Source organism: Acipenser ruthenus, chromosome 3 (genome assembly GCF_902713425.1).
Source record: "Acipenser ruthenus chromosome 3, fAciRut3.2 maternal haplotype, whole genome shotgun sequence".
Taxonomy (NCBI): domain Eukaryota; kingdom Metazoa; phylum Chordata; class Actinopteri; order Acipenseriformes; family Acipenseridae; genus Acipenser; species Acipenser ruthenus.
This window is the reverse complement of record NC_081191.1, coordinates 4,717,803-4,783,137: the sequence shown is the minus strand read 5'-3', so window position 1 is coordinate 4,783,137 and position 65,335 is coordinate 4,717,803. Positions and strand designations below refer to the sequence as shown.

Sequence of the window (65,335 nt, the reverse complement as noted above, 5' to 3'; positions counted from 1 at the left end):
ACTGTATATACATAAGTGTGTGTGTGTCTCTGTGCAGAGCTCTCATTGTGTGTCCCTCAATCTGTGACATGCAGACACATACTGGGCTGCTAGTTGGGCTGTGCTTCTCTCCTCTCCCAGGAGGATTGGGACTTTTTCAGGGTTGGTCATGTTTGGGAAGTTTGGGAGGGAATTTGCAAATTTTTTAAAATAAGTTTGTCTATTTTCCGAGTATTTCTTACATTGAAGAAGGAAGTGCATCTCTGTCTCAACCTCTCCTGTCTCACAGTGACCACAGAGCCTTTCTTCTTTAGGAAGCCAGGTCTGCCGGTGACGGCCTTTTTCAATGGCCAGGCTGTGGTCACTGAGCCTGTACTTGGTCAGGATCTGCCTCTGCTTTGTATCTCTGACAGTAGAGAGATACTCTGCCAGAGTGTAATCTCTTTTTAGGGCCCGATAACAATCCAGTTTATTTTGAGATTTTGTTTCTGTGTCCCAATGTTTCAGATAGCAGTTTTTGGTTAGTTTTATAATTTGGTTGACTCTGATTGGGGGCTGGTAAGCAGTGCTGCCCTGAAGCTGGTTTGTTTTAGTATTATTAGTTGGGTTCAATGCAGTGAGCTTCAGGGCCAGCTGGCTTAGAGGACTCTTTTCAGGGCTGAGCTCTTGGGTTTGCATGGCCTCATACTGGAGGGAGTCTGATTCACTTTTCTTTAGGTGCATCCAAAACTTTAGTGCTCTTTTCTTTATATTTATGAGTGTTGGGTAACGGCCTAATTCTGCCCTGCATGCATGATTTGGTGTTTTTCTTTGCACCTGTAGGATGTTTTTGTAGAGTTCAGCATGCAGGGTTTCGATTGGGTGTTTGTCCCATTTAGTGTAGTCTTGTTGACTGAGTGGACCCCATACCTCACTTCCATACAGCGCAATGGGCTGGATGACACTGTCAATTAATTTTAGCCATATTTTGATAGGAATATTGATTTTATAGAATCTTCTTCTGATGGCATAGAAAGCTCTTCTGGCTTTTTCTCTCTCTCTCTCTCTCTCTCTCTCTCTCTCTCTCTCTCTCCCTCTCTCTCTCTCTCTCTCTCTCTCTCTCTCTCTCTCTCTCTCTATATATATAGATTATACTTATGTAATAGGCAGGTTTTTTTTTTTATTAACATCCCCAGGGAATATTGTGAATGCCAGATGGTTTAGGCATAAATAAAACCTCTAGATAATAAAATTGCTTTACAAGGTACCTCTGTGCTTGTTAAAAGAAGCTGAAGTTCAGCTGAAATCATAAATCACTTTGGTGACAGCGGTGGAGCTAAATCAGTTTGTGTGCTGAACAGTGGAAAAGATGCACACTGTGCAGAATGCAAGGTCATCCTCTGCCATATTCCTTTTCATATGGGTCCAAAGAAAAGGCACGAGATGTGAGGAAATTCTGTACAGAAATATATTCTGACACATTGATGCAGGAATTCTCTGTTGATGTGTTTCTGCTGCAGACTAAAGATAGCAGATAACCCAGAAAGTCCGTACTATTAAATACAATGAATAATGTAATAGTTTAACTTGAACTAAAACTCAACTTTATCTAATAACTGCTGCAGTCTCACGCTGTAATATTATTGCAGACCCATATTGTATATTTCATGAGAAATAAAATGATAGTTTTCTGTTATTGTGAATCACAGTATAAGACTTTAATAATATTTCAAAGCGATATCTTTTTTTTTCATCAAGATGTTTTTTGAATGAATATTTAATATCAGTAATATTTTATCATAACCCAAGGCTAGTTAATAACAAGTTCAAACGGGGATCATACAGTTCTGTCTGCCATTGTGTCTTTTTGCAGATTTAGGGTAGAGCTCTGTTTCACCAGCTCAGAAATGTAGAGTACTCTGGTATGAGATTGATGCCAGGAACATCAGTCTGTCTAATCAAAAAATCAGTCTGCTCTCCTCTTAGGAAGTGTTGAGTAACCAATATTTTAGTTTAATAAAACTAATTCAGAAAAACAAAATCAAATCCTGTGGTTAGATTGAATTTTCCATATGGTTGTCATTAAAAATAATATTAATTTCTTAGGGCCTTTTTTTTTAAGCAACATACACCTTTCAGAGAGGAGTAAAACCATGATAACAAAATAAACTAGAAAGTAACCGCTTAGTTGCATGAAAAAAATTACATTATTGTAGTTTCTATAAAATATCATTTCATCAAAATAATGCTGTAAAGTGCAGTTTATGGTGTCCCATTAAAAAAGCTAATAAATCAAATGTTTCAGTGAACATTGCATTGTAATAATGTATTCGATGGATTCTGCATACTATTGCAGTTTTTGCAAACTATTAAGTGTCTCATCAATCACTGTACTATTAATGACACCAAACAAGATGACAAGGGAGTTTATAGAAGAAATGGCACTTAGAAGTACTGGAAAAAAATGGTATTTTACAAATAATGACTAGGTCATTGGCTAATTCTAAAGACTTCCATGACTACAATGGAGGCCTGGGCTCAAATCCATCTAAACTAATAAGGTCTGTGCAAGCCACTCTCGTCTCAATTGAGCCAACATCACAAAACCATTACCTAATTGAGGCTCAGAACTACATAGCAGGATTGAGGAATGCTTGCAGCCTATAAGGGGAGGTTGTCAGGGTGCTTGTTGGACTGCAACCAGTGCCATTTCCCCTTGCTTTTCATGAGCACAACATTCATAAATACCAAAAAAGAAGACCAAAATAGTTCAAAGTATTGGGTAAGTACAAATAATAAAGTTCAAAACATGAGGTAGTTAGCTAATGGCCAATGAATGTACATAGAAAATGTACTGATAATTTCCACTGGCTGTGTAGGTCTCGTATGGACAGTTCTGAAAGAAACACATATTAAAGCAATATGTATTTTCATTTAAATAATGGTATCTGGTTCCATACTAGGTAAAAGCCTTTGGGATTGAGTGTTGAAGGGGACAATTTCACTCTCCAGGGGACCTCCATGACTTGGAGGGGGAAGTCTACCTGAAAGCAAGACCTGCAAAGAAAGCCTTCTCATACATAAGAACATAAGAATAGAACGAGAATGAGAAAAGAACGAGAAAGAGAAAAGAATGAGAGAGAAAAGAACGAGAACGAGAAAGAGAAAAGAACGAGAACGAGAAAAGAACAAGAACGAGAAAAGAATGAGAAAAGAACGAGAACGAGAAAGAGAAAAGAACGAGAACGAGAAAAGAATGAGAACAAGAAAAGAACGAGAACGAGAAAAGAACGAGAAAGAAAAGAACGAGAAAAGAACGAGAACGAGAAAAGAATGAGAACGAGAAAAGAACGAGAATGAGAAAAGAACAAGAAAGAGAAAAGAAAGAGAAAAGAACAAGAAAAGATCAAGAACGAGAAAAGAACGAGAATGAGAAAAGAACGAGAATGAGAAAAGAACGAGAACGAGAAAAGAACGCGAACGAGAAAAGAATGAGAAAAGAACGAGAACGAGAAAAGAATGAGAAAGAGAAAAGAACGAGAAAGAGAAAAGAACGAGAAAGAGAAAAGAAAGAGAAAAGAACAAGAAAAGATCAAGAACGAGAAAAGAACGAGAATGAGAAAAGAACGAGAATGAGATAAGAACGAGAACGAGAAAAGAACAAGAACGAGAAAAGAAAGAGAAAAGAACAAGAAAAGATCAAGAACGAGAAAAGAACGAGAATGAGAAAAGAACAAGAATGAGAAAAGAACGAGAACGAGAAAAGAACGAGAACGAGAAAAGAATGAGAAAGAGAAAAGAACGAGAATGAGAAAAGAACAAGAACGAGAAAAGAAAGAGAAAAGAACAAGAAAAGATCAAGAACGAGAAAAGAACGAGAATGAGAAAAGAACGAGAATGGGAAAAGAATGAGAATGAGAAAAGAACAAGAAAAGAACAAGAAAAGAATGAGAACAAGAAAAGAATGCGAACGAGAAAAGAACGAGAACGAGAAAAGAATGAGAAAAGAACGAGAACGAGAAAAGAATGAGAAAGAGAAAAGAACGAGAAAGAGAAAAGAACGAGAACGAGAAAAGAACGAGAACGAGAAAAGAACGAGAACGAGAAAAGAATGAGAAAAGAACGAGAACGAGAAAAGAATGAGAAAAGAACGAGAAAAGAATGAGAACAAGAAAAGAACGAGAACGAGAAAAGAACGAGAAAGAGAAAAGAACGAGAACGAGAAAAGAATGAGAACGAGAAAAGAATAAGAAAAGATCGAGAACGAGAAAAGAATGAGAAAAGAACGAGAAAAGAACAAGAACGAGAAAAGAACTAGAACGAGAATGAGAACGAGAAAAGAATGAGAAAAGATCGAGAACGAGAAAAGAATGAGAAAAGAACGAGAAAAGAACAAGAACGAGAAAAGAACGAGAAAAGGTCATTCGGCCCATCAAGGATCCTTGTTAGCACACCATTCTCCCCTTACTGGGGGGGGGGGGGACTAATTTAAAAAGCACAGAATCTAGTTTTTTTTAATGTTCCCGGTGTTTTAGATCCTACTACTTCTCCTGGTAGGCGACCGGAAGACCACATGTGAGATTTATAGAATTATTAAATTTGAATTTCAATCATTTCATTACAACCCTTCATAATACACAAACATTAATACTGCAGATACATTTTATGCACATCTTGGTTGCTCGCCAAAGCATGGATTTTAAAATGGGTTTAATGTATTTAAATGTACTTTGTTCCAGTAATTACTTTTACCAGAGTATTTAGGATTTTTGAATGGGTATTAATAATGCATGTCATGGGCCGCCCAGTATGGAGGTACAGTAATCCAACCATGAGATAAAGCAAAAGTAAATTAGCACCAGCTAATTAACATCCTTTTCTAATTATCCATGTATTTTACTGACAGTAATTGCAGTAATTAAACAAAAGCTTGAAATTAAAATAATAATGCACGCATCTTATTTCTTTATGGTGAAACATTTCAATGTGTCCCTGGATTTTATTATAATTAATTTAAAACAAACATGAGTTAAAGTTTGGGGACCAAAACTCGTAAGAATATTCAATCACTGATTCCCCCCCAACCCCCCCCCCCCCCCCCCCCCCACCAATTATTCATTTTTATCAATGCAGAAATTACAGGTGGAAAGGACCATGAGAACACAGAACAGAAAAATATAATAGACATTATCAGGGGCTGATACATCAGTTCAGATTGTAAACTATTTAACCTCATTAAACAAGGAGATATTGGGTTATCAATTATGTGACTTTAGAGATTTTACATCAAGTTTTATCTCATGAGTAAAGGCAATGACCGGAGGCTTCCAGCCTCCCCATTTACATTTGTGAATAAAAAATGTTGCTATTTACGATAAATAAAATGTCACTATTGCAGGTTGCATTAAAATACCATATAATGTCATCATACATAAAATATGGTAGTTCTGACATTTTTATAGACAACCAAGTAAAACGTAAACTGACTGAGATGGGTATATCAATCTGAGATGGGTATATCAATCTGAAATGGGTATATCAATCTGGCTGACCCCTCTGTTTTTGTTTTTTGATAATAGAATATGTCCAAAGATAGATAAATCTCTCTGTAACCAAAAGCTGAGTGTTAGTTTAAGTGTGTTGCTGATATTAAACAATTCTCTATTTTTTATTTATTTATTTATTTAGCAATGGTAATTCTAGGTACTTAATTTCATTTTTTTATTGGAATAGAGTCTGTTGTCTATCACACATTTATGAATAGGTATAAGTTCACATTTGTTTAAGTTAAGACACAAACCTGAAGCACTTGTCTGTCGTTTTTAAGACAAATTGCTCTGTCATCTGCAAACTAGCTGGTAATGAACATTTTACCCGAAACATTTATTTATTTATTATTGCATTTATATAGCGCTTTTTATACAAAAATATCGCAAATCACTGTACAGTACATAGCAGGAAAAAAGAACAAACCACAATACATTTGTATAGCATGTCACACATACAACTGCCACAATCAGACCATTTAAATAACAGATTTAAATAACAGTATACAAATAATACAAAAGCAGCCATTTTAAAGTTACATTAAAACCCACTGATAAGATAAGAAAGCCATTTTATAAAAGTGCGTTTTTAGTCTTGACTTGAAAACTGTAACGGTCCCAGCTTCCCTGACAAACGAAGGCAGAGCATTCAATAATTTTGGAGCTCTACAAGAAAAAACCCTGCCTCCCGTGTTGCTTTTGTTGACCCTAGGAATAACCAGCAGCCCCGCATCCTGTGATCTCAGAGTGCGGTTTGGAAGATACGGGGTCAGTAACTCCTGCAAATAACTAGGTGCTAATCACTTAGGGCCTTGTAAATTGACAGCAAAATGTTAAAATCAATTCTATACTGCACAGGGAGCCAGCTAAAGAGGCCAAAACAGGGGTAATATGTTCATTTTTCCTGGTTTTAGTCAGAATTCTAGCGGCGGTGTTCTGAACAAGCTGCAAGCGGGATACCACACATTTTGGGACACCAGAAAAAAGTGCATTACAATAATCAATTCTAGATGAAACAAAGGCATGCATTAGTCTCTTGGCATCAGATACAGAAATAATTGGTCTAAGTTTGGCTATATTTCTCAAATGATAAAAATATACTTTAGCCCAAGTATATCAGGGGAGTTTTTAATTAGAATTGCCAATAACTCAGCAGCCACTATGAATAAGAGAGGGGAGATTGGGCAACCTTTTTCTTATTCCTCTGGAAATTTCAAATCAGGGGGAGGTTCCTGAACTCAAGGAAACAGAGCTATTAATATCTGAGTACATAATTTTAATTGTATTTATACATTTCTCAACAAACCCAAATGGTTTTAGGGCTCCGAATAGAAATGTGTGTTCCAATGTATCAAAAGACTTAAAAAAAATCAAGAAAAAGAATCAACCTGTTTTCCTCTAATAAATCACTATAATTCAGCAGCTCTCAACACTCCTTCCCCCACTCTGACCCCACCATCCCCGCCCGTATCTCTACCTGTCTGTCTGCTATCTCCTCCTGGATGCACTTGCATCACCTCAAACTCAACCTCAACCTCCTTTTCTTCCCCTCCTCATCTTCCCCCTCCTCTGATCTCCTTTTCTCTGGAATCTACCACACTCTCTCCCTCCTCCTCAGCCAAGAACCTCGGAGTAACCCTGGACCCCTGCCTCTCCTACTCCCAGCATATCTCCACTCTAGCTTTATTATTATTATTATTATTTGTTTATTTAGCAGACTCCTTTATCCAAGGTGACTTACAGAGACTAGGGTGTGTGAACTATGCATCAGCTGCAGAGTCACTTACAACTACATCTCACGGAGCACAAGGAGGTTAAGTGACTTGCTCAGGGTCACACAATGAGTCAGTGGCTGAGGTGAGATTTGAACCAGGGACCTCCTAGTTATAAGCCCTTTTCTTTAACCACTGGACCACACAGCCTCCTGTATGTATTGTCTTCACTGTGTTGTCCATCAACATTCGATCTACAATTTCTCCATACTGTAGAATAGTGTCCTGTGAAATCTGAAGCAACAATGTAGAAGCAACAGATTTAATTCTACATTTTCTAGCATACCTGCCATTTCTTCCTGAGCAACATACAAAGAATCCGACCCTTCCTCACCAACTACTCCACGCAACTCCTCATCCAGGCCCTGGTACTTTCCCGCCTAGACTACTGCAGCTCCCTCCTGGCCGGCCTCCCTGCGTCCGCCACCACTGCGCTCCAGCTCATCGAGAACTCCGCTGCTCGCCTGTTGTTCTCTCTGTCTCGCTTCTCCCACGCTACTCCACTGCTCTGCTCACTCTACTGGCTCCTGATCACCGCTCACATCCAGTTCAAGACTCTTGTACTCGCCTGCCGATGTCTTCACCAGACTGCACCTAGCTACCTCCAGACTCTCATCTTTCCCTACACCCCCACCGGACCTCTCCACTCCGCCTGTGCTAGAAGACTGGTTGTACCTCCTCTACACTCCCCTGCCTCCAGAGCCCACTCCTTCTCCACCCTCTCCCCACAGTGGTGGAACGACCTTCCTATGGATGTCAGGATTGCCCAGTCCCTGACCACCTTCCAGCACCTCCTCAAGACACACCTCTTCAGACAACACTTGTAAACTTAAAAACCTTCTGGACAATATAGCACTCTGCCTTTAATGCACTTTAACTTGAACTTATCTGCTCCCCATTTTGCTGTGTTTAATCCTGCACTTAACCCAATCTGTAGTACTTTGTATTTCACTTGCACTCGTATCTAACCCTGATGTAACTATCTAACCCTGATGGAACTCTGCTGCCCGTCTGGTGTTCTCTGTGCCTCGCTTCGCCCACGCTACTCCACTACTCCGCTCACTCCACTGGCTCCCGATCACCGCTCGCATCCAGTTCAAGACTCTTGTACTAGCCTACAGATGCCTTGACCAGACTGCACCCAGCTACCTCCAGACCCTCATCTCTCCCTACACCCCCACTCGACCTCTCCGCTCCGCCTGCACTAGAAGACTGCCTCTACCTCCGCTACGCTCCCCTGCCTCCAGAGCCCGCTCCTTCTCCACCCTTGCTCCGCAGTGGTGGAATGACCTTCCTACAGATGTCAGGACTGCCCAGTCCCTGACCACATTCCAGCGCCTCCTTAAGACTCACCTATTCAAACAACACCTGTAGAACTCCTCTGTTTGTATCCTGGGACACTATCACCCTTCATTTAAATGTGCTTTATTTTGCTCTTATCTGCCCCCTATTTTACTGCATTTAATCCTGTACTTCAGAATACTGTAATCTGCCAAGTGTTTAACCTGTAGTATTTTGTATTTAATCATATCCTGATGTGACTATCACTATTTAATCATATCCTGATGTAACTATCACTATTATCTGCTGTATTATTGAATTGTGTTTTGTCACACTTGTACTTTGCTTGAACAAAAGTTATTGTATTTCTTGCTCTTATTGTATTACTTGTATTGTAACACTTGAAATGTATTTGCTTATGATTGTAAGTCGCCCTGGATAAGGGCGTCTGCTAAGAAATAAAACATAATACTGTTATCTGCTCTTGAACTGCCCTGATATCAAATCATACTGTGTTTTGTATTTACTCTTATTAGGACTGAAGTCTTTGTATTTTGTATCTTGCTCTTAGCTGTACTGTAATTCTTGATATGTATTTTTTGTATTCAACTGTAATAATAAGAAGAAGAAGAAGAAGAAGAATATTTTAACATTTCCTATTGTTTAGTAGAAGATAATGACTTCTGCTTTGTGTGTATTTCTTTAATAAGAGCCCCAGAGAGAGAGAGACAGAAAGATTCATCGTTAAGTAAGTTACAATTACATTTCCAGTAAGACATGAAAGATGCATGTTTCTGGCTATGAGGTTCTAAAAGAAGATATACTGTATGCAGGAGTGATCAGATAGGAGGAGGCTGAAATATAACAATTAGACACACATTGTAATATGTAGTATCAGGTGTCTCTAATACGACAATGTATTTTAGCATCATTTTCAAACTCTTACTTGTTAGAAACAGGTTTGGCAGCACACTCATCAGAAACATCTTGTTATACGGTCATCTTATAATTGAACAAAATGATCCATTCCATATTTCATTTCAAATAAAAAGTTACTGTCTTTATTATTAAAACATTGCTGCAGGGGCTCCCGAGTGGCGCATCCAGTAAAGGCGCTCCGCGCGGAGTGCAGGATGTGCCCTATAGCCTGGAGATCGCAAGTTCGAATCCAGGCTATGTCACAGTCGACCGTGACCGGGAGTTCCTAGGGGGCGGCGCACAATTGGCTGAGCGCTGCCCGGGTAGGGAGGGCTTAGGTCGGCAGGGCAATCCACGGCTCACCGCGCATCAGCAACCCCTGTGGCCGATAGGGCGCCTGTGATTCTGCAGTGGAGCTGCCAGATCTGTGTTGTCCTCCGGCACTATAAGTCTGGTGGCATCGCTGTGGATCCGCAGTGCGAAAAATGACGGCTTGGGAGGAGCACGTTTCGGAGGACGCGTGTTCCAGCCTCCGATTCCCGAGTCGCAAGCGGTGAGCCGAGGATACAGATAATAATTGGGCATACTAAATTGGGGAGAAAGCGCGGGTAAAAAAAAAATTGGTGACGACTGAATTTATTAAAAAAAATAAAAAAAAACAGTGCTGCAAAAAATACAACAACATGTTTCGGTACCAACTGTGTCTTCATCAGGTACAAGAGTAGCATTGAATCACAGCTGCGTTGGATTAGCATTTATACACACCCGAAATACCCATCAAGTAATGACATAGTTAATTAAATACTTAATTGCACAATCACATTTTATCATACATTCAATTAATTAGCAGAGCTGTAAGCCCACTATGTAATCTATGGGTTACTTTGTATATACTATTAAAAATACACATACATAATAAAAAATCTTTTTTATTATTATATGAAGTATTCATGTCCCAAAATTATTAAAATACAAAATTTAACAAGACAATTACACAACAAATTACATGTTTTGATAAATACACTTGGAGTTTTTAAATGTAACAGGACTATGTATCTGCTGCTAACATTTCGAATACCTGTCTTGCTGACATTAAGAACTGGATGTTTAATAACTTTTTAATGTTAAATTCAGACAAAACAGAAGTGATGATACTGAGACCTCAGAGAAAACATGAAGATACACATTTGATTGATGTTTTATCTGATGGACTCTGTACAGATTTTAGGGCATAAGTAAAAAAACCTATGTGTTATATTTGATACAGAACTTTCTTTCGAAGCACACATTAAAAATGTCACAACAATTTTCATATGGCAACTCCAGATAAGTGTCATGGCTAAATAATATTTGGTCTCTCCATTGAGATTTCCAAAATTTCACGTCAACATCAGTTGATTGGGTTTCTTGTAAAAATCAATAAATCAATAAATCAATAAATCAATAAATCAATAATAATAATAATAATAATAATAATAATAATAATAATAATAATAATAATTGATTTGTGTTCCTCACAAAAGATCAATCGCTGATTTGCCTTTGGAAGACAACTCACTTACACTTCGCTTTCTGTTCTCATGTGACACGCCCAGATGGGTGGCATGGATTGCTTTTTTGATGAAATCAGTGAAGGGGACAGTATGTCAGAAGTGAATCTTGAGTGAACTATATTTAGTGAAGTAGCCCTATACTGTTTCCCAGATGCATACTTCGTTCACATTTTTATCAGGTAGAATCTATGACAAAAGCACACTCTTTTTTAATCAATCCCTTTTTATCCTCTGTGGGGGATAACATCCCCAGCAATGGGCTGTAATGGAGGGGGTGGTTACAGCTCTGGAAGGGGGTGGTTACAGCTCTGGAGGGGATGGTTACAGCTCTGGAGGGGGGGTTACAGCTCTGGAGGGGATGGTTACAGCTCTGGAAGGGGGTGGTTACAGCTCTGGAGGGGATGGTTACAGCTCTGGAGGGGGTGGTTACAGCTCTGAGGGGATGGTTACAGCTCTGGAAGGGGGTGGTTACAGCTCTGGAGGGGATGGTTACAGCTCTGGAAGGGGGTGGTTACAGCTCTGGAGGGGATGGTTACAGCTCTGGAGGGGATGGTTACAGCTCTGGAGGGGATGGTTACAGCCCTGGAAGGGGGTGGTTACAGCTCTGGAGGGGATGGTTACAGCTCTGGAGGGGATGGTTACAGCTCTGGAAGGGGGGGGTTACAGCTCTGGAGGGGATGGTTACAGCTCTGGAAGGGGGGGTTACAGCTCTGGAAGGGGGTGGTTACAGCTCTGGAGGGGATGGTTACAGCTCTGGAGGGGGTGGTTACAGCTCTGGAGGGGATGGTTACAGCTCTGGAAGGGGGTGGTTACAGCTCTGGAGGGGATGGTTACAGCTCTGGAAGGGGGTGGTTACAGCTCTGGAGGGGATGGTTACAGCTCTGGAGGGGATGGTTACAGCTCTGGAGGGGATGGTTACAGCTCTGGAAGGGGGTGGTTACAGCTCTGGAGGGGATGGTTACAGCTCTGGAGGGGATGGTTACAGCTCTGGAAGGGGGGGTTACAGCTCTGGAGGGGATGGTTACAGCTCTGGAAGGGGGGGTTACAGCTCTGGAGGGGATGGTTACAGCTCTGGAAGGGGGTGGTTACAGCTCTGGAGGGGATGGTTACAGCTCTGGAGGGGATGGTTACAGCTCTGGAGGGGATAGTTACAGCTCTGGAGGGGGGGTTACAGCTCTGGAGGGGATGGTTACAGCTCTGGAGGGGATGGTTACAGCTCTGGAAGGGGTGGTTACAGCTCTGGAGGGGATGGTTACAGCTCTGGAGGGGATGGTTACAGCTCTGGAGGGGGGGTTACAGCTCTGGAGGGGATGGTTACAGCTCTGGAGGGGATGGTTACAGCTCTGGAGGGGGGGTTACAGCTCTGGAGGGGATGGTTACAGCTCTGGAAGGGGGGGTTACAGCTCTGGAGGGGATGGTTACAGCTCTGGAAGGGGGTGGTTACACCTCTGGAAGGGGGTGGTTACAGCTCTGGAGGGGGGGTTACAGCTCTGGAGGGGATGGTTACAGCTCTGGAAGGGGGGGTTACAGCTCTGGAGGGGATGGTTACAGCTCTGGAAGGGGGGGTTACAGCTCTGGAGGGGATGGTTACAGCTCTGGAAGGGGATGGTTACAGCTCTGGAAGGGGGTGGTTACAGCTCTGGAGGGGGGTTTACAGCTCTGGAGGGGATGGTTACAGCTCTGGAGGGGATGGTTACAGCTCTGGAGGGGGGGTTACAGCTCTGGAGGGGATGCTTACAGCTCTGGAGGGGATGGTTACAGCTCTGAAAGGGGGGGTTACAGCTCTGGAGGGGATGGTTACAGCTCTGGAAGGGGGTGGTTACAGCTCTGGAGGGGATGGTTACAGCTCTGGAGGGGGTGGTTACAGCTCTGGAGGGGGGGTTACAGCTCTGGAGGGGATGCTTACAGCTCTGGAGGGGATGGTTACAGCTCTGGAGGGGATGGTTACAGCTCTGGAGGGGATGGTTACAGCTCTGGAGGGGATGGTTACAGCTCTGGAAGGGGGTGGTTACAGCTCTGGAGGGGATGGTTACAGCTCTGGAGGGGATGGTTACAGCTCTGGAGGGGGGGTTACAGCTCTGGAGGGGATGGTTACAGCTCTGGAAGGGGGGGTTACAGCTCTGGAGGGGATGGTTACAGCTCTGGAAGGGGGTGGTTACAGCTCTGGAAGGGGGTGGTTACAGCTCTGGAGGGGGGGTTACAGCTCTGGAGGGGATGGTTACAGCTCTGGAAGGGGGGGTTACAGCTCTGGAGGGGATGGTTACAGCTCTGGAAGGGGGGGTTACAGCTCTGGAGGGGATGGTTACAGCTCTGGAAGGGGGTGGTTACAGCTCTGGAAGGGGGTGGTTACAGCTCTGGAGGGGGGGTTACAGCTCTGGAGGGGATGGTTACAGCTCTGGAAGGGGGTGGTTACAGCTCTGGAGGGGATGGTTACAGCTCTGGAGGGGATGGTTACAGCTCTGGAGGGGGGGTTACAGCTCTGGAGGGGATGGTTACAGCTCTGGAAGGGGGGGTTACAGCTCTGGAGGGGATGGTTACAGCTCTGGAAGGGGGTGGTTACACCTCTGGAAGGGGGTGGTTACAGCTCTGGAGGGGGGGTTACAGCTCTGGAGGGGATGGTTACAGCTCTGGAAGGGGGGGTTACAGCTCTGGAGGGGATGGTTACAGCTCTGGAAGGGGGGGTTACAGCTCTGGAGGGGATGGTTACAGCTCTGGAAGGGGATGGTTACAGCTCTGGAAGGGGGTGGTTACAGCTCTGGAGGGGGGTTTACAGCTCTGGAGGGGATGGTTACAGCTCTGGAGGGGATGGGTACAGCTCTGGAGGGGGGGTTACAGCTCTGGAGGGGATGCTTACAGCTCTGGAGGGGATGGTTACAGCTCTGGAGGGGATGGTTACAGCTCTGGAAGGGGGTGGTTACAGCTCTGGAGGGGATGGTTACAGCTCTGGAGGGGATGGTTACAGCTCTGGAGGGGGGGTTACAGCTCTGGAGGGGATGGTTACAGCTCTGGAAGGGGGGGTTACAGCTCTGGAGGGGATGGTTACAGCTCTGGAAGGGGGTGGTTACAGCTCTGGAAGGGGGTGGTTACAGCTCTGGAGGGGGGGTTACAGCTCTGGAGGGGATGGTTACAGCTCTGGAAGGGGGGGTTACAGCTCTGGAGGGGATGGTTACAGCTCTGGAAGGGGGGGTTACAGCTCTGGAGGGGATGGTTACAGCTCTGGAAGGGGGTGGTTACAGCTCTGGAAGGGGGTGGTTACAGCTCTGGAGGGGGGGTTACAGCTCTGGAGGGGATGGTTACAGCTCTGGAAGGGGGTGGTTACAGCTCTGGAGGGGATGGTTACAGCTCTGGAGGGGATGGTTACAGCTCTGGAGGGGGGGGGTACAGCTCTGGAGGGGATGCTTACAGCTCTGGAGGGGATGGTTACAGCTCTGGAAGGGGGGGTTACAGCTCTGGAGGGGATGGTTACAGCTCTGGAAGGGGGGGTTACAGCTCTGGAGGGGATGGTTACAGCTCTGAAGGGGGGTTACACCTTTGGCAGGGGGAGTTACAGCTCTGGCGGAGGGTTAGAGCTCGGGGGGGGGGGGGGGTTACAGCTCTGGTGGATGGTTTACAGCTGTGGCATGGGGTGTATGCTTCTGACATACATGTTTAAATTCTGTTATACAGCCTGAGGCAATAGCTTGTAGTTTATAACCCCTTCCTACACCATGTAAAAGCAGGATCTATGTGATGTAATTTCCTTTTTTAGTTTTTAGTGGATTTCATTTAACTAAGTATTGTATGAACCTTGTCAAAGCAAGTTTTCCCTTTAAATGTTTCCCCTGTCTATTGCTTCAACAGAGTAGTGCTTCCCATGACAGACGTGTGTTATGGAAAGTGATAGACTGCCAACCACTGAGCCAACAGATGTAACAGACCCTATGTATGAAACACCACTGAGGCTGAGCTGTGCAGCATTTGTTAGCTTGCACAAATTATGACTTCTGAAAAGCAGAACTCAAATTCTGTGAAAGGGTGGCAGAAATGCGACAGCAAACTTTTGATGACATTTGGTGCTCACTTAAGGCAATTCAATTTTCAATGCAAGCATGCCTTATGATTGCATCTGGAGATAAGAGACAACACGATCAAACACGCTCAAACAAATTGGCATGTTTATTTGTCTTTAGCCCTGATACAAACTGTGCTGCGTGCCTTAGGCTTTACCTGCCAAACTTGGAATTCACACACAAGTCTATATCATAATATTAAGGTAACGCAAAGGAAATACTGGACAGCTATGGCCAAAGGATTGCATCACCTAGAATTTTTGGATTGAGACCATTTAAAAAAAAAATATATATATATATATATATATATATATATATATATATATATATATATATATATATGGACATAATTTAGATATTATATTTAACATCATGTAATCAAAGAAACTACAAAATAATATCGCAAAAGCCTACCGGAAGCCATAATGGTAGTACACTATTTCACGTTAGATTTAAAAATGTCACATTTTTCAATTTTTTGCAGTTTTTTGTTAAGTATATGGGAAACTACAAAGCAGGTTGTAATTCAATATGTTAATGTAACATTATTCAGCAGGTTTAATTGGACTTTATGATGCAAAATGTGTTAATTATATACGGTGGGTGATGCAAAACTTTTGGCCAGAGCTGTAGAACACTTTAATGTGTTTCCAGGAAACTGATATTCACTTTTTATTTAATTTATTTATGTATGTACTGGTATTTATTTATTTTTCAAAGGATACAGCCTTGAACCCAGAGCAAGGTAATTAATCTATCTGACATTATTCTTTAGATAAGTAACAAGTAACGACTGCTGGTAAATCTTTCAAAGGTTACAATCTGTAAAATAAACACACACACACACACACACACACACAGACACACACACACTGACACACACACACACACACACACACAGACACAGACACACACACACACACACACACGCACACAGACACACACACACACACACACACACACACAGACACACACACACACACACACACACACAGACACACACACACACACACACACACAGACACACACACACACACACTGACACACACACACACACACACACTGACACACACACACACACAGACACACACACACACACAGACACACACACACACAGACACACACACACACACACACACACACACACACAGAGAAACAAGGCCACACACAAATCATGCATTATAGAAAAGGAAAACTAATGATGCTGTCATATATTGAGGTAACCAATGAAAGAATTAAAATAAATCATAAGTAAGGATAAGATTTTGGCACAGTGATTTTTAGTACATTTTAGTACACCAAAACCAATACTATAAAGACTTTTACTTTTGACTGCTGACATGTTTAAATGTTACTTCAGAGTACAAAACTACATTTTTTTTTAAAGAGTACTGTACTGTACGATGCAGGCTTTCACACCGACCACATAGAGTAACAGACGGGGTCTGAAATAAACTGTGTTCCTGTTTATCTATGCACATCCCGCGTAAATGTACATATATAAACAAAATCAGCATGCCAAATAATTGTTTTTATTGCCGTGTTCATAATTAAACAGTTTTTCTTCAATAATAAGAACGAGGCGTTTAAATTGGTTGTTTCTGAGTAGTCTACAGAGCACTGCCCCTTTAAAAATAAAAACAAACAAAAAAACAGAGTTGAAAAGTCAAATCACACTGTCCAAGAAACAGGGCATCACAAAAGATCAGAAAAAAGACTACAAAACAGTAGACCTCTTGTTTTATCTACAGTTTGCAGGAAGTAAAAAAAAAGATGTTCAACGGCAGTCTGAAGTATTTTGTTTAACAATGTTTAGTTTTAGAGAAAGCGAGTATTTATTTTCAACAGACTACCAAACAATTTACAGATACTCGAATGTTTGTATTTTCAGTGCATGACATACTGCATTTTAAAAGGAAGTAAAGGCAGTGCCTAACCAAATGTGTTTTCGTATCCGTTTCCAAGATTTCACGCAATTTTGTTCAAATTCACGATTTTCACGATTCCGTGACAAAATCATATTCTTAATCATGTATGGAAAGAATATAGTTTGGAAAGAATGGAAAGAATATAGTTTACACATTAAGAACAATTACATAGAAACTGCATATTGGTAGAGTGTAGAAAATTGGATCTAACTATCCATCTAAGATCCTTGTTTCAATTTTCTAGGCCCACAATGCAGTAAAAAAAATCCTGCCACAGTTACAACAGTCGGTCACTGGCAATACAGTAAGCAAAGAACAAATAAAAAAATAACAGGATTATTAACTCTTAACTAATCATTTGAAATGAAAACACCATAAATCAGCATACTGTATTACTTTATCAGAGCTATGTTCCAGAATATGCTTCAATACTGTATGCGAGTGAGTTCTAATGCTAGCATGCCCTCCACTGGTTGATTGGGAATCTGCCCATTAAATGCCTATGTAATCAACCAAAAAGATACACCCGGTATCATTTCTAAGGTGTATTTTTGTGTACCTGATATATTGATAGAAATAACCACCCCAAAATGTTTTCTATATTAATCAGTAAGCATTGTTTTCTATATTAATCAGTAAGCATTGTTTTCTATATTAATCAGTAAGCATTGTTTTCTATATTAATCAGTAAGCATTGTTTTCTATATTAATCAGTAAGCATTGTTTTCTATATTAATCAGTAAGCATTGTTTTCTATATTAATCAGTAAGCATTGTTTTCTATATTAATCAGTAAGCATTGTTTTCTATATTAATCAGTAAGCATTGTTTTCTATATTAATCAGTAAGCATTGTTTTCTATATTAATCAGTAAGCATTGTTTTCTATATTAATCAGTAAGCATTGTTTTCTATATTAATCAGTAAGCATTGTTTTCTATATTAATCAGTAAGCATTGTTTTCTATATTAATCAGTAAGCATTGTTTTCTATATTAATCAGTAAGCATTGTTTTCTATATTAATCAGTAAGCATTGTTTTCTATATTAATCAGTAAGCATTGTTTTCTATATTAATCAGTAAGCATTGTTTTCTATATTAATCAGTAAGCATTGTTTTCTATATTAATCAGTAAGCATTGTTTTCTATATTAATCAGTAAGCATTGTTTTCTATATTAATCAGTAAGCATTGTTTTCTATATTAATCAGTAAGCATTGTTTTCTATATTAATCAGTAAGCATTGTTTTCTATATTAATCAGTAAGCATTGTTTTCTATATTAATCAGTAAGCATTGTTTTCTATATTAATCAGTAAGCATTGTTTTCTATATTAATCAGTAAGCATTATTTTCTATATTAATCAGTAAGCATTATGTTAATTACAGGATTCCTAAAGCTACTAAGCTATTGAATTGAACAAAGCTGTCCAGCCAATTCATCATTCAACCCCATAAATTCTCTCTCGTTGTTGTTCCAGCATACATCTATGAATTATGATGTTCATTTTTTAATAAATATATATATATATATATATATATATATATATATATATATATATATATATATATATATATTGTAACATTGCAGGGAGGGTGGTTAGAATCCTCCCTGCGTAAGACATGTGCGCAGGCACATTTTTGTTAGTTTGTTTTATTGTTTTATTGTTTTGCTTTATTGTTTAATTTAGTTTTGTTAATTGTTTTATTGTTTAATTATCCCCTGCACCTGGACGGTAATTGTAAATTAGGACCAGGTGCAGGGTATAAAAGAGAGACAGTCAGTCTGCTTAGGGCTGCTGAGGAGAAGGAGTGCTCTGCGTCTAAGCAGTTATCAAAAAGATGAAAAGTAAGTTTAAAGAAGAGAGTGTGTTTTGGTGTTTAGCAGGTAAACGGCTTAGCCGTCCTGCCATTTAGTTGAGGTCCTGTGTGTTTAGTTAGTGTTCAGTAGAGCTAGGCGTTTGTTTTGTTTATTTTGTGATTGGTTTCCTGTGTCTGGGTCAATTTTTAAAGGGGCAAAGAACCGTGAGTGGTGTGAGTCGTGTTACAATATATATATACTCTGTATAGAACAAGTTGTATTCTCCATATTTCTTCTTTTTGTTAAATAAATAAATAAAATGGATACATTCATAAAGGATTACATGAAGACGGAATGGGAGCTGTATTGCACCACATAATCTCAAAATAATCTGCAGGAAATACCATTACATACTTATGAGACTTTTACATTTACTATAGATTGTACTGGCTGGTTGCCAAAGCTTTTTGTCTCTGTGCAAAATGTGAGGCGAGAAAAACATAATGCTATAATTCTAGTTGTTTTGAAATGAGAGCTGTCAGACTGAAACAATGCTCGGAGTTTGGAGAGAAGATAATATAATGTATATCAGACAACTCTGATATGGAATACAATCTTAGCCCTATGGCTCTGTCACAGATGGCTGGGTGGTGATGTCACAAACCAGGAAGTAAACAGAGGATTCAAGTCCAAGTTAAACTGCCTGCAGACACTTTGGGGTTCCTCTTTACCAATAGTAACATTGCTTTTTTTGTAGAGAGAAAGAAACAGGAATGTCATGCAAAAAATGCAGCATACAAAGAACACTTGCTTGGTATTTGGTATAAAATGACAAGATTTTGTAGCAATGTTTTGTAGTAACAGCCAAGACAGATAGTGACTGACGATTTCTTGTGGCTGCTCAAGGATATCGTATTATATATTTCCTTGATCTCAGCGTTTCTTTTGTAGTAACAAACAAGAGTTGGTTCTGTCCCAAAAAATAAGTAACCCAGAAAATACTATATGCTAAATATTACTCCAAAACAATTAATTCACCTTATCGTAGTGCCTAAAAGTGTAAAGTAGTGAAAGTTTGATTTTTTTCAAGTGTTCCCTGAGGGCACTCAGAACTGCACATTGCCTGTCTTTACCACATAGGAAATCGACTGGAGTAGTGTAAAGCATAAGGTCTCCAGCACCTAAAATAATGAGAAAAATGGTCAAACGCATAATTTTGTACCAAATCAATGAAAACCTAAATATACCTTCACACATTCTACCTCCCTAAAATGAAAACCAACAGGCTCATGTGGATGACATCCAGTCTTCAAGATGTCTTCAACATATATCATTAGGGTTCATCTAGACTACACAGCTGCCATCCCATATGAGTATACAACTGTTGTTTCCTTACAAAAGCATGTGATTCCTACAGGGTTGTTGGCAATACTTCAAAACTATAGTTTTTCTTATGTATTTATCTTTGCCTTTATAACTAGATGATGTGCGTCGCTTGCATTAATTTGAAACTCAGTACATCTGGGTTGATGTAACGTAATTCCCCATTAGGATTCATGCTGCATTCAGCAGCTGTGTTCCTTGTATGTTGGATTAAAAAAAGCACAGCTTGCAATTACTGTGTCCACTGATGGAAGTGAATACAATGAACAGCAGCTTTCACACAGTGCAATGTATATCCCATGCATGGAGCTCCCCCCTGAGGCTTTCATTATCACACTTAACATTTCCAGCCAATCATTGGCTGTATGTGTTTTGAAATACAGTTAACATACAGTCACTAAATTGAACAGGTCTTGTCCCAATGAGTTCAGATTAACAGATGTCAGGACTGCCCAGTCCCTGACCACCTTCCGGCGCCTCTTCAAGACTCACCTCTTCAGACAGCACCTGTAGAACTCCTCTTTTCCCTCTGGACACTTTATCACTTTTCCTTAAATGCGCTTTACTTGCTCTTAACTGCTCCCTATTTTACTGCATTTAATCCTGTACTTTAGAGTACTGTAATCTGTCACAAGTGTTATTTAATCTGTGGTATTTAATTATATCCTGATGTAACTATCACTGACACTGTTATCTGCTCCATTATTGAATCGTATTTTGTCATATACTTGTACTTGCTAGAACCGAAGTCATTGTATTTTATCTTGCTCTTAATTGTATTAATACTTGTACTGTGATTCTTGAAAATTTATTTTTGTTTACGACTGTAAGTCGCCCTGGATAAGGGTGTCTGCTAAGAAATAAATAATAATAATAATAATAATAATAATAATAATAATAATAATAATAAAAAGAGAGCTTGAAGCTCCATTAGATAGTGTACTGGCGTGAGAGGCTGCCTGTGTGAAGCCTGTGAAGAGACATGTGTGGTGAGAGGAAAAAAGAGAAAGGTACTGTGTTAACCTTAGTTGTGTACAAGTGGTTTTTGTTGAACCGGTAAATGGCTTAGCTGTCTGGTTTATAGTCTATGGATTTGAAGAAGAGTTTAGTTTAGAAAGGGCTGGTGATTGGGTCACAAGGACGGAAAGGAAGGGAAGGGAACAGAACGAGATATAACAAACCATTACAAACTTATAAGGAATCGACGGTGAGAGATGGAGAAAGGACACAGAGTGTTGCTAGCAAGACAGCAAGCTACAAGCACCTGCCTAAACGTCGGGAGTGTGCTGATCCAGTGGAAAGCAGCAGTGGAGTAACAACGCACAAGTGACACTATCCAGCACAACACATGCCCTCTCATGCCTTATTGCTTAAAAATAACACTCACTTATGTGAGTCGGTTAACACTGTTGAATTTGGAAGCACCTGCCAACAGAGAGCAGCTGTCAGCCGTTAAGTCCAATCTGCTGTCTTTCGTGACCGAAACCTAACGGCGAGTTGCAATTATATGCCAGTTACAAACTACACGTCAGCATGCCATTTGTAAAATAAATTATTATATGCCGTTATCAATATTGCACGTTGTTAATCCTTCAGAGCTAAATGTAATCATGCAATATACCACAGTAATACAAATAAGTAAATGTTAAAGAACACAGATCTGTGCATGATGTACATTTACAGCTTTTACAGGAGACAAGTGTAATCCAATTGCATATATTTTTGCATAAAATTTCATTTATTTATTTTCTTTTTGGTTGGTTTGTTTTTTGTAATGTTCACTGTTCCTTTTATGGTGGCAATAATAAAATTACACTATACTGGTATTTTATTACATTTTGGTGATCTGCATAAAACATTATAATCTTTAGAGAAAGTGTAATCACTCAAATTTACATCCTATATTTTAAAATCTATTCTATACAATTGCAAGCAATCACATGCTAGTTAGTGGACATTGGGGAAAAAAAACTTTCATTTGGCTAACAAAGGAAGAGGATGAATACCTACTGCATGTCTGTGAGACACTTGCCATCATAGATAGGGTTAAACTCTAATGTTTTATTTTCAAAGAAGTACCTGTAACTAAACAAAAACATTTGACTCACAGAATAAGCTTGGTGCAATGTGTATTTACTGTATATAAAAATATTCGCATATAGTCTTTAACATCAGTATTTAACACCAAATACTACACATTTGTCAGCGATGGAATCCTCCTGCATATCATCAAATGTTTACAGTCCGTAACCAGAAAATGGGTGCTTGGTAACTAAATTAGGGCTTATTTCCCAGAAACAGAAGTACTTGTACGGAAGGCCATTTCGGTCAAACACGTGTTATTTAGTACACATTCTCATTTGATTTTAGTACGTGTTGTAGTTCTAATTACTACGCGTACTAATTGGGCCAATCAGATTGTTGGAAATAAAATGAGACCCAATGAATTTAAAGAAAATAGTATGTGTAATAAATTACCCAAATAAAAGTTGCCATACCTCTGCCCGGACCCTCCGAGATGAGCATCAACCAGAGGCTTTAGGGCCTTGGAAATCGCTTTAATTCAGTGGTAATCCCACTGTAACTAATATGTCATTTTAAACAAGTGTCGAAAGATCTGACACTGAATCCAATATTAGCTATAGTAACTCAATATTTCTGTGTAAAACTGAAATAAATATAATTAGAAAATAAAAATGATTGTATACATTGTTAATACAAACTGAACCATGTCACGGTCAACATTGTCTGTCTCAAGATGTCTGCAGCACTCAGCAAATCTAGATTTGCACCATCGCTGCCATGATTTGTCATTTTCCTTATTCTTGTTTTTCATGTCTGAAATAGGAAAAATGTTATACCAAAGGTGATTGACTACTCTTATAATTACACTGCATGACTGTAAAATGACCTGCCCCTACGTAGAAAATGCGTAGTTTAAATATTTGACACTTTGTATGGAAGACCAGCTGGGTCAAAAACACATTGTGTAGTACACGTTTCAAATATTCGCTACACGTATTCATTTGGACCAATCGGAGCACAGAAATGACTACGTGTACCAATTTCAACTGGTACGTGTTCTAAAAAAATGACATGAGCTACGTATTTGCTACGTTGGTGTCTAGACATTTTACATTAGTGGCTTGTCATGACAACGTATTCGCTTGAAATCGCACAGTAGCCAATTACCTTTGGTGTATCATTTAGACAAAACAACATCAATATAAAATAAGGAATATTGCAAATATGGCGGAGAGAGATTTTCTTCTGCGCTGCAAGCATACATTTGCTGAGTGCAGCCGTCTCATTGAGGTTTGGCTTTTGTTATTTTACATAGCATGGCAAATGTGAGGAGACTTTTCATTGGATCATTTAGTACACATACTATTTTCTTTAAATTCACTGGCTCTTATTTCATTTCTAAAGAACTGACTGGCCCAAATTTGTACAAGCAGTAAAAATAGTACGTGTTGCTAACAAAATAGAACGTGTAGTGTATCGCAGTACTACACGTAGTAATTTATTTGAAACGGGTACTAACAGCACACGTTTATGATCCAGATGGCCTTCCATACGGATGTCCTTCCATATTGGTCCAAACCAATACGTGTACTCAATATTTAAACGCGTACTAAATAACAAGTTTCTGACCGGGATGGCCTTACGTATACTTGGAGGTCACGGTCATTGTCACGATGAATGTGTGGCTGCTTCCAGTATCTCTTGACGTGCGTTTCCCAAAACCCCATGTGAAAGTGCAGCTTGTTATGGAAGGCGATCCAGGTAAAAAAAAAAAATGTAAATTAACTACGCTTTTTTTACGTAGGACCTGGTCATTTTACAGTAGTAACTAGTCATGCTGATGTAGTCGCTGTAATGACTTCGTATTCACAGCGTAATTACAAGAGTAGCCAATCACCTTTGGTATAACATCAAGAATAAGGAAATTGGAAAATACAGCTGCGATTTGCGGAGTGTTGCCGATTTAGGGTTACTTACCAGGCGTCTCAGGAAACCTGGGATTGTCACAGTTATAGGCCAGATTTTCTATCGTGGTCGGAAACGTTCAAATTTGTACAATATTTCCGGTTTTGCTTTTGTACATCTTTTTTAGAGCACAGTACAAAACTATAGCAAGTGTGATTGTGTTAAAGCCATTCAAAAATAAAATGACATATTTTATGGATTATGTGTTTCAGTCTGTTTAATTTCCTGAACCATGTCTCTATTTTTATCAACAGTTTTACTATTTTAGTCAAATGACAATAAAAAGAAAACACTTGTTATGAGCTGCAAAAATTACATCCGATGTTTAACTTTTAAATTACGATTAGGTTATATACAGTTATTTTAATTGCTTCGCAGAGTCACTGAACTGAGGTAAAAAAATACGTCCAGATTTTTCAATCTGGAAATCTGGTAACCCAATGCCAACGTCTTGACACAGACCATATCCACTGTGACGCAGTTCAGTTCATATTACTCAGATGTTTTGGGTTTTTTCCCCCCAAATTTCAAATGTAAGGCAACTTTAATTGGATAATTTATTACACATACTATTCTCTTTAAATTCATTGGCTCTTATTTCATTTTCAGTGATCTGATTGGCCAAATTAGTAAGTGTAATAATGAGGTTTTTTTTATTATTATTATTATTATTTATTTATTTATACAATAAATTAACCCATTGAGGCCAAGGCCTCATTTACAAGGGTGTCCTGTCATACACAGACACAATCATACATAAAACAACACAATCAATATTTGTGTGGTCCAGCCTTAGACAGTAACAACAAATAAACAAAGGGGCAGTAATACAGCAGGGTTTTTGTTATTTTCAATGTGTACTAAAAGAAAAGCAATGGCAAGGAGTTTTAAGCAAACCCTAATATGCTCTTTATAACCAAAAAAATGCAAGGTTATCAAATTCCATTCTTAAACCATGTGAAAAAGTGTTCCAGGTTTCTGGGAGTCGATAAGAAAAAGCCAGTTCTCCTAATCGTGTCCATATCCTTGGGAGTACCAAACTACTAGAATCATGAGATCGCAAACTATAGCCAGTATTGACCTTTTTGACCAAAGTACTAAGATAATCAGGAACCATACCTTTAATAATTTAAAAACGAAGCAATACCAGTGATAAAGCCTTCGATTTGTCAATGAGAACCTTCCTAGTTTTTTATACATCTGGCAATGATGTGTCAAAAAAGGACACTCTAAAACAAAACGACAGTATGAATTATATATTACATCCAATTTTTGCAAAGACTGCTTGGAAGCAAACTGATAGATTCAGTTTCAGTTTCAGTAGCATTCAGAATGCCTCAGCTCAACTCTTGATTGGTCGATCCCATCGGGACCCAACTTCTCAAATTCTACTAGATTTACATTGGCTCCCAATTGAGCTTCATATACAAAACATGTATATATGTATATGTGTTGTATAAATATTTATAGGAGGAAACTTTCTTAAGTGATTCACTATACAAAGTAGTAATAGTCCAGGTCTGATTACTAATTTTCTTACTGTTAGAACAAAATAACATGTCTTAGTCTTAGTCGCATTTAGCAGTAATCTATCTCGGAGTAGTTGTTTTTGCACAATATCAAATGCACGCTGCAGATCTCTCTGAATAGAATAGTGTCATCCGCATATGGATGTATGCTTGAATTTGTAGCACCCAAGTTGCATCCCAAATCATTTATATACAAAGTAAATAGTAATGATCCAAGTACTGAACCCTGAGGAACCCCTCTGCACAGAGATAAAAAGGTTGAAATATTTCCATCAGCTCTTATTGCTTGTGTTCGATTTGTTAAGTAGTCCTTGAACCAATCCACAGCCCTGTCACTAATTCCCAGGCCACCTAATTTTCTACAGATAACAGTATGATCAACTGAATCAAAAGCCTTGGATAAATCTAGTAATAAGCACCAGCATATTTCCAATCATCCAAAGCGATTGATATGTAATTGATAGCTTTAAGAACAGCAGTGTGGGTACTATGTTTTGACTGAAATCCAGATTGATGTCCTACCAAGATATTATTCTGTGTTAAAAAAAATTCTTTAGTTGCTCACTTACACCTCTCAAATATTTTAGCAATAACTGGTAGGACAGATAGAGGTCTATAATTATTAAGATCTGAGTGTTCACCTCCCTTAAAAACAGGGACAACATATGTCGATTTCCACATTGATGGAATTGAATTGGTGATTAGAGAAAGATTAAATAATTCAGTTAGTGGTTGAGCAATAATCCTAGCTGCTATCTTTAAGACATATAGCTCCAGATTATCCGGTCCAGCAGACTTTCTTTGATCAAGGTTCATTAGTAATTTAAGTACCTCCTTTGTTTTTATAGTTCAAAAATAAAATGTAGCTGTAGTCTTATCCTCCCTTAGTTTGTCTAAGTTAGAATCAATGTGTGACTGAGTATTCAAGCATTCAAAATTCTAAAAGGTATTGACAATGTCGACCCAAGGGACTTTTTCGACCTGAAAAAAGAAACACAGACCAGGGGTCACAAATGGAGATTAGATAAAGGGGCATTCAGAACAGAAAATAGGAGGCACTTTTTTACACAGAGAATTGTGAGGGTCTGGAAGGAACTCCCAGTAATGTTGTTGAAGCTGACACCCTGGAATCCTTCAAGAAGCTGCTTTTTGAGATTTTGGGATCAATAAGCTACTAACAACCAAACGAGCAAGATGGGTCGAATGGCCTCCTCGCGTTTGTAAACTTTCTTATGTTCTTATGTTTTTATTTCACTAGTGAACCTGGGATCATTATATGTTTTTACTCGCTTTTTTTAATGGAGCATGATTATTGATAACTGTACTAAATTCATAAAAAAATACTCCCAAGCAATATCAACTGTTCAATCAATATGGGACACCACAGAGAATTTTTGGTTTAAGTTTAGGGATATGCACAGCTCTGATATAATAAATTGTATTATGATCGCTAAAAGCATTACAGAAGGTTCTTGCCTCTTTGTACCTATTAGGAAAGTTTGTAAAGCATATATCAATTAAAGATGATTTAGACAAGTCCTTCTGATTAGGCCGGGTTAGGACTTTTATCAATTGATTTAAACCCAAGGCAGAGCTTACATTTAAGGTGTTTGGATGTAATAGTTAGCCAGTCACAATTAAGATCACCCATAAGTATCAGTTCACTATTACCTAAAGTATCAGAGTCTTAAAAACATGTCATTAATAATTATTTCAGAGGCCGAAGGAGGTCTATAACAACCTACTACCAGTAGAGGGCGTGTATTTGGCAAATTTAAATGCAAACCAATAATTTCATATCCCTTGGCAACAGCAGAGCCGCCGAGAGCCGTCATGGGCCCCGGGGAAGGATTGGTATGTCCCGCTGCCCCCCGCCCCCCGCCCCATGGTACTACATTCATCCGACTTTGTAATATACTGTAATCTAAACCAAGCAATGATACTTGCAATCTTATCAGTGTCTGAGGAAGATCATTTCAACCGTTACAGTATTTTGATAATGGGTTCGAAGGAAACTGTCTACGACACGTAGAAGTTTCAATATCTCAATTAAAATCTGCAGCAGGATAGTTTACTTTTTCTCAAAGTAGTTATGTTTAAGTTATTTACAGTATTCAAACTTTTTTTTTAGGTAAGTGAATAAATATTTTTGTACAAATTCCTTTTGTAATTGTCATTAATCGGAAGCTTACTTAACATCAAATAACATACATTTTTTAGCATAAACTACATTTTAATGGTGTTGCTATACACTATTTTATTCATCCCATGCCAAAAATAAACCTCTCATATCTGCTCTTAACTAATAGCCTGTATTGGTAAATATATTTGTATTCTGAGCAATATAACCGATCATTCTCTAACTGTGTTTACCACCAGCTGAAGAAAGTACTTTATTTAAATTTACACTTTACAATTTTTCTAACAAACTGCTGCATCACATTGTTTTGAGCAAATTATAGATCTTAATAGAATAATTCATACTGTGGTATATATTGTGCAACTTTAGGGTTCTTTTAAAGTTTTTAAAAGTCTTTAAAAAAATACATAAAATTGCTATGCCTTTTTTCAGCAAGTGTTTGACAGCGCCTGGATACGCAATCATTACACAACAGAAGCACATCGGCTCGGTGTGCGGTATGGGAGGTTTTCTTTTTAATGTGGTGGTGGGAACGCAAAGGGTCTTGTGCAGGGCTAGTTGTTTTAAAATATTTTATAATATATAAAAAAAAAAGTTCCCCTTCATGAGGGCCCCGGGGAAATTTCCCCGCCCTCACGCCCTGTCGGTGGGCCTGGACAACAGAATCAGCTTATTTCAGTTCTACTTGGAATTACAACACATACTAAATTCAAATTAGTTTGTGTACTAAATATTTGAAACGTGCACTAAATAACGGGTTTTTGACCCGAATGGCTTTTATTTGTGCACATATGTACTTGGCCTTGTGGATCAGGCTACAAAATAGAAGGTACCACAGGCCAGCAGTGTGACAATCATTAATTAATGCAATCAACTACAGCTGGTTGCCTGCAAAGTAAACATACATTTTCTTGGCACAATTTAATTTATTGTCTGCAATGGAATTGTCATAATGACCAATTCTAATTCTAGCTAATCCTCCACTAGATGGCCAGATACAGATATAAATAACATCGTAGTAGGTATTTTAAAGAAAGAAATAAAACTATAGGCCAAGCATTTCAGTAACATGCTTACTACTGTGTTTGTTTTCTATCATTTAACATGCTACTCTTGACAATGCTTCAATATTGATATAATAATAATAATAATAATAATAATAATAATAATAATAATAATAATAATGTTAAACCCCTTCTTCTGGCCAATTCAGAAAATACAAGTGGCCGTTAACCACACAGGGTGCGGGGCAGAAGTATCTGCATTTGACGTGGCGTGAGGGGCGGAAGTTCTTGCCTGTGTGTGTTTTGGTTCTAAGGGGGAAGTTGCGAGAAAAAGAAAGGAGGAGACTTGATCGGATCTGGTTTAATATTACTTATTTGTAAAGTAATACACAACTTACAATCCTCAATAATCGTACTGGGACCCCGTATAGAAAATCCGTTTACGTACAATTGTGCCTGAACGTCAGGTAAAGTGATAACGTTGTAATCATCCGTATGCTGTGAATGTTCGTGGGAAACAGGCCTGGATGGGAGAGCCTTTGATAGTTTTGGCATAACTGTAAAGAATAATGGAAGATGTATTTTTCATTTAACTGCTGTTCCATCGGACACAGTGTACTTGTGTGGTTCTTTTTTTTTGGGGGGGGGGGACACTATTTAGGAAAATTGACTTAAATTTTGTTGGAAGACATTTTTTTTAGTTTTCCAAAATGGCGTCTTCCTTCTGCATTTTCAAAACAAAAACGAAGATAAACATGTCTTCTATTTCTTTTAGGAAACAAAATGCAATTAAATCTGATTTGATAAAACCAAGCCTATTTAATATATATTTGATTGCTGATGTCAACATTTACCGGCTCCTTAGCACTGTAGGGACATACCGGCGGTGGTAAATTCGCTGCTCACACACACACTGAATCCAGGCTATTCGTTTTAACGAATGAGATTATTATTATTATTTTTCACAAATGTTGAAATATAATGTTACACTTTAACGCTTTGGGTTGATAATAAAACGTTGACTGATTTGTGTTTTAAAATAACCTAAAAACACTGGTAAAGAGAACGTTTTAGTACAATACATATTGTACCGTACCTGGTATGTACTGTTGAAAAAAAAAAATGTATTTTTGATTTTAATAAACACTTTCGATAGCATAGTGAACCGTTTACAAACAGTTTTTAGTTCAGTTGTTTAAAAACGTGAGTAACCCTGACTAGTCTTTGTTATATAGTTTCGTATTGGCAATTATGAAAGCGTCAATTTGCCTTAATCATCAGACCATTTAAAACACAAGATATTATACGAACGTCTCATGCTTTCTGTTCGTGGTATGATGTGTACATTAGTTCTTTGGTGGTTTATTTGGGGGTTGTTTGAATTTCATGAATGGGCGTGATACATAGTTGCCTTAAAATAACCGTTTAAGCTTATTTTATGATTAAAGTTTCCAAGTTCCAGAAGTATTTTAGAATGTTAAGGTTTTAATGTTAATGTTTTAAGGTGTAGTATCTTATACAAATGAAGTGCTTCATTTTTAAATATCTGTTCACCGAGTAACAGTGGCAAGTTGCTGGTTTTCCAGGGGTAGAGGTTGCTTGTGTTCTTACAGCTAAAACTATTTTAGATGATGGTGTGATTTTTGTTACTTTTGCCTGCATAGTTTCATTCACAAAATAAAGGCTGACCGCACTCTATCAAACAAAGTACAGAAATGTATTTATTATTATTTATTTGGAGGACGCCTTTATCCAAGACGACAAATTACTTTTCGACCGCAAGGTATTCATCTTAGTTTAAAAATAAATAATAAATAAATTATTCAGAAAATGTCATTTGGAAGAAATTCACAAGTGTTGGCATTCTTGAAATAAAATATTATCCATGTCTCATGAACCCACCAATTTTGTTTCACTTTATGTGTTTGATAAATAAATAGTTTATAATATGCTAGTCTAATTAACACATTCATTAACTCCACAGTTTTGTATCTGAGAAGAAAAAGAGGACTATTTAAAAGCTCAGAGCAGAACTGGTGTTTTGGTCATGGCAAGTCGGGGAGGAGCAACTAGACCCAATGGACAAAACGCTGGCAATAAAATCTGTCAGTTTAAACTAGTTCTTCTTGGAGAGTCTGCAGTTGGAAAATCCAGTTTAGTGCTTCGTTTTGTGAAAGGACAATTCCATGAGTTCCAAGAAAGTACAATAGGAGGTAAGTTGAAACTCCCATTTCATTTCTCAGTTACTATTCTGATTTGCTTTAGACATTGTGCAATATTTCATTTTTGTATTATGATGTATTAAAACTGTAAAGAAGTTTAAGGTTGTAGCGTTTGCGATTTTTCTTAAGTGCTGCAAATCTTTCTTTTTTTTATGAGCATTTTTTTGTTTTCTCATACTTGCAGCTGCTTTCCTAACTCAGACTGTTTGTCTCGATGACACAACAGTGAAGTTTGAGATATGGGACACAGCTGGACAAGAACGTTACCACAGTTTAGCACCAATGTACTACAGAGGAGCTCAGGCTGCTATAGTTGTATATGACATTACAAATGAAGTAAGTAATATTTGTGATAAAGTACAGTTTATATCCTTAAATTTAATAAACCTATTTAGAAGAATGTGATTCAGTGTTTTATGTTTCATTGCTTTTTAGAAGCAGAGCTTATTAGGTGGCAGCAGTGTGGAGTAGTGGTTAGGGCTCTGGACTCTTAACCGGAGGGTCGTGGGTTCAGTCCCAGGTGGGGGACACTGCTGCTGTACCCTTGAGCAAGGTACTTTACCTAGATTGCTCCAGTAAAAACTCAACTGTTTGAATGGGTAATTGTATGTAAAAATAATGTGATATCTTGTAACAATTGTGAGTCATCCTGGATAAGGGCGTCGGCTAAGAAATAAATTATATATATATATATATAATATATAATAAATAAAAATAACTTTGCAATAATCAGAAAATACTGAACATGCTTTGTGTGTCAGAAATGGCACGATTGTACCATGAAAGAAACATCAATGCTTTTCTTCAAAAGAGGACATGTATGTACAATATTAACACAGATACTTCTAACTCCGTGCTGGGTCTTTGCTTTTTTGGCAGGAGTCATTTGCAAGAGCAAAGAACTGGGTAAAAGAACTTCAAAGGCAAGCTAGTCCCACTATTGTAATAGCTTTGGCTGGCAACAAGGCTGACCTTGCTAATAAGAGAGCTGTTGATTTCCAGGTATGTTGAATCACTTCAAACCCTGCATGAAAAAAATATTTTATTGGATACTTAATTACATTTCACAGCAAAGGCTTTGCACACTGGTGATCTTTTCTGTTGTCATTTTTAAAGCATCTAACATCAGATTGGAATAATTGATTCCGAAATCAACGTAACCCTCAGTTACAAATTTGGTGTACAAGATGCAGTAACAAATATACTTGGTTTGGTAAATGTTTGTTGTGTTTTAAATTGGCATAAAGAAAGGGATCTGGTGATTTCATGCTTTTAGGCCTGTACTGTGCTTCAGCAGCGCTCACTTATTCTGTGATTGTGCTCCTCGTGCCTTGCTCTGTGCCAGTATCAATGTAGCCTCTATATTGGTTGGATAAACCACAGAATGTACAGATTTACCCAAAATGACTTTATGCAACCCCTCTATATAGAGAACACAAAATTGGTCTAATTTCATTCCATTACAAGAGTGCGAAGGCCCAGTAACTAATGAGTAACAAGAGATGAAGGCCTTAGTCAAATGTGGAAGAAAGTACGATTGACCACTGAGACCCATTATGCATTCTATTTAAACATCAGGCAGCTTTTTATTTTAAAATGTTGCTGGGTTATCAAGGGTAGTTGTGTAGAACTGAAAAGGGATTCTGAATTAGCCAGTTGCAACAAGAGACCAAAAAATCACAAATGTTAGGAATGTTTATGTAGTGAAACAGGTCTATTACTGCTAGACGCCAGAGTAAATTGTAAAAATGTATATTCCATAATATTCTCAACAGTGGTGTGTTTATGTCTGTATAGATTGGTAGATAGATAGATGTGGTGCTGGATGTATATTTATTCTACAAGCTGAGTAGATAAATGAAAGCCTTTGTTTTACAGGAAGCACAGTCGTATGCAGATGACAACAGTTTGCTGTTTATGGAAACCTCAGCAAAGACATCAGTGAATGTGAATGAAATATTTATGGCAATAGGTATGAAAATCTAAGTGGATTATTTGTATTTTGTACTACAAATACCTGTGGTTTTCTGGTTTGATCAAGTATAAGCGATCTTTCATCTTAGTGATCTAAGATGACAGAAGGTTAACAAGATTAGCAGCCTTTGTTAAACCTTAAATAAAATGGCCCATTTTGTGAATTTCCATTAATATTTTGTAACTATGATAGCATTTGGAACTGTATTTATTTATTTTTTTTAATATTGCTTTCCATTTGCTATATTCAGGATTTAGCATTTGCCCATAATACCTTGGTCACAGCAACTGCTGTGCAGGGACAGAAAAACTACAGTTAAATAAGGAGTCAGTCACAAAGAGTTAAATGAATGGTATAAATTATTGCTTTGGAAAATAAAATAAATAGGGATGGGTGATGTTAAAGTTATATAGTTATGCCGTCATATTGGGCATTAATTCACCTCAAACCTGTAGAGAGTTGTATTTTCAGATTACACTGAGGTAAGGTTTAAAACTATTTAAGAACTGCAATTGTAGCTAACAAGATAGTTCAAATACATTTGCTCCTCCATACCCACCCACTCAATGTATAGGTCTCAAATGTGCAGTTTAAAATAAATAAAACAACAGATCTGTTCATTTTAAAACATGATATCTGGTGCTGTTAAAGAAATCTCTGTTTGCAAGCCATGCTTTTCGATGCCCTGGCACTTCCTGGGTCATTGTACCTGGGGGTGTAATTGTTCCTAGCTCTGGTTTCCTGTCAGTAACGAACCAGCTGCTTCCCCTGTTGACTGATATGTTTTCAGTCAGTAACAGGCTTTGACCCAGAAGACACTGCTGAGTTGAATTGACCAAGGAGATAAAGCAGTAATTGATTTGCTGAAAGTTAAGGCAAGGCAAGCCAGCTTGGGTGTTTTTTAAAATTTTTATACCTGTATGTAGTGTAGTGTCAGATGACCGATGTAGGTAATAGAGTACAACGTGGCTAACTTATGGAATTATTTTGTTAGCTGCAATTATTTTAATAGATCATGTAATTGTTACATTACAAACAGTAATTTCCACTTTATTTATATATACGTCCTCTAATAGGGCGAATGATGTAAATAATCCATACTTGATATATGTATGATAAGGTGTCAGATGTAGTTTTGAAAGTAATACACAAATATGTATTTGAATTTGAAAACTTGAAATCTGTTCTAAACCAACAGTTACTTACCCTTACGGGAGGGAGTAACTTCAGAAAAATGTGCTTGTATCACTTTGGTTCTTGGGTATCTCTGTCCTTGGATAATCTAGAAAGAACATGACATGCTGTTCTCACAACTACTTGCCCATTATGGGATGATTACGAGCATCTGTAATGGTTTCATTATAATTTTGGCATAGTGTTTTTTGAATATATTGAACCCACATTGACAGTAAGGCTTTGCCATGCAAATCAACTTGGATGTGTTTAATAAATGTACACAACACAAAAATGGGAGTCCCTGTCTGGCAGCTTTATGTAAGGTTGAACCAGCATAGAAGCAATATGTTAGTATGATGATTCTTTTTATCCACCATAGTATTCAAAGGATGTTTGTTTTTAATATCTAACAATACAGGTAATTCAAATGTTTGGCAACACTAAGATACATTTCTCAGTTGGCTAATAACATTACATATTTTGTTTTTCAGCAAAGAGATTGCCCAAAAATGAACCACAGAGTACAGCAGCAAACAGTGGCAGAAACCGAGGAGTAGACCTTACTGAGACTACTCAACAAAGCAAGAGCCAGTGCTGTAGTAACTAACGTTGGAGTCTTATTACAAATTGCATCTCAAATAAGTCACTTCCTAATTCTGAATAACAAAGGAATATAGGTGTTATAACTTGTCCCGAATTACACCCAGAATAGTTAAAAGACTGTGTATAGCTGCATTTCTAATACAAAGTTTATTTTATGTCTTTTGAATTTTTATTTAAAAAAAAAAAATTACTTCAAAGATATAGATGCATGTATCACTACAAGGTCAAAATACACAGTTTTAACATTATTCATCAGCAGAAAAAAAAAACACCTTTTAATGCTGAAAAGGACATACCTGTCTGATTTAAGAGGGATGCTGGTTAGATTCCCCCTTCTGGTTGATAGCTGTGATTCATTAGTGGCATAGGAAATGGTGTCCACATGTTCTTTTATTGTACCCATGGCTTCCCAACAAACTAAATAGTAGCACTAGAACAAAGTCTCCCATTCCTAGGTCCTTGGGGCATGCCTGCTTCTGGCTATTCTAGTGGCATTGTGCAATTGTGCAGTATTTCTGCAGTGGCTAGTGTCTGCAAGGACCCTCATCAAATCCATGCATTCCTTTCATAGTAGTTACATTATGCAGACCAATCTGTTGTAAAGTTTAGTTGCAAGTAAAAAAAACAAAACAAACAAATATATATATATATATAATTGCATCAGTAATATGGGGTTATTTGATAATAAGGAAATCCACATTTTGTTTACTCACATTAAAACTGGAAAAAGGAAAATGTGCCCTAATTGTAATCATGATCTAACAGTCCTGAGACCACATTTGATGAATTAATAGTTGGAAATGGTTATTTCTGATTTCAAATGTTTTTTTTTGCTAACATGGTTTGACTCATTTTCACACCTCGTAATTGTTTTGGGAACAAACTGTTAATATTCTTTTTAAACATGTACATCATGCCTTGCACTAAAATGCTCTTTTTCATTATTATAGCTGGCTTGGTTAATAACTTTCTGTAAATAGGGTGTTGCAGTGTAATCTACTTTTAAATATACCATGTATTGGACTAATGCCTGCTAGGGAGTTGTTTTAGATAACCATACAATATGTACAGTAACTGAATCGGTTCTATAAAGGGTTTGGAGTTTTTCACAAATGGCAAATTATAATCAATGGTGGTTTTTATAAATGTATGTGGTGTTAACATTGACATTTGAACTTGCATTTCTTTACTGGTTTGCCTTGTACTTTCTCAAAATGAATTATGTCTCAATTTATATTTTTAGCATTTCTTTTGCATTGCACTAATTATTTTAGTGGCACATCAATGATTTCTCTATACAATATTACACCTTGTAAAATAATAAATTAAAAAAAAAAAATTAAATCATAAACTATATTGGGGTAGCAATTCAACTGCTTAATAGACAGATAGCTGAACTGTTCAATAAACTGCCTGACTTGTCACTTTTAACACATTGTAAACATGTAACGAAGAAAGGTCTGATCAGTTATATTGTTCAGGTGCTACTATATGAATAAGTTAATAAACAGGGAGATATTGTATACTGTTTGTGAACATTTAATGCAGCTGAAAGCTAAATGCAAATGATTTACGGTGCTGTTTATTACCAAATAAAGATAAAAAAAAAACATTTGATCAGTTTATTAATGTTAAGAAATTTGTTAAAACTGCCAACTGTTACATTATGTAAAAAATGTAAGTCTTCTTGCATACAAATGTTCCCACTACAAATATCTCCATTGTAAACATGTTTAATAAAACACAAAACATGTTTTTAAAATGCACTCCAGAATTTCATTTACTGGAAATGTAGTCCTACTTCACTTTCTGTTCATTTTTTCAAATAAGAATCGCACCCAGGAAGAAGTACTACTGTTACTGAGATATTTTCCCGGGATCCTGCACACATTGCCATTACAACTATTGTTTTACTTATGTTAGCTGCGAGAATCTCGTACTGGTTTTGCATTTGTAAATGCTCTTCAACTCTCGCAGTTACATTGGTCAAAGTGTTTTCTTCAGGTTGGCTGTCTTGTATTACTTCTAAAACAAAATTATTGTCTTCTGTCCCGGTTTCAGCAGAGTTAATGCTCAAGTCATTTGGGAGCTCAGTCTTTGAAAAGTGAACTGATGCTTGGTTTGACATTGAGCCTCTATCCTGACTTAATTCTGAATGGGAAGAAAGAATTTCAATTGCAGTTGTTACTACTTTATCTTTGTTTAACACATCCCAAAGCCCACTGGAAGCTAAAATTAAGAACTGAAAGGAATCATCTATTGGTAGAGACAGTGAGCTTGGCACTGGTATAACACACTTTTTCAGCAGTGGATCTCCATGATGTCCAAGTCCACGGGTAGCTCTTGTCAGTCCTTCTACCAGTCCATGTGGCTCATGGACACTAATTTTCCCACCATTCTGATAAATTCGACATCTCTCCTTGTGGTTTGATGTACTGTGATCTTGCGTCAGATGATGGCCTTTCCCATTCTTGCATAAAACAGCATGTGTGTTACCTAATATACATTAAAAAAAAAACAAGAACATGATGGGAGACTACATTTGGGGGCTGATTCGTGAAAGTGATTTACAGTATAATCGTAAATCTCGAAAAACTACTCACTTCTAAATCTTTTGTAGTCATTTTTGTATTACTTTAGTATAAATACATGTTAATTTGGATTCATATGTTGTTTTTTTCTGACTTTATGTGAACGAAAAGACACAAATCCGCCCGTTTTCTCATTGGAAATAGGTAAATTTCAAAATATCACTCCTGGTCACAAAAGCAAAGTTTGTGGGGAATAATAGCCATTTTCTATACTTTTGAGGCATAAGCAATTAGGAAATAACACTTACTACCCAGGAACAAAAATTGTGTTACATAGTGTAATTGATGTATTCTGTTTTTACACCAGGTAAGTAATTACAGTTTTAGTTTAATGGTAATTGGTTAGGTTTTGAATGCATGGTATTTAAAAGGGGCATTGATTCTAAGTTACTGAACCTGTACAATCAGATTGGTGACAAAATTTACTTTTTGTAGAAGAAATGCATTGCAAATTAAATTGTAGCTAGAACTGGTCTTCAGTATGTTACTAGCTAATGCTTAGTGTAGTCAGGATAATATATGTATAATTTTTGTGACCAAAGACAATAATACTGTTAAAGAGAATGTAAACCACAGTAAACCAAAGGCTTTATAGCTAAGTTATAAGCAAAACCTGGAAAATGTGTTGTCTGAAATTAAGAGTCCTTTTTCCATGTGCAAAACTGCCACGTAATTACCAGACATGAGACTAACCAGTTAGCTGGGTTGGGGATTATGCTATCAGGTGAATTCGCTCCTTCATTTGTGGAAGTGCTGCATTGTTGGTCTGCAGGTATTGCAGGCTCAGCGTGTTCTTTGTGCTGGACAGTGTTAAAGCAGTATGGAACAGCATATACCAAGTGTGGTTATACATGGAAAAGGCATTCTTTATGCTGCAGAATAAAGCATAGGGGACCCTTAGTAAGTGGGAGCCAATATGGAGAACATAACAGCTCAATAGTGTGCTACACTACATGTATTAGAAGAATGCACTGTTAATAGTACTAAAGATAATAAGGAGGAAGGTACATTCCTTTAAATGTAACAGATTGCTTGCATCTGGCCCAGACAGTATATGCGTCTTTTGATGCACATCTGTTCATATGTAATGCAGAAGACCTTACCAGCGTTGGCTATGTGTATCATCCCAGTAACACGTCCTTGTTGATTTGTTGGTATACCAATGGTATTACCGTTTTCAGCCATCCCTGCCTCACTTTTTCGTGCTTTTGCTGTGCTTTCAATTAGGCAAATTAAAGCTGTGCAGCCACTCCACCTAATCCTGGAGGTTTCATCTCTACCCAGTCCAAGCAACCTGTCCATCTTCCAAAACGCTTTAGCGAAAGCCCTGTGCACGCGTTCCGGGTCACACACATTGTCTTCCACGGAGAATAAAACGGGTGGAGCGTAACCTGTATTGTTGTCCTCGCACATTTCCTGGAATAGTGTGTCAAACCCAGCTAACATCTTCAGATCTTCACTCGTTACAGAGTATGTGGATGACGGGTATTTTGACAGCTGCTCCAGAACAAGAATCGGAAGTTCTTTTGATGTAACCTGAGCAGCAAAGTTGCCATGAAATCCGTCAAACAGGCCAATGAAGCACGTGCCCGTTTTTCCCCCATACTGATCGATTAGTACCGATACGTCTTCCATTTGGGGTTTCCAAGCAGCATTTTTTTCTTCACAGGTTGATACAGCTCTGATTAACGGATGGCTTACTTTCGTTGTGTTCACGGTATGTTCAGCAATGTAATATTGGCAATCTGCATGTTTAGGTGGAAATGCACGTCCCAGCACTGATTTGATTATCTCATAAGACCTGTTTATTTTCTGAACTTTATTTTCAGTGTAAGTGTGAGACCTCAACAGTTGAAGTATGGCTTTTCTTCTCAGAAGTAACAATGCTTCTAGATCGTGTGGGATTTTGTATGGTTCGCAGCCTAGCACACTAAGAGCGTGCTCACGCAGTCTTTGGTGTAGAAATCCAGTTTCATTCTCACATTCCATTGATTCAGTTTTAGTTTCCTGGTAAACTGGGGTTGAACTTTCTGGAACGCTTGGCTTGCTGCTCATGTTTCTATGCAAACGTAAAACACATTGCAAACGTTTCTATTAGTTAGATGTTTGCTTTTTAAGAGTGCAAATCAGTCAATATTTAAAATTACATCACAATTTAATAAAAAGTAGTACATTGATTTCATTATTTCAAAGCATTAGTTTAGCTATCTGCCCAGGTTGCAAATGTCTGCTGCCAAAAGTATTAGGTATTCACGTCGTTTAACATAATAATAGGAAAAATCTTGTCCTAAAATAATGGTACAGTAAGACTAATAATCACAGTTTACATCAAATCAAACGTACCTTTGTTCTGTATTGGTAAAGGAAGGAAATCTTTATAGTTTGATGTTTTGTCTTGAGATGTTGACAGTCATTACCACGGAAACAGTGTCCTTGGTTACGCAATCCGATCAATGGAATGAGCAACGGTACAGAGCTTTCTGCATATTGAACGCAGCCCTGTTCACCACGTCAAGAGCTTACGTCAAGAAGAAAAATGGAAAATAAAGTTGAAAAATGTTCTATGCAAATAAGCCTACAGTAGTGTGTGTGTGTGTGTATATATATATATATATATATATATATATATATATATATATATATATATATATATATGTGTGTGTGTATTATTAAGAAAGTTTAGATCAAGCCACAAACATTGCTGTTTATTGTGATTTTAAAAATGAGATGAACCAAATTAGTGTAATTTCTTCTTCCATAAGGTCACAACTTTAAATTGCTCAGAAGAGTCTTTATATTTTTATATTTAGAATAAAGTCTGTTTCAAAGCTCTTTTCAAAGTGTCCGCTCTAGTGCACTGGAGTTTGAGATCTCTTCTAAGTCACTGCAGGAAGAGTGATTTTTTTTTTTCAAACAGAACAAGTGCTCTGACTTTTCTGTTCTGCACCACATCATGGATTGTTATTGCTGTGTTACCTGTTTGACAATGTGGGCAATAATCCTTATCCCTCAGTGCAATAGAGCAGACTCAGCTCCACACCTCTTGTACCTTTCCTGTGCTGAAAGGTAGGATGTGGACCATGGGGTGTAGAAATTTCACTTTCAGGTGTTGGTGTTTGACATCTACCATGATAAACATCAATCACCAGTGATTGTCATAAATGACTGCTAGCCAGTGTCCAAATTGCAGGCTGTTGAGAGTGGTTTCTGTGGTTGGTGATCTGGACCATGCACAGGGTTTTCATCATCTTCCTCTATCAGTGGTTTAGGGTACACTGAATGAATAATAACTGAGTTTTACAGTTGGGTTTTCTATAAGGAATTATGTGTGCAGGTTTTAGATGGTCCAGATACTTTATATTAAAAAAGAAGAGTTTGCAAAAGTAAATACATGACTAAGATTAAGCATAGATTACAGGAAGGTGTATGAGTGTTTATCAACTCTGTAAGTATAGATGTCAGCTCCGTGAGGCCATTTTTACATTGTGAATCTGATGGAGTTGATGTCACTCAATTGTATACAGTTTCAGTAAAGACGCTTTATATTGACTTTCATTTTCTTTAACCATTTTAACCATGCACTATTGCACACTCCCAGCTCTCACCAGGGCAGGCCAGTGCTGCTCACAGGTGGGTTTCCAACAGTTTGTAGAATAGAAAGGTACCCAGACTAGGAAAACAGGACTGTTCAAAAATGCTCCGCGGTGCCCCTTCACAAATAGAACTGTAATCCCAAAAATATGAGATGGTCAATAAGATCACTTGAGTCTACCACCGAAACATTGAATTTTGTTTTAATATTGCCTGGGATGTTGATATTTATTTTTCTCTAAACACTGTGATGAATTTTCATGATTTAGTCTGCGAGAATTTGACCTTGAAATAATAGTGAGCTCTATAACCTTTTTAAAAACTATTTTCCTGTTTGTCTACCCCTAGCGAGAGAACCGTGGAGCTACAATGACAATTAAAAAAAACAGGGATGAGCGCCATGTCAGCTCCTACAGCTGTGGAATAGAAAGAGGCGCTTCTTGCGACTCAAGAGTCCGTTTTGGGCTCGGTACCCAGCATGTTTGAGGGCAGCGGGTTGCAGCAGGGCTCCCCAGCGATGGGGGCAGCGGGGTTGGCCCCTGCTGCTCCCGGGGGAGGAGGTGAAACGGAGAGCTCTGGTGCCGCTGTGGGATCAGATCGTATTGCCGTAAAGAAGGAGCACCTCCGCTCTGCTCCACGGCCAAAGAAACTGGAGAAACTCGGAATATATTCATCTTGTAAGGTACACTCATCAAGATATGATAATATTATAGTACTGCATAGAGAAATACAGAAATGCTATTTTTATCAATGGAATGGCCCGGGCTTTTAAAACTTGGCGAATGCGCCAGAAATAATGAATTATTCATAATAATAACACTTGTAAATAAAACGGAAAGATACTGAAATAATCATATTAATAATGTGGGTTTTGCTTTTTACTATAAAAAGTAACAAGTAGACATTATTTGTCGTTTGAAGGAGAAATATGCATCGTTAATATTATTATCTGTTAATAGTTTTATACTAGTGAGAAACATCCTCCTTTTGCATTTCGTGTATTTAACTCAGTGTCGTTGTTTCTATCATTATCTTTTTCGGGTTGTCGTGGAATGTGTAATTGAATGTGTTATTTTAGCATTGTTTTCCCACTTCAAGGCGCTTTTTGACAAGGTGACAGCAGCTGTGGGCGGAGTTTGTTTTTGTATCTTTCACTCATGGCACGCTGCAGCTGGAGTACCGAGTGTTCATGCGTATTGTCAGCCTGTTTCGAGTAGTATTTTTTTTCACTTCACACGTTTATGTTTTACTTTGGAGGCGTTTTTCAGTATAAGATCTTTTTAAGATGTTTTCTTTCTTTCAGATGTGTGTCTCTTTTTATTAGTGCAATGGTACTTATGTTTTCATAGCCAGGGCATCAAAAATGTAGCAATGCATGCTTGTTTAAGGGATATAGAAATATACCTTATTGAATGCTGTGGACCTTGTGTCCGTAAATTACAAAGTGCAAAGAGGTCAGTACATTTAGGTAAAATTGTTATATCAGACGGAAGAAAAAGAAACAATCCTATTTCATTTGTGATTCGACTAACCCATTATTTTATTCAAAAAACCGAGGGCATTTGGTGAACATGATATGTCTGTTACGCATATGAAAAAAGTCTAGGACTTGACAGCGGTCTGGGTCTTAAGATACTGATGACTTATCCACGTGACACAGGGTACATTTTCATGGAATCATCTTCCATTCCACTAGGCAAAAACAGTTTCATACGATTACTTTTTGGGACTAACTTTGATTTTTAATTAGAGATACAAAATGACTTAATTCTGAAGAGGCCACACCTTTCGTTTTTTTTTAATATTTTGCTGATCTGCACAATCATAACAGTCTTTTCCACTAGAGAAGATCGTCAGCCAGTGGAAGCAGTTGTATCTCATTACTGTGTTGGAATTGTAAATGCATGCAAAGTCTGGTGAAAAAAGAAATGATGCTAAACATGTTTCTGTTATTGCAGGCTGAAGAATCCTGTAAGTGTAACGGGTGAAAAAGCCCAACCCCCCCCTCCTACTCCTTTACAGCAGACCTCAATTAGCCTGAGCGAACCCTGTCGCAGCTGCAGCCATTCGTTGGGTAAATATCTATATAGAAGCCGTTATTAACTTAACTGGTACTGTGCGATCTGTGATCACAAGGCTAGTCATGTTGACAACACACTGAAAATTATATTTTGTCAGGCCTAAGACCCAAGGGTTGTTTGGACTTGTTTAGTTTCCTTACAAGTGCAGTCACTTCTCATAACCTTAATCTTTTTTCTCATATTTTTCAGCTGATCATGTTTCTCATTTAGAAAACGTGTCGGAAGAAGAAATTAACCGACTGTTGGGGATAGCGCTGGATGTGGAGTATCTGTTCACCTGTGTGCACAAGGAAGAGGATGCAGACACTAAACAAGTTTACTTCTACCTGTTCAAAGTATGTAGGACTGTCCTGGTTCTAGATTATGTTACTACAGGGCTGCAGGAATGGTGTCATGCTGTAAGAGTGGCAGGTCACTGTATGTTCCCTTCTTCTTTTTGTAGCTTTTGAGAAAATGTATATTGCAGATGGGTAAACCTGTGGTGGAAGGAGCCTTAGAAAACCCTCCTTTTGAAAAGCCAAGCATTGAGCAGGTATGCAGAGAATGTTATTACAATTTTAGGAATATTCATTTGTATCGTTCTTTTACACCTACAGTATTACATACCCAAATACTTGTAAGGAAGAATGTCAAAGCTGACTGCACAGTACTGTTACAATACCAATGCAATATGGTGTTTGCGTCTTGAAATTCAAATGTAACCAATTGATTATTTTGTTTAGGGTGTTAATAACTTTGTGCAGCATAAATTCAGCCATCTTCCGTCTAAGGAAAGGCAGACAATTGTTGAACTGGCAAAGATGTTTCTAAATCAGATCAACTACTGGCAGCTAGAGACTCCATCTCAGAGAAGACTTCAGTCACCCAACGACGACGCTGCAGGATACAAAGTGAATTACACCAGGTAGTAAACTGAACCCTACTGTTAACATTGCTGTAGACGGGGGAATTAAGTGGTTTAAACTGCACTTTGCTTCAGTGTTACTATTAAGACAATTACTAAAAGTATCATTTAGTAAACTTGCTGACAACTGTTTGTAATAATGGACAGGGTTGCACAACTTCTTTTTGATCCATCTGCTAAGGTTCCCACTTTTTTGTTTTTTTGTAACCATTGTCCAACATTTGGGATTTGAGCAGTACTTTACGTTTATAGTGAGCAGTACATAAGATAGCTTGCCAGAAAGAAACTCAAATTAAATTACTTGTGATTTCACAGTTGCACATGTGCTTCTGGTCTTATACAGAAAAGCGAATATCAATACATTACAACAATGTTAAGCGCTGAGCAACTGCCAATTTTCCTTTCATTAATAATACTACCATACTGCAAAATGATGCCGATCAGCAGAACTAACAATAAACACGACTGTCAAATACAATTTTGACCAAAACAATTGCTAGATTTATTTATTTTTTATTTTTTTATTAGCTTATTTTTTGTGTGTGTATTATTTATGTGTCAGTCTTTATATCATTATACATTGTAGTATTTCTATGTTTTTTCTAATGTGTTGCAGGTGGCTGTGCTACTGTAATGTCCCCCAGTTTTGTGACAGCCTACCTTTCCATGAGACCACCCAGGTTTTTGGGAGAACACTACTTCGATCGGTATTTACAGTCTTGAGAAGGCAGTTACTGGAACAGGCCAGGCAAGAGAAAGACAAGCTCTCACCAGAAAAACGAACACTGATCCTCACACACTCCCCAAAGTAAGTAGTAAGTGGTCTCAGACAGCTCCCCCAGCTCAATGGGAAAACACAAACAGAATGCAAAGCAATCCTATTAACATTGTATTTAGAAATTTAACAGGAATAATTACTCTCTGAGACGTGTCTATTTGAAGACACAATTCAGTGTTTCTGTTGTTGCGGTAAGAAAAGGATGTAATTTTAGAGAAATAGACAGTCACCTGCTCTTAGTGGTGACTTTAGGGTTATATTTGAAAGTGATTCCAGAACAGGTGTTTACACATTGAAATATAAATCTTCATGATTACTCAAAAGGGCTCATGTAACTTGCACGCTATCAATCTGTCATACTTTTTATACACATTTAAATATCTAATATTTTACTCTGACTATTACTCCTGAATGGCAGTAAGTAGTCTAATCTGAGTCGCATTATTAATTGCAGCTTTCATTCGTTCGGTCATTCAGTCATCTATTCAAGCAATCATTTACTGTTCTATATAACCACTTCAGTATTGTGCACAACAGGTCAAATATACAATAACAGACCACACTTGGTCAAGGTGACAAAACTCAAAACAAGTTTTATTGTCTGAGTTTTTCAAAAAAGAAACACGTTAGAAAAGAGAATTAGAACAAACATCGTGCTGCTTGCTTGTACTGTATACATGGGAAAGCTAAACCAGTTGGGTACATGCCTCATCTCTTTCTGCCTTTAGATTCCTGTCTATGTTAGAAGAGGAAGTTTACAGTCACAATTCTCCAATTTGGGATGAAGAGTTTATGGCATCATCTTCTAGGGGTGGTCAGTTAGGGATACAGGCAGGTAACTGACATTGTTCACGTTTAAACAGTACACTTCGATAGACACTCACCAAATATAATAATAATAATAATAATAATAATAATAATAATAATAATAATAATAATAATAATAAACAACTTCAGAGAAAAACAACACAGATTCACTTATCATTTGTAACAACACAGTATGAAGGTTACAACTTGACAACAGTTTCAGACAAAATACGATCAATTTTAGATGATGTATTAGTTTTATTGTGAGCTTTGTTTGTTTCCATTTTTACAGATTGATTTTTGTTATGTGTTTAATTCAGCATAGTGTTTTGTGTATGTTGTTTTTCTTCCAGTGTAGTTGAATATCTTTTTCTCAATTTAATGTAGTGATCAGTCCTCCTCCTGTGGCCAGGCCTTTTTCTTACATTGCTAGCCAAGCAACTCTCGACCCAGCAAATGGTGGAAGCCTCAGCCCGTCTTGCAAAGTCTCCTCTGTCCTTGAAATAAGTCTAGGTAACTTCACAGTACATCAGACTCACACATCTGGTACATTTTAAATATGAAAAGCACTAACAAACATATTTAATGTTCTTTTTGTTCTTTTTATTTTTTTTTGTAGGTGAAAAACGTAAATCTGCTGAACCCTTCATTCACAAAGAGACAAAAAGACCCTGTGTTGTGGGAGATATTCCAATGGAATTAATTAACGAAGTGATGTCAACAATCACAGATCCAGCTGCAATGCTGGAACCAGAGGTGGGTATGAAGTAAATAGGAGATACCGTTCAAAAGCTGTTTTATTAAGGGCCCCCAGAAAATTAACAATTTGGATTTAATTGCATTTACCTGAATCAAATTTGAAACAAAGTTATACAAAAATAATGACTGGCTCTGTGGAACACAGGTCTCACCCTGAACTTTCTGATTTTTAAGGTGTTTCAAGCTGAAGTTAGGCTAAGCTATGGGAGCTTAGGGGTATTCACTATTGCTAAGGTGGGTGGAGCCACATTGGTTTGAATTATGTCCCTGGTGACATATGACAGACTTATATTATATAGTATTATTCACACCTATTGTTATTTTTTTGTTAGTAATTTAATAAAACGTGAATAGCTAAAAAGGCATATTTTGGTGGGCTATAATTGCAATAAGAGTTAATAGGATCTTGATCAGAATAATGTGATACCTTGACACATGAAACTTCAGAAACGTGTCTACTGTTTAAGCCACTTATTTGAAGTGGTTTTATGAAATAATTACAGAAGTCTTACCCTTGTAGTTTTTATTAAAAAAATATGTCTGGTACCATAGTAGGTTAAAAAAAAAACTGTTTGAATGGCTTCCTTTAATGGCTTCAATAATAGAAATATGTACGTGTGCCGCAGTAATGAATGTAGGCTTGTGTTCTTCACTAGCTGAACAAACCCAAGTGGCACGTTTGTAGATGTAACCAACCCCATTGAAGTTGTAATCATTCCACTCATCTGAGGCTGGATGCTACCCTTCTGCTGTGTAATTGCTGTGTTTGTGTCTCCTTGATAAAGACCAGTTTTCTGTCTGCACACTCAGCCAGAGATGAAGCTGCCAGACTGGAAGAGCGACGGGGGGTGATTGAATTTCATGTTGTGGGAAACTCCCTAACCCAGAAGCCAAATAAAACCATCATGATCTGGCTGGTCGGTCTGCAGAATGTGTTTTCACATCAGCTTCCAAGAATGCCCAAGGAGTATATTACATGACTCGTGTTTGACCTGTAGGTTTCATTTACTGCTCTCTGTGCATTTCATAGAAGGCCATTGGTGGGGGAGGTGGGGTGTGACATCATAATGAGAGGGATCGATTATGACCAAAGGAACTTTTGTTTTCCTTGATTCAATGAAATATAACAAGCAGACATGTAATAGTATTACAGCCACAGCAGTCTGAGCTTTACAACAGAAGTGTACTACAAAAAAACAGTTCATGCTTGTAGAGTTTAATTGTATCCCCCCCCCCCCCTCCCCCACTGGGTGTGTTTTATAGTCCATGTTATAAGTGTGTAGGTATGTTATATAACTTTAAACAATACTGCAATAAAAACGGGAGGACAAGTTTGCCACAGGTAAGCTGTACCCAAAACATAATGTGGTATTCAGTTGAAAGTGACAGCGATTCTAAAGATGGTGTCCTAGCTGTCAGCATTGATTACATCTCCTTTCACAGGAAGCACCAAACCCTTGCACTGGTCAAAGATGGCCGTGTGATTGGAGGGATCTGTTTCAGAATGTTTTCTTCACAAGGCTTCACTGAAATTGTTTTCTGTGCCGTCACCTCAAATGAACAAGTTAAAGTAAGATCTGTTAATCAGTCCAGGATGTTGAGTTATATGCTGTACTTGCGAGTTTTCAATTCAGTAGCATTACGCAATTGCAAGTGATTTACAGAAGTCCTCATTTTAGTATTAGAATAATGGCTCCATGCTGTCTGTGGTGACTCTAAAGGCAGCTCAGATGTATTCCGTTACCAGCTTGTAAAGATGGTACTAGAAATTCAGAAATTAGAAACTGCTTAATCAATTACTATAACATTTCTTATTGACATAAAATTACACCACAAAGTAGGGAAGTGTTATTCAGAAAATCTCAGTTTCCCATTAAAATCTAACCCATTTTTCATTAAGGGCTATGGAACTCATCTGATGAATCACTTGAAGGAATACCACATGAAACATAGTATTCTGAACTTTCTAACATATGCAGATGAATACGCCATTGGATACTTCAAAAAACAAGTATGTCTTTGTTTTACAATGATAAGCATCAATGAAATACAGAATAAATCTGAATACATTCTTTTTTTTACCATATATTGTAAGTGAGTCTGCTACTCTGCTAGCAAAATGTAATAATGTAAGTACTATTAATTATTGAACTTGGTGACATTTACTTGTATTACTGTTGGTATATATCAACTGCCCACAGCCACCCGGGCTGATGGTGAAGAAAGACTTGAGTGCGCCCTGTTGTAACAAATGAAAGGCTAATGGAAAGTAACACAGCAGTGTTCATCCTCTGGGTATCTACTGCAGCTCTCAATAATAGTTTGTCAGTCCAATAACTTTATTTAATCATTAGACCAACTGAATCGTTTCTATTTATTTTTATTTATTTATTTTAATGAAGTGCTGAGGCAAATGTCTAATTGTGTGAGATCTGATGTCAACTAATGTTACTTTTTAAATTGTCGTTCATATTTCTAAATAAGAAAAATACAAACTTTATGCTGTTGATTAATGATTAAATAATATTGCTATGATAAATTAGTTTTGGCACTGCGTTCTTCCTGAGTTTCAGGTAACTGTATTTAACTGGGGGGCTTTTAAACGTTTAAATTTAACTGTGGTTATTAGTCTCTTGCTGATATTGAATGATCTCTCATTCAAACAACGCATCTCTGCTCCGAAATTTGTATTGTATTACTGCAATAAGAATAAAATAAAACATTGTTGCATTTTATTCTGGATTCATCCCTCCCCCCCTCTCCCCCACACTTACTCTCCCCTCTATATCTAACCCATGATGAAAATAAACTGCATTGATATTTTGTTTAGTTCCGTTTCTATAGTGTTATCAGAAAGTATTTAAGTTATTTAAATAAACATTGCAACGGGTGGCTTGGTGGTGGTGCGCTTTTGTGCTCAAAGGCAACAAAAATAATTCACTCTATTTGTATTATATTGTATCCGCTAAATATCTTTCTTCGCCCGGGTGGCTGTGAGCAGTTGATCAACCAGGGCAGATGCCGAAATGACATAAAATTTGAAGCTAATTCGGCATCTGCCTGCTGCAGCTCGCAACGGTCCATAACATATATATATTATTTATTTATTTATTTATTTATTTATTTATTTATTTCAGGGATTCTCCAAGGACATCAAAGTACCAAAAGCAAAATATGTTGGTTATATCAAGGATTATGAAGGTGCCACATTAATGGGTTGTGAACTGAATCCAAGAATCCCATACACAGAATTTTCCATCATCATAAAGAAACAAAAAGAGGTACCATCAATAAAATGCAATGATGGAATGCAAACTGCCCACTTTACGTTTGTCAATGACATGGCATATACACATGTAAGCCATTGATTTGATTGAAGTTGATGATGCGTGCACGGTTCACAGGAGCTTTTGTATCAAGACTGCACAGGTTACTCCTATTATTCATGGAACAGCATACCAGTGATGACTGTCTTACTGGTAGTACTAATAGTAAACTTGGTAATTAAATACAACACATTTCTCATTCTATGGCTGATGACTCTATGGAGTGGACCATGCTGGAGAGCAAAGTGCTGTAATAAGTTTATTAATTTTACTACAAACAAATAGGAGTAGTCTATCAGCAGCAAATTGAGAATGTTTGGTCAATAAATGAAAACTTTGTCCTCTCGTTCTACTTTAATTGCTGGGATTTGACCAAATGTGGCTTTGGTAAAGGATTGAGGGTGAAATCCAAATTAACCCCCACTTCACACCTGCAATCACATATTGATCCTGTGATATGCAACAACCTCTCCCCATAACTGGCAAGAGCACATAACGCTGCCTCCTGCTGGCCTGCTACAATACTGCTGCAACACATACAGTTGATGCACCAGAACAATCAAACCATGTTGTAAAAAAAAAAAATTACTTGCTCTGCATGACCTATGAAATAGAGGGGAAGTCTGTACACTACACGATCAAATCGTATGACAATACAAAAAATTATTGGACATTCCAAATTGGGGAAAAAAATCGGCGGTAAAATAATTAGGCACACTAAATTAAAAATAAATAAACTCAAACACAAATTTAAAGCTGCATTTTCAAATGGCAGTATGTGAGGAATTCATAGTTATTGTAGTAAGTGCCACCATTTCTTAGCTATGCCGATCCACTAAAAATCAGTTGTTCTTCACAGATTATTAAAAAGATGATTGAAAGGAAGCAAGCACAGATTCGAAAAGTATATCCTGGACTTTCCTGTTTTAAGGAAGGTGTGCGTCAGATCCCTATTGAGAGCATTCCTGGAATAACTATGTATGCTATTAGGAATCAACCTATACATGTGTAAAATATTCTGTTTGTTGCATAGTGATAACACACATTTTGCATTCTGCTATGCACAATGCAGTGCACATTGCATGACGATTGTTCAGATGGTTCGACGGGTCTGACTGAAATTCACTGCTCATATATTTTGCATTTCAGTTGATTTATTTGATGTACCTTATGGTTAACCGGTATATAACATTACAGTACCTCAACACGCAGATATTGATGTTATGCAGTTTCTTTGTCTGATGATAAATGGTTCTGTTGTAAACCTAATGGGTTTTTTCCTTTCTGCCCACAGGTGAAACTGGTTGGAAACCTGTTGGAAAAGGGTATGTTTGCTTGATATGCTTTTTCTTTTTTGTAAGATGAGAAGTGGATTAAACATAGTGGTTTCCTTTAAGCGTGCAACTTTCATACTGGGATCTTCTAAGCCGTGGAGCAGCTTTCTAGCATCCTAGAGTATACTCGGATTCTGAAGATTAAACATTGGAGAAGTGGGGGGCTGGTTTAAAAGAACAACAAACAATCATTATATTTAGTTTATGTTATTAAAATTTGAAATTTCAGGAAGGAGCCTAAGGACCCTGATCAACTTTACAGCGCCATAAAAAATATCATGCACCAAGTGAAGGTGAGTGAATAACTGGACAGTGATTAAACTCTGCATTTTCTAATGGTGTAGTTCACAGAACTCTTACGATTCATTTTTACAGAGCCATCAGAATGCATGGCCGTTCATGGAACCAGTCAAAAAAACAGAGGCTCCTGGGTATTATCAAGTGATACGCTTCCCCATGGGTACGTACATGTTGTCTTCTGATAAGATTACCTTCAACTGGCACACTATATTGGCAGTTTATGGATTAGTATAGTTGATGTAGTATAAAGCAATATACTGTATCAACAAACACACTTGCAACACAAAAACAATTGTTACACACTTCTCGTGCTTGTGAAAAAGCAACTGGATTCTTGATCCATAGGATTTCCCGGCGCCTTAGTCCCCCCTCAACCTATCCTACCCTATCTCTCAACCAAATTTTTGGAAGGTAAATCATATAATAAATGAAATATTTTATGTTTGGAGAGTCAGGTTGCTTTATATTGCTGTAGCAAGGCGGTCAATAAGGAACACAGTATTATCATTTATTTGCATTAGTGCAGTATCAGTACAGTTTTATACATTTTTGGATATTGTTTTTGGTTTCTGTCAACTAGGAAAGGGAGGGCAAAAGAGATTGAGAAAGGAAGATTTATAGAAAACAAGTATGAAAACTATAACAGTGGGAGGAGACTGAACGCAGTAGCTAACTACATCGAGAGTAGCAGCTTCACAGGACTAGAATATTATTATTATTATTATTATTATTAAAGGCAGAACTAAATGGCTGTGAAATTTAAGTATAAATAATCATTCTACTGATTGATGGATTTTATTCCGGTGCAAAATAAGGAAAACCATATGTACAGTATTTATTGAAAGTACTCATGACTTCAAGGAAATATTGCATTTTACTCACATAGAGGCAGATGTAAGTGTTGCGCCTGTCGCAATTGCAAACGAGTCGTAAGTCTAGGGTGAAATGTACTAAACAAGTGCAATGCTATTTGCGACTTTTTAGGGAATGCTTTGCGGCAGTTTTACTTTGCGGTTCAAGCTAAGATGAATATGTATAGATCGCCATAAATCATTGAAAAAAAAAATCCCCTATGGCAAACTTAATGGTAAAATATTAAGATAGGTGATTAACGGACCTTTTATTTATTAATTACTGTAACTCCTCTCATTTAAACTTCCTAAAACTTTTAAATACACAAGAGTCTGTAAAATGACACACAGTCCATTTAAAATCAGTTTTGGAAATGAATGACCAAAAAATCTACCTGAAGAAATGTACAAAAATGAATTTACGGTAACAGTAAAGTTTGTCGTCTTTAAATGTCTACATTTCTATGCCATTATTTCTCTTGGTTTCCTGTCATGTTTGTATGTTTTCGACCAGGTTTATATTTCCAGAATGAAGTTCATACAGTGATAGTGCAGGGTCTTAAATTGTCTACTTATACTGGCCTTGCTACATTACTTTAGCATGGTCTAGATTCATACACACCAGCAGAACACACTGCTCATATGGACGTTCTTTAAAAAAAGAAAAAAAAAAACACTGGAAGGCCACACTAAAGAAACACTACTCAAGAATACAAGCTAACTAAAGGATAAGAACCTACGATTGTGAATGTTTGGTGAAAGCATGAAGGTACTTCAGGGTGATGTGAGGTACAGTTCAGACATCAGGCCTCACAATGCTCCCAGTCATACAATCACACCATAGTCATGATACCGAGTGCTTAAGTGGACACTTACGTTTTCTTCATTTTGTTTCTATGCAGATCTGAAAACAACGAGTGAGCGTCTTAAAAATCGGTACTATTCGTCAAAGAAGCTGTTCATGGCTGACATGCAACGGATCTTCACGAACTGTAGAGAGTACAATCCTCCAGAGAGCGAATACTACAAGTGTGCAAACATACTCGAGAATTTTTTTTATACTAAAATAAAAGAAGCTGGTTTATTTGAAAAATGAAAAAAAAAAAAGTATATATGCGCCTCAGGCAAAAATAATCACTGGCACAAGAACATTATTTTTATTTATTTAAAAATGTTTTACTCAGGTCAATATTTCTGTAAAACAGGACTTTAACTGAAATACCAATGTGAAAAATGATAAAGCCAGATTAAAACAAGGACTACAATGCTCAATATATATTTATTTTTAGAATCCAAATTTCTCAAATGTTCAGTTTTGGAGAAATGGTCCTGAAAGACACTTTCTTACACTTCGGTATGTCTATGTCTACATGGATATTTTGCATATAAAACAACATCCCTTAGATGCTTACTGATTTGGCATACATATGCAATATATTGGTACGTCTGTAAAAGCATACCAGGCAAATACACAGAATCCCCCACACCCAAAATATATATTTTACAAAAAATGTATTCCATGTAAGATGGGACCCCAAAGGGATAAAACCCTGCATTTAATTTATTCTACAGTACTTATGCAAAACCTATAAATTAACAGTAGATAAGAGCATTTTGTAAATGTGATGTATATAACTACAGTAGTACAAGCCCAATGCATGCTTATTGGTTGTAAAAACTTTTCTAACGTAATTTAATCATATAGAAACTGTTGATGAATGTGTGATGTTATTTCAAGGATAAGTATGTTAAAGTTGTGGAAGAGGTCTTCAATGTATTACTGTGCATGTTACTGTCTGCCTAACCATATGTATTATACAGACATTTGTCTTGATCAAAAGATGTGCAATAATGAGTAGTTTTATAGTTTTGTAATAATTGTGTATAATTGTGTAACAATTTTTTTTTTTTGGTTCCTGGGTAGTAAGTGTTATTTCCTAATTGCTTATGTCTCAAAAGTATAGAAAATGGCTATTATTCCCCACAAACTTTGCTTTTGTGACCAGGACAGTGATATTTTGAAATTTAAACTTGGAGTAACTTCTAGAACTTTCTAGAACTTTCCAGTAATATAAATAGTAGTATAAATACTAGGCCTTAAGCCCACCAGTTCAGTTTAGTTCCAGCTGCCTAAGTGGATACATATCTGCATTTTTCTGAGATGGCATCAAGGTCATAGGAGACTTCAAAATGGTGGCATTCCTGATGGGTCTCCAAGGCGGTTTTACCAAGTTTCCCTGCTATCTTTGCCTTTGGGACAGCAGGGACACAAAGGCACACTACCACAGGCAGGACTGGCCACAGCGGACCGAGTTCTCTGTGGGGAGGAACAACGTCAAGTGGGAGCCACTGGTGGACCCCCGGAAGGTGCTGATGCCACCACTGCACATCAAATTGGGCCTTATGAAACAATTTGTCAGAGCTCTAGATAAGGAGTCGGCAGCCTTCAAGTACCTCCAAGACTTCTTCCCTAAGCTGTCTGAGGCAAAGGTCAAAGCCGGTGTCTTCGTCGGACCACAGATAAAGAAGATCCTGGAGTGCAATGAATTCCCCAAGAAGCTCACTAGTAAAGAGAAAGCGGCTTGGAACAGCTTTGTCGCAGTGGTTCGGGGCTTCCTGGGCAATCACAAGGCCGAAAACTATGTGGAGCTGGTTGAGACTCTGGCGAAGACCTACGGCACAATGGGCTGTAGGATGTCCCTCAAAGGCCATATCCTTGATGCTCATCTTGATAAATTCAAGGAGAACATGGGAGCGTACTCGGAGGAGCAAGGCGAGCGCTTCCACCAGGATATACTGGACTTTGAACGCCGCTACCAAGGACAGTATAACGAGAACATGATGGGAGACTACATTTGGGGGCTGATTCGTGAAAGTGATTTACAGTATAATCGTAAATCTCGAAAAACTACTCACTTCTAAATCTTTTGTAGTCATTTGTGTATTACTTTAGTACAAATACATGTTAATTTGGATTCATATGTTGTTTTTTTCTGACTTTATGTGAACGAAAAGACACAAATTCACCTGTTTTCTCATTGGAAATAGGTAAATTTCAAAATATCATTGTCCTGGTCACAAAAGCAAAGTTTGTGGGGAATAATAGCCATTTTCCATACTTTTGAGGCATAAGCAATTAGGAAATAACACTTACTACCCAGGAACAAAAATTGTGTTACACAGTGTTCTGCATTTATACACTGGTGTATACTTCACAGCTCCGAAATTGTGGAAAGGGCGGGGGATATATTGCCAAATTGAATCTATAAAATGATTCACCAAAAGAAGCCAATATGCCAACATTCCCTTATGCCAATTAATTATGTACAGAATAAAAAGCAATTCTTTGAAATAGCTTTCAAAAAATAAAAAATAAAGAACAAACATTAAGGACGGCAGCCAACAAATGATTCGTTATATTTCACAAACTTCTCTGTTTTTATGGATTTCCTCTTACATTCTTGTTTGAAGACTGGCGAATGTAAAAATTCAGTATCAGTGAACTTGTCCCCTCTGCGCAGTTTCCTAGAAAACAAAATAAATATAGTTAAAGTTAGGATTAGTAAGTGGTCCTGTAAAAATAGACATCAGGAAAGTCAAACTTCCAGTGTTGGCACTTCAATTCATTTTCATTCCTGCGAAGCATGAAACCCCTAAACCCTAATTGAAAAAAATTACCAAGATATCTGGTCGCAACATTTACAATCGACACCTGACTTCCTTGCTCAGTAATGTTTACCTTTTTACCAATATCAGTATTGAATACCTCTTCCACACCCAGTCAGGCACATCAAAATCCAGCTGGTCGTTAACAGAGAATAGATTAAGAACCAAAGTAGGCCCAAAACATCTTGGGGTTTTGTGTATTCTTTAAAATGAACCACTAAAACAAAAGGCCCCTGATCTTGTTGATGCCATTTAATCCTTGGATGGTAAACCTGTCCTTTGAAGATACTTACGCATTTAGAGTGGGTTCCTTATAGGACACAGAAAGTGTGCATCTGCGCTTCCGAACAGGTGTTGCAGGCTTTTCAGTCTTGCTGTTTAGGAGAGTGCTGGATGTCTTCAATTCCTTCTCACGGGATGCAGAGGAAATATTTGTGACATCACAAAGGGCTTCACCTGCTGAAGAGAAGTTAATTGGAAAACAACATGGAACAAATACTTCAGTGCAAGTTTACAGTAGGATCTGGTCTCTGTGAAATCTTATGAGAATGCAGAAAGTGCAAAGCAAGGCAGCTTCAGTGTTACAATGCCAGTGCTTCCAAACTGACTTAGAGTGACAAGTGGTTAACATCCGAGACAGTCTTATCTATTATGACTGGCTCCCTACTCGAGTCTGACTGAATCAGCTAAGTGACAGGCTGCTGTCCTTTGTGTTTATAAAACTGGTAGCATGTCATGGATAACAGTTTTTTTGTTTTTTGTTTTTTAAACAAATGATTTTAATTCACATCACACTTCTGTGCAAAATAACTGTTCTCAAGCCATTGGTTTAAAATATGCAGCTTGCTGCTGCTCAGTGGCAAGACATCGTGGTGCTCTCTAGTGTGCCGAATTACAACGCCCCCTGTGCATAGCAAGCACATTTAGAAAGTCATGGAGGGAAGAATTGTATTTGAACATGAAAATGTCGTCACTGGAATGTTCAAGAGGTCATCAAAAGCAAGATACCGGTATCATGCGAATCATATGCAGCATGTATACCTTGTGATTATTCCATCATCGTGGGCATACCAAAAGCACCCCACACAATTAAATACTTCAGAAAACACTAGTTTACATTTAAATATGCAGCTTTTTATAAGTTACCTATTTTCAAATGTATAAACTCTACAACTATCAGAATTCGTACCTGGATATTCTTCAGTCTCCCCATTAAACACAGTTCCATATAAAGGTTTCTCCATTTTGTGGGCTACTTCCATATCTGCTGGTAGATGTGAAAAGTTCATATCATGGCAGCAGTCAGCTTTCATTTTGGGAGCTTGGGTTGCTGTAACCTTTAGCTTTTTATGTCCTTTATCGGTTATAGAAAGACATAGAAAATGTTTCAGTCTCTTTTGACATTATTTTGCAAGATTATTTTGTCTTGAGGTAAGGTTAATAACAATAATCACACTAATTGAATGTGATAATGTTTTTCTTGGAATGCAGTGTTGTGCAGGGTCATGCTTTTTTTATGTAAAACAAAGGTATTATAGGGCAATATTTCACCAAGAATAATACAGTTGTATTAACTACATTGTATGAATCTTGAGATCATTTACTGTGCTTTTGACATGTCACACAGAGAGACCAACACAAAAACGTACCAACAGCAGATACTGCTTCATTTGATCCAGCATCTACGTTTTCTTTTCCAGATCTCTGCCAGGACTGCACAATGGACCTCCTTTTTGACCTGGGTCTTCTGGGAGGAATTTCTGCTTTTTCTGTGAGGTGGCTTGAATCTTGCTTATTCTTCTTTCCCTTTCTATTGCCAGGTTCGTAGATGCTGCAATCCAAATCCTCTGATGAACTGCTCTCAGAGTCACTGCTATCTTCAGAAGCACAGCCAGGGTCAGCCTCATTCACCACAGTGTCTTCCTCTTCCTCCCTAGGATTGTTATTGGACCGGAAAGGGGTCATGTGAATGACCTCCTCACAATTAAAGTCATAGGCATCATTTGATCCAATTGATACATTTATTTGGTCATTGGGCAGATTCTTAGGTTTAGTTTGAGTTCTATCTCTGCTTTTAGATCTGGCTCTGGGTTGTTTAGTATCCCATGGCTTTTTCAATGGAACTCTGTCAGCTTTGTCTTTTCTGCCTCTTCCAGTCTTGGTCCCAGTATCCTGTTTTTTCTCAAATACAGAGACCTTACCTTGAGGCTCAGGTGTTGGCTCATTGGATAACAGTTCCAGATCAAAATCTTCCTGTAACATTGTCTCCTTGGCATCATTCTCTCTTTCTGGAGTTCCCATTTCATGGTTAATATCAACTTTTTCTTCTACACCAGCTTCTGAGGTTTCTCCTTCACAAGCTTTTCCACTTACAGGAGCAACTTTATGAAGTGTCTCATCTACACAGTCTCTAATGTCAGACACATCTCTTTGACAATCAAGTCCTCGTCGCCTGGATGTCACGTTTCTTAGCAGAAACGCACCCTTTACACCCCTATGGACATCATTATCATCAGAATGGACATCATTGGATATTTCTGTAAAATAAAAACACATTTATTTAAATTTCATTAGATCAATACTCACAAAATATTACTGGTCATCAACTTTCAGCCGTACAGTTTGTGTAAAATAGTTTTGAACAAAAATATAGTTCCAACAATAATTACCATTTCTAAAAAGAGTATCTATATTGTAAATACTGTCTTTAAATATGGGCTTTGCTTGATCTTACCTCTATTTGCAGGACAAGGATTTTGTAACCCCTCTGTGGGACTTTTTGGATCAGTGGAATCAGTTACAGGAACCCACCTGGGAAGACCCATAGAAAGTCAGATTCACCACATTGTTACAAGCATGTGGATTTCTTTATGGTTTTTAATAAAACAAACAAAAAAAACACATTAGTTTAAAATGATAAATCTAAACTTCTGCAGGTACCTACACAAATAACATGTGATAGGTAGTGAAGTTTGCTTTATGGTATAGTTACACATCTTTTGTATTCTAGATGTCATCAGCAAGCCAAAGCTATCAATCAATACGCACCAAGTAATTTTTCAAAGACTAGCGCACAGCATATCTAATTAAATAGTTCTTATATTGAAAAATACATCAAAATGGCCATAGATCGTCTTGTTACCAGTATATTAGATTTACTGATTCCCTGTCTTGTGAAGTTCTTTTGTTATATTAAAAGGTTGGCCTAAACTTAACGTTTGGTTTCGTCACAAATGTATTTCATTCACTGCTAAAGTACAAAAAAATACTTTTACAAACTCACCTAACCAGAGGATTTGATGAAGGAGAAATGTGCAAATCCCTGTCAGTTCGGGTTGTGTCCGGTTTAGGACCGCTCTAAAACAGTCAAAGGGTTATTTCTATTATTGAAATAGTTTACATTTACCGAATTATTTTCTTCCATAACAGTCTCACATCAAGACTCTACCACACAATGGATTTTTTTTTTTTAAATCATAACCCAAAAGGAAGAAAATCATACAGCATTTACTATCATTACGACCTGAAAAAACATTGATTTACTGACAACTCGTATACTCTCTGTAAAAAACAAAAACACAATTCGTTTTAACTGCTATAAATTAAGGTTACAAAAATGTAGATGCTGTGCGTATAATACCTGTACACTGTCCAGAGCTTCTTGTGCTTTGAGTTTTCTTTTCAACATCAATATGTGAAACATCATAGCATGCTGCTCCTTCTTCATATGCAGTATGAGATCTTGAGCTTGTCTTACTGTTTCTTTCTCTGCTTGCACAGCCAACGCCAATGCCTTATTGTTAGCCTGAACTTTCAGCATGAATGAAGAGGTATCTGGGGGAGAAATGTGTTAATATACAGGATAGTTCATTTGACATTTACCTATCAATTGATGTTCTACAGCCATATAAAACTGACAATTTGAATAAAAATTTTAAAAAAGCATTTGGGTATGGATTCAACCGTAGTCGCAGACAAAAGTATTGGCATCCTACAATTATATCATAATTCAAGGTAACAGATGAAACATTTAGTACATTTTAACCACTTTTTGATAACAAAAAGCAAAATACACAATTTCTAGTAATTTAACAGATAGACCTAATGTTTATATATATATATATATATATATATATATATATATATATATATATATATATATATATATATATATATATGTAATGTTTTCTTTCATTACAAAAGTGTTGGCCCCCCTGCTTTAGTATTTCATGTGTCCTCCTTTTGCTTTTATTACAGCTTTCAGATGTTTTTGATAATTCTTAACCAGTATGTTACATCTTATTCTTACTCTTATTACATCAATCTGGGCCCATTCTGCCTTGCATATTTTCTTCAGCTCAGACAGATTGGATACACAATGCCTGGCTACAGCTTTTTTTCAAATCAGTCCAAAGCATTTATAATGGATTGAGATCTAATGATTGCAAAAGCAATTCCAGAACTTTTATCTTTGTTTTCTTCAAGAATTTCAGAGTTGACTAAGCTGTATACTTTGGGTTGTTGTCATGTTGGAAGATCAACTGTCTGCCAATCAGCCTACTAGCAGATGGGATCACTTTACTTGTAGAATGTTTTGATACATGGCTGCATTCACTCGATCTTCAATCACATGAATGCTAAAACACCACCAAATCATGATCAAACCACCTCCATATTTAACTGTAGGTACAAGGTTTTCTTCTAAAGGCTTTCACTTTTTTTTTCTCTAAACACACTGTGGTCCATTTTTGGTGAAAGTTTTATTTCAGTCTTATTGGACCAAATCATTTTGTTATAGAACACTGCAGGTTTCTGTTGATAATTCTTGGCACTTTTTAAAATGGCGTGTTTTATGAATGTTCTTAGTGAGACCTACATGTATATATGTCTTCTGTGTTCAGATGTCTTTGTACAGTTATTTTGTGCATTATGCCTGATGCTTCAAAATCTTTCTTTAAGTCCTTGGCTGTTAATCTCCTACCTGCTGTGCTCTTAATTTCCTTTGGGCTTCCACTCTCAAGCATCTCAGTTGAATGTGTTCTGTGGTACTTCTTGATTATTGCTCCGATAGGTGGGTTTTTCTGAAACGTGAATCCAACTCCTTTGTCTTCACCATCATCTGCTGTGTTTCCAAAATGTTCTTCTCCAACACGTTTGAAATAATGACCTTTTTTCTGGCTATTGACTTTATAATGCAGCTTAGTTACTGTGTGACGTTTTTCAATCAATCAATATATATATATTTTATTAGTTCTACCTTTCACACATAACGCAAAGGTGTCAATACTTGTGTCATGAACAAATACTTGAAGTTACTTAAGTGCTTGCTTTTATTTATTTTTTTAACACATATTGTTTGTTAAACTACCAGAAACTGTACATTTTGGTCTTTGTCATTAATTCTAAGTACTTGGCTAATATTCACTAAATGATTGTATTGATCCACCAACTCACTAAAGTGTGCCCGAGCTGCCTCTCTCTCCTCGACCTCTCTGCTGCCTTTGACACTGTTGATCACTCTATTCTACTATCATCTCTCGCTGACCTGGGGATCTCTGGCACTGCTCTGGCCTGGTTCTCCTCCTACCTTTCCAACCGCACTTACCAGGTAACCTGGCGTGGAGCAACCTCCACACCTCACCCTCTCTTAACTGGAGTCCCCCAAAGGTCAGTCTTGGGTCCTCTCCTATTATCTCTCTACACCCGCTCCCTGGGCCCCCTCATCGCATCCTATGGTTTCTCATACCATTTCTATGCTGATGATGCTCAGATTTTCCTCTCTTTCCCCACCTCTGACTCCACCATCTCCTCCCGTATCTCTACCTGTCTGTCTGCTATTTCCTCCTGGATGCACTCGCATCACCTCAAACTCAACCTCTCTAAATCTGACCTCCTTTTCTTTCCCTCCTCCTCCCCCTCCTCTGATCTCTCTATCTCTGTTCCTCTGGAATCTACCACACTCTCTCCCTCTTCCTCCGCTAAGAACCTCGGAGTCACCCTGGACCCCTGCCTCTCTTATTCCCAGCACATCTCCACTCTGGCACGCACTTGCCGATTCTAAGAATCCGACCCTTCCTCACCAACTACGCTACCCAGCTCCTGGTCCAGGCCCTGGTACTCTCCCGCCTAGACTACTGCAAATCCCTCCTGGCTGGCCTCCCTGCGTCCACCACCCGTCCGCTCCAGCTCATCCAGAACTCTGCTGCCCGCCTGGTGTTCTCTCTGCCTCGCTTCGCCCACGCTACTCCACTACTCCGCTCACTCCACTGGCTCCCGATCACCGCTCACATCCAGTTCAAGACTCTTGTACTAGCCTACAGATGCCTTGACCAGACTGCACCCAGCTACCTCCAGACCCTCATCTCTCCCTACACCCCCACTCAACCTCTCCGCTCCGCCTGCACTAGAAGACTGGCTCTACCTCCGCTACGCTCCCCTGCCTCCAGAGCCCGCTCCTTCTCCACCATTGCTCTGCAGTGGTGGAATGACCTTCCTACAGATGTCAGGACTGCCCAGTCCCTGACCACATTCCGGTGCCTCCTTAAGACTCACCTCTTCAAACAGCACCTGTAGAACTCCTCTGTTTGTATCCTGGGACACTATCACCCTTCATTTAAATGTGCTTTATTTTGCTCTTATCTGCCCCCTATTTTACTGCATTTAATCCTGTACTTCAGAATACTGTAATCTGACAAGTGTTTAACCTGTAGTATTTTGTATTTAATCATATCCTGATGTAACTATCACTATCAGCTGTATTATTGAATTGTGGTTTGTCAAAAAGTTATTGTATTTCTTGCTCTTATTGTATTACTTGTATTGTAACACTTGAAATGTATTTGCTTACGACTGTAAGTCGCCCTGGATAAGGGCGTCTGCTAAGAAATAAATAATAATAAATAATAATAATGTTTTCTTGACTTCTCTTATATTAAGTGTATAATGCCAATACGCTTGTCTGCCACTGTAAATATATCCAAGGCCTAACAGTACTACACATCAGTCATTTAAAACTATCATGGAACTATGAATGCCATTGAATTATGAACTGCCTTTATTAAATGTCGTGAAATCAAGAAAATGCACCATCAGCAACAACAGCACTATTCAATTCAGATTACAGAGTCATAAAGACGAAATGACTATAGCAGTACAGAAAGGGGTCTTACTTGTGATCTGGGTTTTAAGCATGCATGTTAGAGCTGGTTTCCCTGTGGTAGCGCAGGCCAGTCGCTTGTTTCTTTTTTCTTTCATTTTCTCCTTGATGTCCGCCAGGCTCTCCTGGAAGGACTTCTTCTCCACCCTCTCTCGGACCATGGCTGCTTTACAGGCATTCAGTTAAAAAGATTTAGCAAATGGCTACATGACGAAATTCAACTACAGTTAATTTGAAACAATATATATATATACATTACAAAATTAAATGCTATTTTATTACACCACACAGCTAAACGCGATCACGCTGACTCGAGCAAAGTGTATTATTAGCTCACTGTACAGATGACAATTGATAGAAGTGAAATGTAAACAGAACGGACGATGCATATAAATAATTCCCTCCAACTACGTCCTCTAGAAATAGATTAACACAATTCAGAAGAAAATTGAACATTGGCTGAGCGAAGCCATCTTGACAATATAACAGTTAAGTGGAGGAAAAAGTCATTTGTATTAATTCCTACCTGTGAAATACTATTATTCGTCTCGTTTGTGATCAAGAGATCTTAATTATTCCTTCGATAATCCACGCTGTATTTTTCCGTCCAGTAACGTTTTAGAGACAACAGTAAAGCAGAACTACATTTGAACACGGTTTAAATTCGAATCCCGGGTTCTGTACGATGATTGGTTTACAGAGCGAGCATCTGACTATTCAACGACGTGCTTATTCTTTTCGTCACCATCAACGCCACGCCCAACCCTCTAGTGCCGTGGTAGCTACGAAAAAATCGCGGTGCGCGGTGGGATACAGGAAGACTAGAGACTTGGGGCTAGTGCATGAAATGTTTATAGCAAAATACAGAAAGTATGAGTTAATTAAAAACAAATACAGTTTTATTGTGCATGTGTGGCACGGGGGCAACTTCGTTTCTGTTGCAACAGTAAGGCTTGACTATGCCACCTCTTAAATTTACCAGGAGCAAGAGGAGCCCAGATGTACCAAAATACCAATTAAACCAATCAGTTTAATAGCAAAAGTTAACCTTTTGGGAGTAAGTTCCCCACTCAAATCCCTTCAATTAAATGAACACCAAGGAGGCAGGTATTAAGTACAAAAAATGATTTTATTAAATATTAAAAGAATTGACAAAAAGACAAGGATTGTTGTAGCCAGCCACTGGTAGTACCGCTTACGTCCACTACTACTAGGAAGAGAGGTCGTAAATCCTAGCAAGAAAAAACACACACACACACACACACATACACACACACACACACACACACACAAAACGAGCACTACAATGCTACAGATCAAATGGTCCATGCAGGCGTCCTTGACAGCAGTAGCGCCCGGGAATCCTACATTAAAAAAAAGAAACAAGTTAAAAACAAAAACCACACAATTAAAAAAAAAAAAAAGTGAAAAAACAAACCAAATCAGTCAGTCTCAGTGCATCAACATAATAAAACAAAACACAAATCAATACTATCTTACTCTAATCGTAAAGTAAATAAAAATCAAATCACACACTATGCGATCCCGGGAACGCAAAGTACTACGAAGGACCACCGGAAGCCAAAGTAAGTAGCAAAAGATATTGATTATTTGCGTGGATGTTAGATAGCAGTTAATATGATAATGTTATACTGCCAAGAAAAGGTACTACCTGCCCAGCATACACATAAAACGAGACAGAGAAAAAGGACACCGCTTCCCCAAGCCTCGTGGCTAACACAAACTCAAATCCTTCAGGAGCAACAAGTTCCAATAACTATAACAGTAATAATTGCCTCAAAACAACCGGGCGAACCAACACAGGGAAACCGTGTCCTTAAATATAAACCAATAATAAAACGAGAAATAAACAAAGTGATGCCCACACCAAAAACCAATCACAATAGAAAAGAAACGGTAGTTGACACTAAAAACCTACAAAAGAATTAGCATCAACCACTTGATATCAACAAAATATCAATTTAAAACAAACCATTACCTCCAGACGGACGCGGCTATATAAGGCACAACATTCCACGCCTGTCTTGTTCAGTAACTAAGACAAATATACAATTATATATATATATATACATACAATTATATATATATATATATATATATATATATATATATACACACACACAAAATATTCACAAGCCTAAACTCCCACTAAAAAGCAAAATTAACATAACCGCTCCAAGTAGTAGTAACAATATGGGAAACACACGTCTAATCACGGCTGGAAGAAAGAAAGAAAGCCAAACAAAACACAGACCCAAAAGAAAAGCTTGTCCACACAGCTGCAGGGAGTGGTTTTTATTTAGTCCAAGGTTGTTCATTGACTAGCTGTAATTATCACTCAATGAC

At 37.9% G+C, this 65,335-nt stretch overlaps 3 protein-coding genes and 1 pseudogene across 10 annotated transcripts; 2 read left to right on the top strand and 2 right to left on the bottom strand.

The window, feature by feature from the left end:
- Positions 1 to 29,064: 29,064 nt before the first annotated feature.
- LOC117394839 (ras-related protein Rab-5A) lies at positions 29,065 to 36,590 on the top strand. Of its 2 annotated transcripts, none has more exons than XM_033993473.3 (6): positions 29,065 to 29,315; positions 30,833 to 31,061; positions 31,255 to 31,406; positions 31,950 to 32,072; positions 32,949 to 33,042; positions 34,713 to 36,590. In XM_033993473.3, the coding sequence occupies exons 2-6, from the start codon at positions 30,896 to 30,898 to the stop codon at positions 34,826 to 34,828; spliced, it is 651 nt and encodes a 216-aa protein (XP_033849364.1). In that variant the 5' UTR covers positions 29,065 to 29,315; positions 30,833 to 30,895; the 3' UTR covers positions 34,829 to 36,590. The 2 variants fall into 2 exon arrangements, with proteins under 2 accessions (XP_033849364.1, XP_058866695.1); XM_059010712.1 differs by lacking the exon at positions 29,065 to 29,315 and adding an exon at positions 30,322 to 30,631.
- LOC117394837 (protein phosphatase 2C-like domain-containing protein 1) lies at positions 34,837 to 39,842 on the bottom strand. Its single transcript, XM_033993471.3, has 3 exons — positions 39,759 to 39,842; positions 38,519 to 39,474; positions 34,837 to 37,320 (listed from the first exon to the last, which is right to left on the bottom strand). The coding sequence occupies exons 2-3, from the start codon at positions 39,468 to 39,470 to the stop codon at positions 36,638 to 36,640; spliced, it is 1,635 nt and encodes a 544-aa protein (XP_033849362.3). The 5' UTR covers positions 39,471 to 39,474; positions 39,759 to 39,842; the 3' UTR covers positions 34,837 to 36,637.
- A 1,530-nt stretch (positions 39,843 to 41,372) lies between these two features.
- LOC117435688 (histone acetyltransferase KAT2B-like) lies at positions 41,373 to 53,472 on the top strand (annotated as a pseudogene).
- A 141-nt stretch (positions 53,473 to 53,613) lies between these two features.
- On the bottom strand, positions 53,614 to 65,033 carry LOC117435248 (shugoshin 1-like). Of its 7 annotated transcripts, none has more exons than XM_059010656.1 (9): positions 64,968 to 65,033; positions 62,982 to 63,134; positions 59,453 to 59,646; positions 59,096 to 59,169; positions 58,547 to 58,623; positions 57,462 to 58,349; positions 57,002 to 57,166; positions 56,106 to 56,271; positions 53,614 to 55,671 (listed from the first exon to the last, which is right to left on the bottom strand). In XM_059010656.1, exons 2-9 carry the CDS (start codon positions 63,127 to 63,129, stop codon positions 55,533 to 55,535), a joined length of 1,851 nt encoding a protein of 616 aa, XP_058866639.1. In that variant the 5' UTR covers positions 63,130 to 63,134; positions 64,968 to 65,033; the 3' UTR covers positions 53,614 to 55,532. The 7 variants fall into 7 exon arrangements, with proteins under 7 accessions (XP_058866639.1, XP_058866635.1, XP_033914153.2 ...); XM_059010652.1 differs by having other exon boundaries at positions 62,982 to 63,131; XM_034058262.3 differs by lacking the exon at positions 64,968 to 65,033 and adding an exon at positions 63,495 to 63,948.
- Positions 65,034 to 65,335: the final 302 nt, after the last annotated feature.

What these genes read in the sequence shown, in the direction of transcription:
- LOC117394839 (XM_033993473.3), top strand. Translation starts at nt 30,896, where the DNA reads ATGGCAAGTCGGGGAGGAGCAACTAGACCCAATGGACAAAACGCTGGC. An exon ending in CCAAGAAAGTACAATAGGAG is followed by an intron (nt 31,062 to 31,254) that starts GTAAGTTGAAAC and finishes TCATACTTGCAG; the next exon opens with CTGCTTTCCTAACTCAGACT. An exon ending in TGAAATATTTATGGCAATAG is followed by an intron (nt 33,043 to 34,712) that starts GTATGAAAATCT and finishes TTTGTTTTTCAG; the next exon opens with CAAAGAGATTGCCCAAAAAT.
- LOC117394837 (XM_033993471.3), bottom strand. Translation starts at nt 39,470, where the DNA reads ATGAGCAGCAAGCCAAGCGTTCCAGAAAGTTCAACCCCAGTTTACCAG. An exon ending in GATACACATAGCCAACGCTG is followed by an intron (nt 37,321 to 38,518) that starts GTAAGGTCTTCT and finishes AATGTATATTAG; the next exon opens with GTAACACACATGCTGTTTTA.
- LOC117435248 (XM_059010656.1), bottom strand. Translation starts at nt 63,129, where the DNA reads ATGGTCCGAGAGAGGGTGGAGAAGAAGTCCTTCCAGGAGAGCCTGGCG. An exon ending in GCTTAAAACCCAGATCACAA is followed by an intron (nt 59,647 to 62,981) that starts GTAAGACCCCTT and finishes TTTCTCCCCCAG; the next exon opens with ATACCTCTTCATTCATGCTG. An exon ending in AAGGAACCCACTCTAAATGC is followed by an intron (nt 55,672 to 56,105) that starts GTAAGTATCTTC and finishes TTTGTTTTCTAG; the next exon opens with GAAACTGCGCAGAGGGGACA.